Consider the following 72,089-nt stretch of genomic DNA (forward strand, 5'->3'; position numbering starts at 1 on the left):
TATGTTCAGCAAATCATTGTGGTTCTCTTTATTTACACACAGGACAACTACAGTTCCCCATCTTCCTTACCATTGGGTCATATGGCTGCGCTCTGGTCAGTGGAAAAGGAGAGAAATGATGTACGCCTGTCAGGCCCAGCCATAAAATCCTGCAGGATCTACCACTCTATTCCTTGCCTTCCACAGATCTGAGGGGTCAACGTTGACCCTGTTACAAGTTGGAGAAGTCTGGGTCCTTGGAGCCTTCCTGCCACAATGGTGTGTGATAAAGTAGATACACTCCTACTGTTTGAAGCCACTGAAGATGCTGGGGGTTGTTACAAGCCGTACATCTATCGTAATAGAGCATTACTATTATCCATGGGAAAACAAACTAAAACGCTCCTTCCAAAATACAAACCTTCAACAGCAGCTCATGATCTTTTGAATGAAGTCCTCGAGATGGCATACAAGGTCCTTCACGCCTGGCTCCACGCGCTTCACATCCCAAATTATCTCATTGTCCCTCCTGAATGCTCCCAAAGTTCCTGGACCTGTTCTTCCCCATTACATTATCAATCACAACTGTACTGTAAGTAGCTATTCACCAGTTCTTCTCCCTAGATTGTGAGTCTCCTCTAAGGCAGATGTGTTTCTTCTTCATGGATGTATCTTCAACACTTAATGCTACGTGCTGGGCATATTAAGGATGCTATGAAGTATCTGCTGAATAAACAATGTTTTCTTAAATGTTCATTGCCCCCTAAACAAACATGAAAATTTAGAGCCTGGAAGGTAGGAAAAAACAATTTTCATTTTATCAGAATATATTTTCTTCTAAAATAAATTCTTAATCTCTGAATATCTGACTAGCCTAAAGCTCTTACAACATTACTAAAATTAAAGCACGAGCCAGGAATTAAATATATTTCTGGACTAGAACTAGTTCCTAGACCGAACTGTTTATAGGTTTGTGAAACTAAAAATTCTGACTTCCTAAATTCAGAATTGAAATATTTTTTACCTTAGGAATTTATAGTGAAATTACTCTTAGAATATGTATTTTTTAAATTTATTTATTTATTTTACAGAGAGTGCACAAGTAGAGGGAGGCACAGAGGAAGAGAGAGAGAGAGAGAGGGAGAGAGGGAGGAAAAGAAGCAGACTCCACACTGAGCATGGAGCCCAACTTGGGGCCCAATCCCACAATCCTTGTTATCACAACTTGAGCCAAAAATTAAGGAGTCAGGCACCCAACTGACTGAGCCACCCAGGTGCCCTGAAATTCGTTTTAAGATATTTTAAATGGTGGTGAATTCTAAATTATTTCAGATAGAAGTAACCTTGAAAATATCAGAATCACCACTGTTAACTTGAAATGCTCCATTCATGAAGGAGACATTCACAGAAAAGCAATATATGTTGTGCTCCTTGGAAACTTTAAGGGTCAACAATAGCCCCTCCATTAACTACAAAAACATTAGTTTAAAGGGTTTTACACAGCATCTGTCAAGACTGAGTCTTAAATGTTACTTCAGTAGTATCCATGAAGAATCTAACTTATTTTAAAAGTTTTTTATTCTTAAAAAATCTACAGTTTTACCCACTGTTTATAGCAAACTGAATTTTTAAGAAATACTTTTTTTTACATGGATTATCTTAAGATATAAAGAACCAAATAACTCTTTGGTTTTGTTATATGGGAAAAACAACACACAGTCCTTTAGTCAAACAACTTCGTGATATTTATATTCCATTGCACAGATATGGGTTATACAAATTAGTAACACAAGTTATTCCTTAAATTCCAAACATTTTCTAAAATATTATTACAGCAGATGTCTAGGATATTAAAACATCGAGGTGGAAATCATACTCTAAATAGTTAAATATGACACTGAAAATACTGCACATTTTAATTAGGTAAAATTAAAATGTGTGCTCAAGTGCTCTAACAAACTAAGTAGCAGGGCAGCTAACAACTACTAATAAGTCACTGTGGTCCATTTTTACGTATGCATATATATGATTATTCTGGAGATAACCCCTCTGGAAAATGCGTAATTCAAACGTAAAAATCTGGATAAATGAATTAAAGAAATTTAAGTTCTTCCTAACACATAAGATCTATGGTGAAGTGTATTATTATCTATGACTTCATACAACTACTAATTCAAGATAAAAGACACCACACTTAGAAAGAAGAAAAGATTTTTAAAAGGTAATGGTTTTAATTGAATTAATGAGATGAAAAGAGAGTGAAGCCCTGTTTGCTACTTACATGAAAGAAGATCTTAAAAAATAATCACTGCACAAAATACAAAGGGTGGGGTTATGCTGCGATATTAGATTTTTCTCCCATAATATTTTTCTTGACTGTTCAAGGACAAATTACAGTTTCCACAGCAAATTTGTTCTCAAAATGCCGAATTGTAACACAATTGCTGACTTCACGTTTCTGAATACCTGTTTGGGAGGAAAAAAATTTTTAACTTCTGGTTCTTTAGTAACTCATACCCATCTTTATAGTTATATAAAGTGTTATATATATATATATATATATATATATATATATAGAAATTTTTTACTCTATATTCCATGAACTTCTATAGTTTGATTTTTTTAACACTAGAAAAAATAATTTTCCTCTCTTGTCTAAATATCTTAAGAGATCTTAGTAACCAATAATAATGCCATATATAAATTTATGACCTTGGAAGATATTGGAAATATTCTCTATCCTGACTGTGGTGGTAATCTGTCGAAACTCAGAACTGCACGCTAAAGAGGGTAAATTTCATTATATTTATGTCTGGCTTTTTAAAAAGAAACTATCAACTATAAAGATAATTTTTAAAGGTAAGAAATCAACCAGTAGGTTTCAAGTGACTCATCAGCCTGAGAGGAGAGAACATTTAATAAGTGCTAACTTTAATAAGTGCTAACAAAAAGCCAGTAAAGCAATTTCACTAGGTCCCACCATTCCAAAACTCACACCACATTGTATTCAAGTGGCACTTCTTTCTACAGCTTTGTCACATGTACTTTCATTTTATTTTTTACAAAGATCTTGAAAGGAAATGGGGAGATACGGTCATTCTTGTTTTTCAGGTTTAAGAACAAAAAGGTTAAATGATTCAGCGAAGCTACATTACTTGTGTCAGTGCTCTTAATTAATTCTTCAGTCAAATTCCCTTCTAATTAACCTGACTGTGATTATCTTAATGTGCTCTGAAAGGCAAACTCTTTGTTTAGAATCCAGATCCTTGAGCACACACCTGCAGAGCTTCTCTAGATACTGTCTGGACAAGAACTCTTGCATGGTGTGACTGAACCAAAGTAGTGAGATGCAAGGCTGGACTGGTGACTGCATGAAAAAAAAGTGAGGTAACAGCATCTCAAGGCACTGACACTTCACATTCACCTAATTCTCTCTATCTGAAAAGAGTGGATTAAGAACTTAAAAGGATTCTCTGGAAATCTAGAAATACTATATAATGATACAGTATAGTTTTGCTTTCTCACTTGTGGCAAGCATACAGACAATACTGGCTTACATCTAAATCTAGTTCAACACAATGAAATGAAACAACAAACTTTTCTGCCAGGACTTTAAAGGTAGAAAATGTTACCTCTGATGGTTTCTCTGCGTTGCAGTTTATAAGTTTCCTTGTCATGGCACAGTCGGTAAATAAAGAAACCCAGGTGATCGATATTTTCAATGCGATCGGTGATAACCATGTGCTCGTGAATCAGGTATGACTGAGGCAAATAGGTTCCAGCCTACATTTGGAAAATATATTATGTGAATACCTCCAAACATACACTGAACAGACGAAATAATGCATGAAATGGAGGCTGGCAAACTACTGCCCACCATTTGTTTTTATGAATAAAATTTTACTGCAGTACAGTCATGCCCATTTTTTTACATACTGTCCATGAGTTGAATAGTTTGCAACACTGATCTTATTTCTTGAAAGCCTATTATTTATTATCAGGCCCATTAGGAGAACTTAGATAATAATTTAAGAAATTGTATTTCAAAATATAAAATAATAAAAGGAAAAAACTCAAAACTGCAAGTGTTAATTCCTCTTTACAAAGCTCTTGGTTATATTTCCAGTAAGATGGGCACTTATAGGGCTAAAATCTCAACTGGGAATTCTAACATGCTATAACTATAACAGCATTATTAATAAGAAATATTCGAACATCTTATACCTTTATGTTAATAAGTAACTCCAGTAGGTTTCTAGGAGGCATAACAATGGAAGTGTTCAGTGGAATCACATAGCACTTATCCAGATTAAGATCTAAATAGGCTGTGAGTTTCTGGAAAGACAAAGATACATTTTCATTAGATTAATATTTATAACACAGGCAGCAGCACCCAGAGTTTTAAGAATAATTTGTATCATTAAAACGGATTGGCTTTAGAATATTTAAACCACTTGCATTTCAACAAATGAAGCATTTGGTGGGACAGGAACAGAAGATAGTAATGAGAGAGGAAAAATTATTGCTACCAATAAACACAATCTTTTTTAAGATTGCAGAGAGGGCAGGTACACGCGTATGTGTACACAAGCAGGGGGACGGGCAGAGGGAGTGGGAGAAGCAGATTCCTCGCTGAGCAGGGAGCCCTACGGATGCAGGGCTCAATCCCAGGACTCTGGGATCATGACCTGAGCCGAAGGCAGACGCTTAATCAACTGAGCCACCAAGGTGCCCCAGTAAACAAAATCCTTATCAGGGGTTTGCTTCTGTAAGTGATTAACTTTAAACTATTAAAATTAACTGCAAATACCTTATCACCTGATAAGAGATACAGTCAGTTCTCTCACTTATAAGCTCTAACACCCTCCAAGGTACCCATCTATTACATGTAAAAACCAACTTCTCTCCTATGCATCCAGAATGGTATTAGTTACTATCATTCCTAGGGAAACAAATAAGTCAATTAAGTGATTTTCTGTGTTCTTGTGGTTCAGATGGACAATTATGGTTGAGAAAGACTGCTTCACAGGATGGTTTTGAGGATTAAAATGAGTTAAACCATGTTAACAGATTTCTAAGAGCTCAGTGTTAGCTATTCTTTATTTGTTATGGTAGGTTTATGATCTTGAAATACATAATTTTTCAAACTATTAACATTCATCAAATGCATTTTATCAGGCATGAAGTATTTGCAAAGCTAACTTCAATGATATGCCTGAATATTCAAACTGGCAAACTTCTATACAGATGCAAAATCCATAGGTAATATGTAAACTTCTGAATTTCAGAATCCTAGCTTAAGAAAACAGAACATTCTTGGGACAAAAATTATTGGGGCAATTTAAATATCAACTAGATATTAAATAATACTATATTGTCATGTTTGTTTTCTTAGATGTAACAATGACATAGATGTCAGAGATGACATACAGTGTTGTAGAAGAGACAACAGCTCAAGTATCTTAAGGGGTCAAGTGTCAGATATGAGAAAAAGAAATTAAGAAAAATGGTAAAATTCTGGAACCAGGTGGAGGTTTGGAATATTCACTGTTTTCTCACTTCATCTTTTCTGCAACCTGTAACAATATTCAAAATACTATGGGGAAATGGAGAATGAGAACTTAAAAACTGATAAATGAAATATGCAGAACTAAAAATCACTAATTTCTGAAAATCCTACATAGATATAGGAACATGCATCACCTCTTATCCAAGCAAACAAGGGCATATAAGAAACAGTAGCAATTACTAGCAAAGGAGAAGCAGCCAGGAGGTGGGCTTTCAAGTAGACAAGGCAAAGGGAACCAAAGTTACGATGGAGAAAAGGTCACTGAGGATCTGCTTCTGATAAGGAGCTCATCAAATTTGAACAGTTTATCTTGTCAGGCAGAAGAAACCCAAGGCCATTTTTCTTCCAGTAACAAGTAAACTCTAAATAGAATAAACTAGCAAACGCTGAAATTAAAACTGTAGAAGCATCATTTCAAGAATGTGCCTTCTTCTTCCAGTTCCAGACACCTGGCTCACCTTGTTGAAGTCATGAACAATGTTGGCAGGATCACTGTCTGCAAATTCGGGGACAGGCACACTGATAAATTCAACCTCATCCTCCTCAAAGATCTTAATATTTTCCTCGATTGTCTGGTAGCGGGCGGCTGGGGCATCTGCAGAAGGCTCGTTTAAGAGGACGTCATCTTTGATATACTTGATTCCACAGTAGTACACGTCGTCTGGCTACGGAGGGTTTAAACACTATTTCAGCAATTCAGTGGGAGACAGGTTTTTAAATGTAAGCATTACTTAAGCTGCCACCGCTATCTAAATAGCATTTTGCTGGCAAACTCTTACTTTTAGATGACAAGTCAGACAGTTTAATTACAGAGTTAACATACTCTTTAAGATGGGGTTTTGAAGCATTGTTTTTAAAAAAATGGTTTCAGAAGGAGAAAAGTAGCTGATTTTTCCTTTACTTTTTGCAGTCGACAAAAATAGAATTTAAAGCCATTATTCATCTGGTGACAAGTAAATCTGAAGAAATACATCAGCCTATTCCCACCTGTAGGCAGTCTTTTTATAAGAGAATATATTCAGAAATGAATCATGTTTTCTTCCTAACAGAATATACTTTTAAGACTTTTTGATGTGATTCATTGATTAAATGATTTTTCTCTTATTAGCCAAAAAAGAGACTTTTCCTGCAATTTTTATAGGAATACAGACAGTTGTGATTTTTTTCCTTCATATACATTATAATTGAGAAATATCAGATTACAGCAATCATTATAAAGACTGTTTTTTAAAAAGAAAACAAAGGCTAGGAGTATATAACAAAATGTTAAGACAAAAATACTATTTCTGGGGGGTGGAATTACAAATAGTTTTTTTTCTATATCAACTATATTTCTTGTAAAAAAAATTGCATTAAAAAAGATGACTAGTTAAAAAAAAAGATGACCAGTATTTCAGTAATGTCTATGAACATCCAACTGAGCATGAATTATATACACCCCCTAGCAGAATGTTTCATTATTTTAATGAAAGTTATTTGTCAAGAGTTTCTCCAAATTTTAAGATGTAAAAAAAAATAAACCTACTAAATTATTGTCAAGAGAAATATATCACAAAACAGATCATAAATCATGATTATCATCAGAAGAAAAATCTGTCCTAACCCACTTGGATTACTATTAAACACTCAGTTATAAAACAACATTCAGCCCAAATTACTTCAACATCATTGCCGAAGTGACACAATGTTTACGGGGTGAACCAATGGCTGGGAAAGAAGCACAGGGATGTGGTGCCAGTGAACTCAGTATCCAGGAGTAAAGGCTACTGTAGGGGAGTCCAAACTGGCTGACAAGTTAGAGTCTATCAATATGATAACATCTGATGTTGTCCGATGTATTGACTCAATTGGCAATTAATAATACTATATACCTTAACTACTAGAGTGGGAAAATGAAGGTTAGTCAATTTGAAAAAAAAAAATCATACAATAATCTGTACTCTTTAGTCAGCAATGTGTCAAAAAATCATTATTCTGCTTTTAGTGACTGCCCAATAGACTCAGCAAACCCATGTTCAGATTTTTAACCACAACTGAAACATAGGACTATCAAATGGCAAAGGCCACAAATAAAAAAATGAAGGCTTAGAACAAACTTAGGCCAATTTTTTAATATGCATGAAGAAAAGGCAAAGAAGTCCTTAGCATTTTCCACTTACTTGAAGTGCAAAATATTTGTACAGGTATGCTCCTCCTAGAATGACACCCGCAAGCATAAATGCTAGCCCGAAGCACATGCACCAACACCAGGCTCTTCTTTGGCCAACTGGTACCACTTCATCAGGGTCCTAAAATATGAAAAAGACCAACAATGGTTATATTTTGTCTCCAGTCAGAATCACAGAAAGCTCAGGATTCAAAGAAGCCTAAAAAGCCTAAAAAGGATTATCATTTTATAAACAAAGTTATAAAGACCAAAGGACTCGGGTCTCCAATCAAAATCAACTCAGGAATTACTAGGTGGTGGTGCCAGGACTCACCACAATGCCTCCTGAGCGGAGGCATCAGTCTCTTGGGAGAGTTCTGCCTTCTAACTCTCAACACCTCTGCTATTCCTACCTCTAGAACAGTAAAACATACCTTATAATTTCTATTTTCTGTGCACAACTTTTGGTGATTAAAATGTCTTCTAACACTTAAAAATTCAGAAAAGTCTACAACTTTGTCATGAAATATTGTGCTAAGCCTAACCTACTACAACTTCTGTGTATACCACATTGAATTATATAACTATGTATTAGCTTGCTATAGGGTAGTTCATATTTCACAGCATGTATAAAACCATTCCTAACAATATACAACAAAAAGTAACAGGAAAATAAAGGACAGAACAAATAATATGAAATAAATTATTTAAACAATTAAAGTCTTAAAAAATAGGATATACTTATCCAAAAATAATCCTATGATCTTACTGCCCTATCCTAAAATCAATCAATCAATCCCAGTTTTACAAAGGTCTTTGTGCCTTTGTGCAGGAGCATTACACTTTGCTGCAGGTGAACTTGCCAATGTACTGTACATGGACATAAGACAAGTGCACTACAAAGTAGTATGTAAAAAGAATAAGCCTAGACTACCTTATTAAGCCATGTAAGATACTCTATCTGTGAACAGAAAGTTACGAGAACTTCGTAAGGAATTATGAAACTTGAATGATAAAGTCTAGTATTTTGTTTGAGCCCTTGTCTGATATAAATACCTAAGGAGATAAGAAACAGCTCCTAGCATAAATAATTTTAGGGTGGAGGCAGGGTGGGGGCATGAAAATGACAGATGGAAACAGTCACTTCCAAACATTTGGTATCAGCTGCTGAAACAGTCAACTGTGCGTACAACACCCACCCTATTTGGCAGACTCCCTTCTCTAGTAGCACACAAATGAATGTATCCAAAGACCATGGGCAGACGCTTATAAAAAAATATGCAGCCCAATGGTCAAATTGATGACAAGTTTCCAGGCCTTTTAATATATCATTTTTAACTGGTCAGCAAACTTCAAGAACAAATTATAAATGTCTACCATTGGCAAAGAGCTGTGCTAGGCACTGGTATAGAGCCCCCGCCAAGAAAGAGATCATTTAGATCAGCTTGGAAAGTAAATACACAAAGGGAACATAAACATGGTATGGACAGAAGAATGTAGAGCACAGAAAAATGGATAGTGTTTGGAGCAGAATTCCCAGGGGAGAAAATACTAGAGGGGAATGTTGAAGAACAAATGCTCATTATCCACACAGAGGACAGAGTTAAAGGGCATTATATTTAGGGCAAAGAATGAATAAAATCAAGGAACCAGAAAGCACATCTCCAAAGGCCACATATGCTATGGCTGGAGCATCCGATATGATGGGGAGGGTACAAGAAATAAGAACGGAGAGGTAACTGGGGCAGATCACAAAGGGCCTTTACGCATCATGCTATGGTGTTTGAATTCTCATGTTCATTCAAAAATCACATTTCTGGACCATGACAGTTAAAAAAATTAAATTTCTCTAGGAATTTAATTTATAAAATGTTTCACTTATCTACAGGTCATTTATTCAGCACTTCAACAATATGAACCATGGCTTAAGAATTAGAAACTAAGTCTCTGAATTGCCACATTATAGACCCAAAATCCATGCACCACAGTCATGTACTTCCTAAAAGAGCTATCAGGTCCTCAAACTCTAGCTAATTTCTTTTTTTCCCCCTCTTAATTTCTAGTGATCATTTTCTACCTTTCATTAGAATAATTCACACATGAATATTCTCTCCCCCTACTAGGCTATAAAGGTTCTTCTGACTATCCATTCATATTTATTTTGCATTACTGGTAGCTCCAAGCCAAGCTCAATACTTGGTTGGCACTCAACAAATATTTGATGAGTGAATTAAATTTCGATTTGTTTTTCAAAGCTTGGTTATTTCTTTAATGACCAATAAAAGTTACATCAACAGTCAGCATGATAATGAGGGGTGGAGGCAACATCAGAATTCATGACACACAACAGATAGTGGCTATTTAGCAAAGAACAGCCCTAAGTACTTATTAGCCCAGTTCAACATTTATTGGGACCTATTACTTGCAGTATACTGTGCAAGATCCTATGGGAAATCCAAATGTGATTAAGACATGGCTCATGTCTTAAGCAATTTACAGTCAAAATTAACATTATTCATGAGAGATAAATGACACAGTATTACAATCTGAGTCATGGAGAAAGCATTAAAATACACTGAAAACAGAAAAGGTTTTAATTATTTATTAAAGTATATTTTAAATGATTAACACTTGATAAAGTAAGCTTAAAGAAAAGGCCACATAAATTAAGATTTAAGAAAAAAAGTCCCATGACCATCCCAAAATGTGTCGAAAATGCATCTGACAAACTCCCATTTATAATAAAAATCTCTTTGCTAACTGGAAAGAGGTGAAACTTCGGACTTAGACCATTAACCTTTCAAGTCAGAAATTATGAGGGCTGCCCACTAAAACTGATTGTTTCCATCCAACATTATACTAAAGAGCCTAGCTAGTACATAATCAACAAGCACAAGAACAGATATAAAGATTACAAAAAAGAACGCAAAACTATCATTATATGTAAATAATATCACTGTCTAGAAAATCTGAGAAAGTAAAATGATTCAAACTAATTAAAGTTCAGCAAGATTGCTGAAGATCAGTAATTAAAAATCAATTGAGACAAAGATTTATATGTGATTAGTCATACCATTGTTATTCATAATAACTCCAAACTAGAAACCACTAGTTTCTAAATATCCACTAAATGATGAATGGATAAACTGTGCTATCCACTAAGTGATAAATGAATAAACTGTGCTATATTCATACTGAATCAAAAATATGCTAACTGAAACAAATCCAACATAAAAGATTACTTACTGCATGATTCCATTTTTATGAAATTCCAGATAAGGCAAATATAGTGACAAAAAGAAGCTCAATGGTTGCCATGGTCAAGAGCTGATGAAGGGATTAAAGACATATAAGGAAATTTTTTAGGATAATGAAATGTTTCCTATCTTGATGGTGGGGGATATACAGCTTTATACAATTACCATAAATTCAATCAAGTCATATACACAGAATGGGCGAATTTTCTTGTGTGTAAATTATATTTCGATATAGGAAGTGATGGGGGAAGGGAATCAACTGAGTGCCAAGAAAAGTGTGGAGCCATGGTAATTAAAGTTGGCAGGAGTTGGTATAATTGCTTGGAGAAAAATCTGGTGGTATCTAATAAAATTAAAGACACACATACAGTTTTCATTCCTAGGAATATGGCCCTAGATAAAGTTTTATACGTGTACATAAAGAAAAAGGTCCAATAATGATTACTGCAGAATGGTCAATAAGAAAAAAATTAGAAATAACCTACATGTCCATCAAGTAGAGAAGTACTATAGGTTCATATAATAATAGTTAAAATCAATTAGCATAGTTGATTTTAAGATCTCACACACATAATGCCAAGGGTTTTTCTTTTTTAAAGGCAAGTTGGATATTACCAGTATATGATATTTTAGACTTTAAAAACATATCAAATAGTACTACAAATTCTCTGGTTTTATATGCCTGAGTTATTTCATAATTCAAGGACAACAACAAAAATCAACAACAACAAAAAAATGGAAATCACTCATAAACAAGGCTTCTTTGCCAGGGTATAGGAGTTTACCTAGCCTAATTTAAAACAAGTCACAGAGACACTTCCTCCCCTTGTACTGCAATAAAACTGGTACACCTTAAATTATGCTGATAAGGTAAAAGAACTCCCACAGGTGCTGTACAATTATCATCTCATTAATCTTCCAATAAAACCTCAAGTTTTTACCCCAGTTTATAAATGAAGACACTGAAGCACACGCTGGCCTATAATCACCCCTCTACAGTAGTATGAAAAGACACAGGTTTTAGAAGCATTCTTGCTTTCTCACTGCACTAATTTCTGGTTCAAATAAATCTTATCATCATATGATAAAGTAAAATTACTTAACCAATTTATTTTAAGCAAAATGAAGGGTAAATTCTGTTCTGGTACTTCAATTAGTTAAGAATTAGGTCACCTCAGTCAGTTCCCTAAGAGGCTTCAATAAATGTGCTTCCATTTAAACTTAACTCAGACAAAACACAAAGGTTTTCATTTAATTTTGATTTTGTTCCTATACTAACAAATCACTTCACATCCTCAGGCACTTCTGTTTGAGCCTACTTTATAGGATGAATGAAGACACATTTTTCCAAAGCTCTCAAATATACTATTATGCAATTATTATAGCCAAATGCAATCACAAAGCTATAGGAACCAGAATACAGAAAATCTGTCTTAAGGTTAAAAATTATATTAGCATAGAAAGAAAAGAAAGGAGAAGAGAAGAGAAGAGAAGAGAAGAGAAGAGAAGAGAAGAGAAGAGAAGAGAAGAGAAAGGAGGGAGGGAAGGAAGGAGGGAAAGGGAGGTAGCATAAAAATGCTTTAAGCATAAAAATGAGACAGAAATACAAAAATATCAATACAATTTATTCAACTCAAAGCAGCATGAACTACTTACTGAACCTTCAGAAATAGAAATTATTTAGAAACATGTACACTTTTAAAACACATTTGGCAATATGGATAACTATGGAGATGCACAGGCAGCTGCCCATGGACATGGTTGGTCAATATACTATCTTCCAAAATACAGAATTAGCTGCCAACGTTCAAAAAAAAAATCTGATTCAAATTTTTACAAATCAATGTTTTAGTTTTCTCAACTCATAATTTTTTCCCCAGTTTAAGACTCAACATACCAAATTCTACTCTGTTGCTTCGTTTTGAACCTTGATCTTCATTTTCTGCTGTGACTGGGTAATAGGTCCTTCTATGAACCTGACTTTATAAAACCACCAGTCTAAATCATTGCCCATATTAAGGATTTTGACTTTTGAGTTTCAGACTGGATTAACATTCTGAATAAAGAACCTTAATATTTTAAATGACACAACAGGCATTCTCTTACAAACATCAAATCCAAATTCGGAAGGCATCAGCAGACCAAAAATGGGGACAGAGAAGAGGTGGAATGGGATGAGCCCAGAGAAAATCAAGGGTGGAGAGCTACAGGAATCCAAGATCTTTTCCAGACAACTTCTAGTTCCCAGAAAAGATTTTAAAAAGTGAGGACAGAAGGCCACTTGGTTGTAATACCATCTAGCGCCCCTGGGTGGCTCAGTGGTTGAGCGTCTGCCTTAGGCTCAGGTCATGATTCCCGGGTCCTAGGATGGAGTCCTGCAAGTCTGCATTGGGCTCCCCACGGGGAGCCTGCTTTTCCCTCTGCCTGTTTCTCTGCCTCTTTCTGTGTCTCTCATGAGTAAATAAATTAAATCTTTAAAAAATAATAACAATACCATCTATCTTCTGGAAAAGGCAAACTACAGAAACAAAACAGAGATGGAGTGAGAGTAAGAACTACAAAACAGTATCAAAAAAGAACATTTTGGGGGTGAGGAACGTACTCTGCATCTTGACTGTAATGACTACACAACTACACTTGTCAAAATTAACACAACCGTATACCCCAAAAGGCTGAATTTTTCAGTATGTAAGTAATACTCTAGTAAACTCAAATTCTTCTCCTTTTCCAACCTAAGAACAATAGCAGTTTTTTCCTAAGACCCAAGTAAATGATCCTAAAGAAGCTGGAAAGGACAGAAGACAAAACTGAAAAGATGGACAGCAGATGAAAAATGTCAGAATCCTGGAGGAAGGGAAAGAGTTGCACAAGTTTAATTTATGTCTTAATTATGCCATCCTAAACATGGATTAATAAGAGCACCTATCTCACAGGGTTGTTGTAGGGATTAAATAAGGAAACGTGAAATATTTAGATCATTGCTTGGTACGCAGTAAACAGTAAGTGCTCAATAGATAGCTATTACTATCCCACCACCATCTGATTTAGCTGAGAAAGGTTAAGCTGAAGTATCCACTGGCGTTGAAGCCAATAAAAAGCAATCTACCACAGAATCCTGAAAAGGCCAACTGGAAAAAGATTTACAGTACTGGAGGGCAAAATTAAATCACTTCCCATTCCAGTAAGAATTTTAAAACAAACAAACCCTGGTTATCATTTAAGATCCACTTAAAAATTTTCCAAAATGCTTTCCTAGCTATATCCTTAGATCCACAAAAGTTATATAGGTAACGGCTCCAACAGATTAGTATTACGTAGAATACCAGTGCCCTTCATTTACCATTGGTACATGTTCTATTCACCTTACACATTAGCTTTCTTTCGCAAGTATGGAGGCATCAAAAAGACGTGATGGAGCGATCTGTTCACTGATTATCAAATATATATTCTGCTATATTAACACAAGATCTATGGCTAAAAAGCTAAAATCTATAAAGACATCAACATCTGTCGACATTTTGTCTGGTTCACTTAAATTAGTAACTGAATTATGCTTTCTCATTTTACTTTTCAAATAAGACTGCTACTATCTCAACTATGGTGAAAAAGTCCATGTGACAAATGTGTCTGGCACACAAAAAGGAAGTCATTTTCCAAGTGCTCGGAATCATATGGATAGTAGTTACTCTGCACTTGGACTAAAGAGGTTTAAAACTGAGAAACTGGGGTGCCTGGTGTGCAATTCTTGATCTTGCGGTTGTAGGTTCAAGCCCCACACTGGGTATAAAGATTACTTAAAATAATAATAATAAATAATAAAAATATAAAGTGAGAAATCAAGAGAAAATACAATGTCTATAAAACAAATTTTTCATTAATGTCCTTTTTTTGTGAACAAATCCTACAATACCCAGCTGCAATACAGAAAAAAAAGAAATGAGATTTTTAAACCATTGCATAATATTTTAACTATTGTGAAATATTATGAAACCTGAAAAAAATTATTGGCATTATATAAAATTGGCACAGGCCTAGGGTAAAAAAATAGGTCAGAACTAAAAAAAAAAAAAAAAATCTAAAATGCTTTTAGTGCTGGATCACAACTTAATCACTTTATATCATTAGGGACAAGCAGAGTATCTGACACAAAGCAGAATGTTAATATAGGAATATCTTAACCATTCTCTATTCTTTTTTCTACATTTTTTAAAGACAGCCATTATTCTTCAAGGTGTTTATTCATCTACACTGAAGAGAACTTTCTATTTTAGGAAGTAAAATTTCAGGAGATTTTCTTCCTGCTTTTTTTTTAAGTAGAGCCTACTTAAGGCTCCACACCCAATGTGGGGCTTGAACTCCGAACCCTGAGATCAAGAGTCCCATGCATCACCGACTAAGCCAGCCAGGTGCCCCAGATTTTCAAATTCATATTGGTGAGATCTAAAGATATGCAGTCAACAGCATTATATAGAACTGTTACTTATTGTTAATCATAGCTTTTACTAAAGATAAAGTGCTCAAGATAGATTTTTTCTGCCATCAGCTAAATTATGAGTTCCTATTGTTCCTAATAAGAATATCAACTCTTATTTTCTTAAAACTTGAAGTGTGATAGGAATGTTCTATTCCCTATAATTCATTATAAAATTAAGTCTCAAGATTAGAGAGCGGAAAAAAGCAAACTTGTTCTGGAATCATTTTTGTATAAATCTTGGATTTTAATATCATTCAATGAGATAATTACACATTCATATTCAAATATGAGTAATTCCATTTAAAGTGCAGAACTATTTTTTTTTAAAGATTTTTATTTATTTATTCATGAGAGACACACAGAGAGAGGCAGAGACACAGGCAGAGGGAGAAGCAGGCTCCATGCAGGAAGCCCAACACGGGACTCAATCCCGGGACTCCAGGATCAGGCCCTGGGCCGAAGGCAACACTAAACCGCTGAGCCACCTGGGCCGCACAAAAGTGCAGAACTCTTCATAAAAGAAAACCCAAGTATATTCTTCTAAAAGTGTAAAAAATTTAAATGTGGAAAGTGACATTTTCTGTCCAAGTTTATTTTAAAGTTAGACAAAATGACTACTGGAAAAAAATTCCAGTTCTTGAGATCAGAGATATTTGTCTATCGTGAACATGTAAAAATTACTTTGAACCTATGCCCAGCACCAAGTACATGTACAATACACAATCAGTAGTTACTGGATCTTGCTCCCTTATTCCACCACTCTCCAGGCTCTTAGATCCAGGGGTGTTGTTTTCTTGTGACTTGTGACATTTAAGTAGGCTGTGATTAATTTGGCCTACACTACTGGTTGGTCTCTCTCAGCTATACTAGGGCTACTTAAAAACTGGGATGCTTAGTAATTTTTAAATTCATAATATAGTGTCTGGCCATGAAGTAAGGTGCCTCTGAATATGTGATCAGCGTAGTTTTCAGGGAAAAAAAAAAAAAAGATAAACTATGGAAGGACCATGAAAGGACACTTAGTGCAACACATCATTTTACAGATAAATATAATGAGGCCCAAAGTAGTTAAGTAAAATTATTTGTGTAGCATCTCAAGTTAATAAGGCCTGAATGAAAAAAAAAAAAAAAAAATAAGGCCTGAATGTCCTCTCCATGTACATCTTAGGGAAGGAAAAGCATGAAACTATTAAATCAACTATTTGACTAAATAATAGCTTATGCAAATTAATAGTAAGTGAAGTGACACCATGTCACAATAGGATAATGCTCATATCCAATCAGAAATGACTTAGCCTCAGCATCCACAGAATTCTGCTATCATGAGCTTACCTAAATTGAGCTACACTCATAATAAGCACCATGTATTAACTATACAACAGTAGTGTTATTATGTTGAAAAAATTAATAGGATTTTTCTCTGTTCATCAAATTACAATGGGCGGTAACAGGAATATTAAAATCATATGCACACGAAGCAAAAACAAAGAAACTAACTCAGGCTTACAAGCATATAAGCATTTGAAAGTAAATAGAAAAGGCAAGATATTAATTACAAAAATGAAACTTAAGTAGAATAACAAAGTCATGAAGCAAAATCACAAAATTGGTAGTAAGTGGTCACTAAAATAACTCACGAGGGAGACAGCCTTGGAACTGTAAAGAGAGAGACCAAAAGATGCTTCATGTACATTTGTAGGCCATCCTGTCTGACCTTACAACTAGTGCTAATATGGGGTGCCTCGCTGGCTCAGATGGAAGAGGCATGTGACTCTCCATCTTGGGGGTCATGAGTTTGAGCCCCACATTGGGTGTAGAGATTACTTAAATAAGTAAATAAATGTAAAAACAAACAACTAGGGCTAATAATAATAATAATGTAGACAAAAATGGTTTTCATTTGTATCTATTATAAAAAGTCCACTTTCAATGTTAAAGGAAATATTCTACTAAATCTTTAAAAAGATATCAAGACAGCAGTTAGCAGTCCTATGACTGATTTCCAGTTAAATGATAATGTTTACCTCTTCCTGAAAGCTCGACAGAGTAAATAATAAAGGGATAAACAAATAAATCAATAAATCTTAAGCCAGAGAATGGAAATGAATGACCTCAAACAAACTCCATCAATAAAAATTTCAAAAGCCAGAAACATAAAGAAAAAAAAATCTCAAACTTCTGGAGGGAAAGAAAAAAAAAAAAAAAAAAACCCAAAAAATAAATTGGTCATGTACAAATAAACAGGAATCAGAATGACATCAGACCAGAAGATAATGAAGTAATGCCATCAAATTGCTGAAAGAAAATTATGCTAACCTAGAATTTTATACCCAAATCAATTACCAATTAACTGTGAGGACAGATTAGATTCCCAGATATGTTAAGTTTTTAAAAAAATTAATCTGATGGGATCCCTGGGTGGCTCAGCAGTTTAGCGGCTGCCTTCAGCCCAGAGCCTGATCCTGGAGTCCTGGGATCGAGTCCCATATTGGGCTCCCTGCATGGAGCCTGCTTCTCTCTCTGCCTGTGTCTCTCATGAATAAATAAATAAAATCTTTTTAAAAATAATTTAATCTGATAATTTTTCTCAGATTCATAAAACTGTAGATCCAACACAGGATAAATACAAAGCCAATTCAATCCCAGGATGATAATTACTCTCAGGCATCTGGATAGCAATATGCCTAGATTACAACCAATCTGGATGGTGGACCGAAGAATGACAAATGAAATACCGCCAAGAAAAATACAAAACTCAGTAAGTTACCTAATAAGTTTGTAAATACACAAAGGCAATTAATTATACTGCTGTCAAAGTCTGAGGATGAAGTAGCAAAAAGTACACAGAAAATTAAAGCAATCCTTTTGACCCAATTATTAAATCCAGGGAAAATAAAGAGATTTGGAAAGAAAGGTATAGAACCAAGTTATACTACATTACTCAGGTTTAATGTTTATATCAATTATGATAAAAGCATGGAATATCAATAAAACCAGAAACCACTATAACTACACCTTAAGATGGAATGTTTTTAGTATGGTAATTTATAAGAGGTAAAATATTCACTTCCCATATTAGGAAGCCAGTAGGTGATACCTAAAATTGCAAAAACACAAACAAAAACCAACAGCAGCATAAGCAAATATATAGAGTATAGAGTATAGAGTATAGTATAGAGTATAGAGTATATAGAGTATGTGTCCAGGGACACCCTTCTAGGAGTTTCACAAGGTCAAAACTATTCTCCTAACAAAACTAAACATAATAAAACTAAATAAAATAAAATAAAAATAAGACATTTTTTTTCATTCTCACTTTCTGACTAGTGTAAAGTTTTCCCAGAAGCTGAATGTATGATAGCACAATAGGCTGACCACAGAATCTGATGTGTGAATCAGCTATTATTAATAGTCTTCTACTTGCTATTCAGTAGAGAGTTGCATAAATGCAAAAGTGTTACCTTTACTCTTAAAAATTTCCGGTTATTTGGAAAATTTTAATATTCATAAAAATGTTGCATGTTTATGGTAACTTACGGTAATGTGATATAGGTATACGATTGCTATTTTAAAGTTTTAATTTCTAATATAGTAAATATCAATAGATATAACCTACATAAATCAAAACCTCTATGAGATCCTCAACAATTTTTAAGAGTACAAAGGGGGTTTGAGACCAAAAAGTTTGAGAACCACTGATCTATAGAAATAAGGAGCTAGGATCATTATATGGCTGGGCAGACTGTCCTGAGTATAAGGAAATCAACAGAGCCAGAATCCAGTTTGTACTCTGCTCATCAAAACCACAGAGGGCACCCTTTTTCTATTTTGCAGAAAGCCTAGAAGCTGGAGTGAACCCAATTGCCTCAAATTAATCTTCAAAGATAGAAATTAGATTAGTGGTTGCCTCTAAGGGGAGAGGACAGAGTCTAAAAGGACATGAGCACTTTCTCACTTGAAAGCAATGTTCTATCTTGACTGGGTTGTTATTCAGGTGCATATATTTAACATTATGGGGATCCCTGGGTGGCGCAGCAGTTTGGCGCCTGCCTTTGGCCCAGGGCGCAATCCTGGAGACCCGGGATCGAATCCCACGTCGGGCTCCTGGTGCATGGAGCCTGTTTCTCCCTCTGCCTATGTCTCTGCCTCTCTCTCTCTGTGTGTGACTATCATAAATAAATGAAAAATTAAAAATAAATAAATAAAATTACGTAACTGTACACTCAATCAGCATTGTACTGTATATAACTACAGTGTAATTTTCAAAAGTGGGTTCCTCGGTGACAGGGCAGGACTATTTGTATTTTAAAACTAAGTATTGGGACGTCTGGGGGACTCAGAGGTTGAGTGTCTGCCTTCAGCTCAGCGTGTGAGCCTGGGCTCCCCACAGGGATCCTGCTTCTTCCTCTGCCTGTGTCTGCCTCTCTCTCTCTGTCTCTCTCATGAATAAATAAAATCTAAAAAAACAACAAAACAAAAACAAAACAACAACAAAAAACTAAGTATTATTTGGTAAAACCCAAAATTAAATTTACAGAATTCTATCAACATCCTTTATGTAATGGAGAAGGACCCACTTTTAAGTGAAAATGGATACAACTACTACTAAGGGTCTTCCATTACAGGAAGGACTCTTCAGCAGAATACCTTGGAGAGGGTGATTTAAAAATACTGTTATGTAAAGTGACATGTGACATAGGGATAAACAGAAGAAACCCCAAAACAAGAATGGGGGGGGGGGGGAGTGGGACTTTATTCTAATAGATGGGAATGGAGGAAATGCATTAATATTTAACTAGTTTCTATGTAGCAGGCACTGTGAATATCATCCCAACAACACTCTAGGACTGGTGCCACCAGTCTTTTAAATGAGGGAACAGAGATGTGGGGAAGTCTCCTGACTTGTCCAAGTTACCAGATCCAGGTTACAACATGAACTTTTGCCAGTAGGATCTCACCCTATCTGAAAGTGGCTTTAAGTTTGTGGCACAAGTCTATTAAAAAGCAAAACAGAAATTAGTAACTGCTCTGCTTCATGAATTTTATGTCTATCTTATTATCTTCACTTCTAGAAATCTTTAAGTTTACTTAAAACAAGTGACATCTGCAAAGCTGAATCAAAGCCAACAGGAAAACTAGACAGATGCTGCATTTGCTCTCGCATCACACGGCTGTTTAACAATCTGAGGAATGCCAAATCCTGTGACACTTGTAGTAGTTGTAAGTAATAGTAATGGTAGGAGTAATAACTGCAGCTAATGTCCACTGAGTCTTTTTTCTTTTTTTTAATGGGAGAAAGGAGGTGGGGAAGGGCAGAGAGAGAGAGAATCTTAAGCAGGTTCCATGGGCCAGCACAAGGAGCACGAAACAGACTCGATCTCAACCCTGAGATCATGACCCAAGCTAAAATCAAGAATCAGCGGCTTCTGGGGGTGAGCCACCCAGGTACCCTAATGTCTACTGGGTCTTACTCTCACCCTATTGTAGGCACGGTGAGGAACTTTTTACAGTTCATGATATTCCTCATTTTGCTGAAGGAGAAACTGAGACAGAGCTGAAGTCACTTACCCCATGTGTCACAGTTAAGTGGCAGAGACGGGATTTAAACCATAAAGTAGAATTGCATAGTCCGAGTTTCAGTAAGTTGACAATACTGCTTCTTGAGCTGTACCTCTTTACTGAGCAAGGGGATTGGGGCAAAAGGGAGAAATTGGTTGATCCTCCCCCCTCCAGCCATTTAAAAATGTAAAAATAACTCTTAGCTCATGGACCCTACAAAAACAAGCAGCAGGCCACATCTGGACATGTGGGCCATAATTTGCCAGCTGGGCTCTCCACTGTTAGGGAGATTCAAACAGTGGCCCACGTCAGGCCGTCAGTATTTTTACCTGAAATTCCTGTGTAAGTCAGGTGTGAATACTTAAAACTCAAGTTTCAAGTAAAAACCCCATTTCTAGCTTGCCTTTAAAGACTGGAGAACTAAACAATACTGGATCTTCCTTTTTTCTTTTTAATGAAAAATAAATATTTAAATCGTGGGGATCCCTGGGTGGCTCAGCAGTTTAGCACCTGCCTTCAGCCCAGGGCGTGATCCTGGAGTTCTGGGATCGAGTCCCACATCGGGCTCCCTGCCTGGAGCCTGCTTCTCCCTCTGCCTGTGTCTCTGCCTCTCTCTGTGTCTCTCAGGAATAAATAAATAAAAATCTTTAAAATATATATATATTTAAATCAGCTTCACTGATTCTGCTTGGGCCCCGGGGGCCTTGAGTTTGCCATCTCTGCTTAACAGCCTAGCACTGCCCTGGCTAACGCTGAGAGCTTGCTTGGGAAGCAAGGAAAAAATGAACTGAAGGAGAAAGCTATAAATTGAAAGGTAAGAACTGGTAGAGTAAGGTATACTGCAGAACAGAAATGCTACAAAGGTTGGCTGAGAATTTTAAGAAATGCTGATGCAGACAGACTGATTCTGGGAATCGGCTTTCCCAGCACTAAAGCTCGGTCTTCTTTTGGATGCTGCAGTGATTCAAGTAATCACTTAACTATGCAACTTACCTTTTTGGGTTTTATATGAAATAATTTTAAACATGCTAATCACACTTAAAGCAGAGAAAACAACTCAAGATTTAAGCTTTATTCTTTATACATTCTGCAAAATAGACCAACTTTTAAAATTTTTGGCATTAAAACAATCTTCCAAATATACAGAAGTCCATCAAAACCTAGTTTCTTAAAGCATGAAATTCAACTGTCAATAAGTTTATGCAAATATTTTAAAATCTCCAAGTACTGATTGATATTTAACACCATAATTCATGTCTATTTCCCAAATAAATTCCCTAGATATCTAACTCAAAAATGTTGTATTTATAAGTTAGGCAAATTTTATTTATATTCATTCCTGATACATGTACATATATATATACATTTGCTCTAAGTCATACAATTACTGCTGGGAGCTTATTAATACTAAAAGACATTAAATGAAAAATTAAAGTATTCCTCTATTATAAAAATAAGAGTAAGTTCTTCATTTCTATAACTCAAGATTAAGGTTCTTCTGCTTAAGAATAAAGTCTATGTTCATTCTTACGGATTTTTCCCCAAATGGTAGAATTATAGAAATAGTTCATAAAGTTCCTTCCTCCCCTCAAATCAATTAAAGAGCTTTATAGAAATCTTTAATTGTTGAAAATAATTTTGTTCATTCAATTGTTGGTAACATATGAAAGAGGATTATAATATTATAGCTATCTTTAGCCATCAAGAATATGTACCATAAACACTAATTAAAGGGGATAATCACAATTAAATGATTTTTTAATGATGTTCTTAGGTCATATCTGCAATAAAATTTCTAATTTTCAACTTTCAGCCATCTACCCTGTAAAAGACATTCACTGTTGTGCAAAGAAAATGGGAGCCAGGAAATAACTTTATACATAAGCTTCTTGAAGAACTAGCTCCACTGTCACTATCTTCTGTATCATTTGGACAAAAACCACCTCATTGAGAAATTCCGAATTGTCAAATCTTTAAACAGGCAGCAGTTATGACCTGAAAGTTCTTTGATGGCAAAGTCCTTAACTCCTCCAGTCTGCGTTCTAATAAAAATTCCCAAGTTAACCTAAGAGTTTAAGAGGATGAATTCATCAATATTGTATTTGAAAAGACCTAAATATCGTCTGGATCTTCCTCTACTGGCACTATGATATACAAAGCAATCCAAGTGGGATCCCTGGGTGGCGCAGCGGTTTGGCGCCTGCCTTTGGCCCAGGGCGCGATCCTGGAGACCCAGGATCGAATCCCACATCGGGCTCCCGGTGCATGGAGCCTGCTTCTCCCTCTGCCTGTGTCTCTGCCTCTCTCTATCTCTCTGTGACTATCATAAATAAATAAAAAAATTAAAAAAAAAAAAAAAACAAAGCAATCCAAGTAACTTTAGTTATAATATGAATTCAGAAAGTATTTCATCTTGGAAAAAAAAGACACCCCAGATATTTAAATTATGGTGATAGAACAAGAGAAATAAAATGTCCCAGAATGACTTACTACTTTGGATGAACATTTAAGGCAAATCAAGCTTTAGTGATGATATATAATCAAAACTTTATAAGTTAAATACTCCATCAACTCAAATAAGCCTGTGCCATGTGTTCTAAGAAATACTTCTGTTTAAAAAAAAACAAAACAAAAAACAAAACAAAAAAAAAAACAACTTACATTCACTTAAACCTCTTATATAGCAGAGCTAAATTCCATAACATCTTATGGGGTTATGATTTTGCTAATAATAATATACTGGATTCTGTTTAGTCCAGACAAAATATGTTTAAGGTGACATTGTGAAGCCCAAGCAGGTAACTTGTCCTCCAAATGTGCAACACGCAAGCTCGTCCAACCTTTGTCCACTCTCCGCAGCAGCAGCAGCAGCAGCAGAGGCAGGAACCCGTGAGGGACGCACATGCAGGGTCAGGGGCACCCAGCCTGCCAACTCACGTGCTATGCACAGGAGCAATAAATTTATCTCCCAGGATGGAACCCTCACACATCAGCTATCAATACTCTCAGGGAGAACCAAAATGTAAGGACTCTAAGTTTCTACTGGCCACTGTTTACAAACACTAAATTACACAACTAGGTAATGATATGTACTTCCTTTAAAAAGAACCAAGCTTCCAATCTCTTCTCTAAAGGTCAACGCATTTCAGTAAATGTCATCATATATTGTTCCTTCTTATCCCCAATCCCCCACACCCCCCCAAAAAAAATAAACAAAAAAAACCGCACAGACACCAAAAAGCTAAATTACTAAGCCCATCATTCCTATGTATGCATACAGGAAATACCAGAAAGTGTAAGGAACTAGGGTCCAAAGAGCCTTGTTGTAATGGGTAACTCAAAACTTAACTGGGTTAGTAGTCCTGTACTTTTTTTCTCTCACTTCCATCCGGCCCCATCTTCTCTCCTACACAAGCACTTTCCTTTTCTCTCCCTTTAACCTGTACAATTACAATGCAAGGCAGAGGAGCGGCAACACTGTATTTCCACAGTAAGGCTTGCAGGGATACCTATGAAGCAAATTTAAGCTTTCTGGGTCTTGATATGGAGAAAGGGGTTTCATAATCAGGCATTACAAAAAAAAAAAAAAAAAAGAGCTGTTGACAACTACTGCTCTCAAGTAAGGTAACCCAAAATAAAAATTTGGTTTATTACATACTACCTTGGTCCATTTCTTTTCTCTTTGACCCACTGCTACTTAGTATGAAGAAGGAATGTAACATGCAAAACACAGGGAAGACAAAGCAAACAGTCTGGTTAGGATGAGGAGGTAGTTGTTATTTCTCACAATTAAAACAATTTAATTCCTGCCAAATATAGTTATGTAATCCCAACATCTTCATAGAATTTCAAAACTGGAAGAGTCTTTACAGACTATGTGGTCCTACCCTCTCATTTTACAGATAAGGAAAGTGAAAACTTAAGTCTAAGATCAAGCAGTTATGCAATGACAAAACTGGGACTTCTGACTCAGTACATTAAGTATTTTCTTTGATATTTGCAGAGATATAACAGCTTGCCAAAGCTCAAAGTTATAGACACAAACATGAACGAACTGCCGCCTGTAACATAAAACATGCATGTAATTTCAAATTTGCCTGTTATAAAAAAAAAAAACAGAGATCATACTCTACTTCCGTATATCTGAGCTTTGTGTGCCAGTAGGGACAGGCAGAGAGAGGAAGGGGAAAAATTAAGGGGAAGTTGTAGGAAACGAACAGTAAATAGCAATCTAGTGGAGATCATCAATAGACAGGACGGTTGGAGTTGACAGCCACCGAGAGACAAGACTGAAACACAGGGCTATGGAACTGCTTTCAGAGGGTTCTCCACCTGCAATGAGAAAAGAGCTAAAGAAAGAGCAAAAGACAGGAGCAACACTGAAGTACCGGAATGTGTGTTACATAAGACAGCTGACTGGCGTGATCAGAATTCTTGGTGGTAGACAGAGAGACCAGAATTCTTTGGTAGATTCTAAGGTAGCAGACTCTGCATTTTTAAACCAGAATCCAAGAGGACACCAGGGCAGGTGACCCCTAAGTGTACATTTTGAGAAACAAATAGCTTTTAGATATTGTAGTCTAGGAGCCCTTTAAAGGTACTAAAAACTTGTTGGGGAGTTCTGGTCCATAACTAGCTTCACTTTGATTCTCTGAACCAACCGGGCAGGCAAGGAAATGCCCCAGGGCAAGCACACGGAAGGCTGATTCTGTGCAGAATCCGGGCAAACTCGGGGTTGCCATAAAGTCACCCCGAGGAGCTAGAGCACATTATGTAATCACAGCCCAAGCTCAGACGAAGGGATCGGAAGTTCCTTCACAAGGTCTGTTGTGAAGCAAAGTTTTCATGTACCGTTAAGTGACTGATGATTAGGATTCTACTCTTCAGGTAGAGCAATATTTTGTCACTCACTGAAGAAAAGGCGGCTTTGAGCTTTACAGCTAGAAAAACAATCTGTCCTTTTTTTCTCTGCCTATTCATCCGTGACGGCTGCGTGGCTACAAAGGAATACGCTGGCCCTCACAGCTCAGTGTATTTTTATTTGGATACGGGATCTAAGAAGATCAAAATAGAAAATAATGCACAGAGCTACCAACGGCTATTTTTCACAGCGGCCGTGACCACAAAATTTGAGTATGGTGAAACTGAGTGTCTAAAAACAGGGTTAACATTTCAGAAATGACAGAAAACATCAAAAGTCAGAATGTAAAGCTGTCTAGCAAATTAATTCTGACTTTTATCCCGAGTTCCAAATCTCCTTCAATACGGAGAAAAGAGAAAAGCCCTCTGGAGTGACATCATCCGATGCTTTCTCCCTCTCTCTCTCTCTCTTTTTTTAAAGGGGAGGAATTATATTTATTTACAGGATTTAAAAAGATATATAATAAGATTAAAATCTCTACTACGTATCTGTGACTGTTATGACAGGGCACTTGACAATCTATTTTAGGTCCAATGAATGTTAGATAAACACAGAGCTAAGATAATAATTTGCTACTGGAATTATCCCTCTGTGCATTCCAAACATTTTCTTTTAAAACCGAGACTGTTTGCAATGGATTCAGAAAAACAGTACCAGTACCAAAACTCTTAATCTTTTTAGGGAATCAGCTCACTGTTCCTATTTCTTTTCTTTTTTTTATTTTTTAATTTTTTTTCACTGTTCCTATTTCAAGGAAAGGCAGTCATTTAAAAATCAACCCCTGACGTTTTTAAGAACATTTCCAAAAAAAAAAAAAAAAAAAAAAAGTACAGGCACATCCAGGGTAACATCACCATCTCAAATTTTTTAATAGAATATTACTGCCACATCTTTCGACAGTAATTTTCATTAAACTGTATTTTTAAAAAATTACACTTCTTACTCCCACCTGCACACGACTACTGGGTTTTTTTGAAGCTAAAGCTAAGTTCACCCTACCGATTAACAGGTCTTGAGAAACACTAAGGAAAAAACAAAGTCGTGCAACCTAAATAACTCCCACAGTTAATTTCTAGAGGGTTGAATTTGCGCGGCCTCCAGAAGATCTCGTGGAAAATAGGCTGTGGGGCTTTTCCTTTGTAACTCCTGAGCCCATCACAAGCTTGTTCTAAATAAATCATTGCAGGAATCCGCTGAAAGTTAGCACCGTTCTAGCTCCGCTCCTGATTTTTCATTAGGGCTAAAAGGGGGAGTCTTGTTAAGTAAATAAATATATTAGGACTAAAAGGGGGAATCTTGTTAAGTAACTAAATAAATTAGGACTAAAAGGGGGAATCTTGTTAAAGAAGGAAGGAAAGAAGGAAGGACTAAATGGGGGATTTTGTAAAATAAATAAGGACTAAAAGAGGGATTTTGTAAAATAAATAAATAAATGAAAGTAAAATAAAATAATATATAATTAATATATATAATTATATAATTAATAATAAAGGTGAATTTTATAATAAAGGAGGATTTTATAATAGTAATAGAGGGTTTATAATAATTGATTTTATAATAATAAAAAATGTTAAAAAGGATGTTATAATAATAAAGGGGGGGTTTTATAATAATTAATAAAGGAGGATTTTATAATAAAAACTTTAAAAAGAAAATTTTAAAAAGGATGTCATAATAATAAAGGATTTTATAATAATAATAATAAAGGAAGATTTTATAATAATAGTAAAGGAGGGCTTTATAATAATAAAGGAGGATCCTATAATAAGAATTTTTAAAAGAATTTTATAATAATAAAGGAAGATTTAATAACAAAGGATTTAATAATAATAATAAAGGAGAATTTTATGATAACAAAGGATTTAATAATAATAAGGGATTTAATAATGCTAACGCTAATGCTAACGCTAATGCTAACGGCGACGGCAAAGGAGGCCCCCGGGCGCCGCGGCCTCTGCGGCCCGTCCCCGGCAGCCCCGGCACCGCGCTCGCGCCGCCCCGCCCGGCAGGTCCCGCCCGCCGCCCCCGGGGCCGCGGGGCCGCAGGTGGAGGAGCCGGCGCCGCCCCCGCCCGGGACCAGGGCAGGCGGCGTCGGGTGACGTCATCCGCCCCAGGCCGCGGGGTCGGCGCCGCGGGCGGGGGCGCGTCCAGGCGGAACGAGGCCCCGCGGGCGCACACGCGCCTCCCGCCGCAGCCGACGGCGCCGCGGCGGAGGGGGAGGGGGAGGAGGAGGAGGAGGAGGGGGAGGAGGGGGAGGAGCGGCGCCCGGCCCCCCGCCCCCGCCCCCGCCGGCCCGGCCCGCGGACCTTGCAGTCCACCGCGACGGCGTCGGGGGGGATGATGAGCGCCTCCTCGCCGCACTTGGGCTGGTCCTTCTTGGCCTCCTTCTGGGCCAGAGCCGAGTTGAACGTCACCTTCACCATGGCGCGGCCTGGGGCGCCCTCGGGGGGCGGCGGGCGCGGGGCGCGGGCGGCGGGCGGCGGGCTCCGGCGGCAGCCTCCTCGGCCGGGCTCCGGCAGCGGCTCGGGACGGACGAGCGGCTCCGCGGCGGCTGAGGCGGCGACTGCGGCACCGCTCCCGCAGCCTCGCAGCTCCCGGGCGAGGGCGGGGACGGGGACGGCTCGCACCCCGGGGGCGGGGCCGCGGAGGGGCGGGGCCGCGGAGGGGGCGGGGCCGGGCGGCAGGAGGGACGGGGTTGGCGGGCGGGGCCGCGGAGGGGCGGGGCCGCGGAGGGGGCGGGGCCGGGCGGCAGGAGGGACGGGGTTGGCGGGCGGGGCCGCGGAGGGGGCGGGGCCGCGGGGAGGGAGCGAGGTCGACGTGCGGAGGGGCGGAGCCGGGGCAAGAGGGGCGGGGCCTCGGGGAGGGGCGGGGCCGGCGGGCGGAGAGCCGTGGGGGGTCCGGGACCCGGCTCCTTGCCGTACTGCGCCCCGCCCCGGGGTTCCAGGCAGGGTCGCGCCGGGGTGGGGCGGGGCGGGCCGTACTCAGGTGCGGGCCTTGGATCTTCTGGTTCTGAGTTCGCTTCCAGCCAGTTGCACCTGGGGGCTCAGTGTTGCAAGTTTCTAGCAAAATCAGGTGAAGTTTGCTGGGTTTGCGGCGCGCGGCGGGTGAGGCCGGCCCTCCCCGCTTGCCGCCCCCACCGCAAGCCTGAAGACTGGAATCTGTGGGCGTCCACACTTCCGTTTCCTTTCCGTGTTGTGGAACCGGCCCAGTGGAGCGCAGAAATGTTTAAAATGTTCTGTCCTTGTGGACGCCTGGGGGGCTCGGGTTGAGCATCTGCCTTGGGCCCAGGGCGTGACCCTGGAGACCTGGGATCGAGGCCCACGTCGGGCTCCCTGCAAGCAGCCTGCTCCTCCCTTGCCCTGCGTCTCTGCCTCTCTCTCTCTATCTCATGAATAAATAAAATCTCTTAAAGATTGTTTTTTAAAAAAACAGCTCTATCTTTGTTACCAGACTTATTTTCTCTTCCTGGGACCTCACCCAAGGGCGTTACCTCGCTCAGACTAGCCTGTCTGCTCGCCTTCCTTCAGAAGGTCCATACCTTCCCTGCCTACTCCCAGAGCAGTTTGGAGGCAGGCTTTTAGCACATGTGTGTTTTGCACATCCCACATTCCTAAACCAAAATGTTCCCCTCTTGTGCAGATTTGAGCAAATCCCCAAGTGCACACCGGGCTGATGTGTGATTCAAAGGCAAGGTACTCTATGATGAATCTTTAGTCGTTTTATGCAAAATTAAAAATGAAGAAGTAAGCAAAATCCTGTTTTGAAAAGATTTTACTTAACCTTACTGTGAGAGAGGATACTGGCCCGCGCTCTCACCGGGTTAATGATTGTGGAGCCCTTTGGACAGATGGTTGATCTTGTAACCCTTCCACCCCACTCTGTCCTGGTTCAACCGGAGATACGGATATATCTAGAATGTTTCATCTGTGTCAACTCTGACCAGGGTCAATTGTGAAGAAAGTAGGCTGAGGCTGAGGTCCTTGGAAATGTGTCTCAGCTCAGGGAAGAGGTTCGGTCTCAGACTCCGTCGAATCAGACCTGAAATGCCTGTGAGATTGTTCAAGATCTTCATATCTTTACGATCATGTTTCCAGAGGCCATCCTGGACTGAGAGGGAAACCCCATCCAGACCTAGGCATTCTGAAATTTCAGTGAAAGTTAAGTGTTCAATTGAGAATGGCAAAAGTTGAATTCCAGTTCCAGTGAGTTCCCACCCCAGCTAGCCATAGGTCTTGCAGCAACTTCTTAAAAGTCCCTGGGCCTCACTTGTCCTGGGGGATCAACTCTGTGAGGTTTACTTTGTGAACCGGCATAGTTTCATACATTTCCCGAGACACTACACTTGAGAACTAAGGAATTCTGAAAACAAGATCTGGAGAATTATAAGTGATTATACATATATCCTTCCTGCTTCTCTTTTTGTTACGAAGGAAAAATATCCAAGGCATTTGCAGTACGTGGAATTAGGGAAGAAAACAACATTTTGGACGCTATTAAACAAATCAGGAAACTAAGGCAGAGGAAGAATGAAGACATTTGACGGAATCATTTCTAGTCTACAAGACTTGGGGATAAAAGACCATTCATTATTTTGCATACCAGTATCCAGCAACAGTTTAAAATCAGTTGGCAAACAGTCTGGGAATGGTCTCCTGGTTTTGTTTCCCCATTTTATCTGGTGTGTCTACAAAACAGTGTAGTGTACCACAACAGCTCAGATAATAAAGAAGCTGGATCAAGACCAAACATAGCAAATGCATGTCCCGTGATTTAATAAAAGGTTGCCTGTTGACCCTGGAAGGAGTGGGGGAGGAGTGGAGTTGATGACTCAACAAAAGAAAGTTAAAAACATACTGATAGGTTACCATTAACTACTGAATGCACTGGGGTTCTACAGGACCTTTTTTTTCTTTTTCACAGGGATTTTGGAGGAGTAAGGAAAGTATTTTAAAAGTGATCCCTTGCTTTACGTTTCACCTTGATGTCGGCGTGTCTTTTTCTGTTTAACCAACAGGGAAGACAAAACGGAATCCGAGAATTCAAGTCAAGAATCTTAGATCACTTAGATTTGTATAATGTGCTTGGAGGTGGATTTTTTTTTTAAGGTTGTTTGCATCTCCATACTTTGAATTCATTCTCTTTCAGATTTAGCAGGAGGATTGGAATTTTTGCAAATTTGGGGCCCTCGGCAAAACATCACTCAGTATGCCCTTTGAAATGTGCTCTTGATACTTTATCTCTTAACCGAATGTTTGGCTGTGGCTAGGCATCTTGTAGCTGTCTCAGCTTTTATTTAAGAAGTATTTATTCCAGGCAATGGTGAAGACTTCACCTTGCCTCTCTTCAGATTTAAGCAAGCATTGTTCTTCTCTCCATAACTTTGAATATGTTTATTGTTTCTAAATTTCTTCTCTCTCAAATTTAGCTTAGTATCTGGGATGGAGATGTTGATAATGATAATGACTTTGTCGAATTGGAGAATGATGATCGCAGGGGATGATGATGATGATAGCCAAGAGAGAGACAAGGAGAAGAAAGTCCCACTTATGGCTTGCTTTAAAGTACAACGGAGTGACGCCTGGGTGGCTCAGTGGTTGAGCGTCTGCCTTGGGCTCAGGTCCTGATCCCAGAGTCCTGGGATCGAGTTCTGCATCGGGCTCCCCACAGGGATCCTGCTTCTCCCTCTGCCTGTTCTCTGCCTCTCTCTCTGTCATGAATAAATAAATGAATTAAAAAAAGAAAAGCACAACTGAAATTGTTTAACTGCCTCCCTACCTCAATACCATATATGTTTTTCAACTAATTTATTTTACACCATATTATTATTTTCCTTGATCAACTGGCTTAATTAGTTTTTCAGGGTTTGGGGTTCTTTTCCTCTCAGAATCTCAGGTTGTAATATGCCTTTGGGAATTGTCTTAATAATAAATGCAGTTCTTTTGATTTGATTAATTGTGGCATTTGAGATTTTTGTTTTATTTCAATTTGATGGTGGAAAGACTGGATACACTCCACCATCTTCCAGTTGCTATTAGCTTGCCTCCTCCAAAGCATGGCTCTCCAAGTACAACCGTGCTTGAGATATGTCTTTTCACATTTCAAAGAGATGGAGAAAAAAAGAGAGAAAAGATGAGAAAAGCAAGTAAAAAAAAAGGGGGGGGGGGGGGAGAAAAATGGCAGAAAGATTCAGAGATGGTGCAATGAGCATAATCCCCTCAAAGGACCTGAACCCTAGTCTTGCTTAAGCTTCACCATGCCTCATATTTACCAGTAATACTCAAATAAGCCAACTGTTCATAATATGACATTGAAGTCTAGAATGACCTGGAGTGGCCTGGTGATGTTTCATAGAGGAGACAGGATTTTAGTTGGAGAGATGGAAAAGATTTGGCTGCAGAGAAAGGGAGAGGGAGAACAGCCTGAGTGAAGGATAAAGCATGAGCAAGGACACCAAGACCCACAGAGAGGCCTGGGCCAAGGGCCTCCAGCGGATGGTACATGCTGAGTAGCCTGGGGCCTAACAATGGCATGGGGAGGATGAAGACATAAATCCCTAAGTTCTGTTACAATGAGTAGTGTGGAATTTTTTTTCTGAGGGAATAGCTGAAATTTCTGCAAATAGCCTGTTCAAACAAAACCAAACCAAATGATTGCACTGTAGGGACGCCTGGGTGGCTTGTGATTGAGCGTCTGCCTTCAGCTCAGGGTGTGACCCTGGGGTCCTGGGATTGAGTCCCACATCGGGCTCCCCACACGGAGCCTGCTTCTCCCTCTGCCTGTGTCCCCGCCTCTCTGTCTGTGTGTGTCTCTCATGAATCAATCAATCAATCAATCATATTGCTCTGTAAAGATTGATTGGCGCTCTGAGTGAATGAGAAAGAAGGAAACACCAGACAGAAGTTTGCAGGCCATGGAAACGGCTTCCCTCTTTAATTTTTTTTTTTTTAATGAGGATAAATTAGATACATTTCTAGTACTCATATGTTAGAAGGGAGACTGTACAAACCAACATCACTAAGAACATATAATAGAGAATTTGTATGGGTCTAAGTCAAGTAAGGTAAAAGAAATATGCACAAAGGCTGGTTAAATATCATAAAAAATCTGCCCTATTCCTGTGAAATCTTACCAAGTGTCATACTGGGCTCCATCCAGGAAGGCTAGGACTTCCAGGCGAATGGCATAGGAACGTTGCTGTGATCATAATCACTATTTTGGCAACATGCATTGCGGGAAGAGGCACTGACATTTCTGTCATGACTGCACATATGATCTACAACCCTCCCCCCCTGCACCCCTCACCGCTGCCACGCTCACACTGTGTGTATGTGTATAATCTAAACTTCAAGGCCCTTTGTCACCAAGCCAGACTTAGGTCCCCAGTGCTCTCTCCACCCCATTCTGACCGGCATTCAGTATAGAAATTTGCCCTCCTTCTATCTTTACCAAAATTACTATTTTAATTAATACAGAGAAAACAGTACTTTGCCATTTTTAATCCCATTTTGTTATAACAGAAGAGGAATATGAAGTTAATACTAAGAAATTTCTTTTAGTGGGATTCTTAAATGCTTGATTAAATTTCTAGACCATTAATTCCATTTTTTTTGGTGCACTTTCCTAAAATGAGATAAACCTGACACATATAGTAGACCACATAGAAAAAGCACCTGAAGGCAGACTCCATTTAACACTGATTTGAAAAAACAACAACAACAGGGGATCCCTGGGTGGCTCAGCAGTTTGGCGCCTGCCTTCGGCCCACGGCACATCGTTGAGTCCTGGGATCAAGTCCTGCATGGGCTCCCTGCATGGAGCCTGCTTCTCCCTCTGTCTGTGTCTCTGCCTCTCTCTCTGTATCTCTGCTGTGTCTCTCATGGATAAATAAATAAAATCTTAAAAAAAAAAAAAAGAAGTATCAGTTACTCCAGGATCTAATTAAAAGTCTCTATGAGATCCCTAAAATTGTTTTCCTTATTTTTTAATCTTTTCCCCACAGCAGAGACAAAAACAATGCTAACTTTATGTGGATTCTGGTGAATTATTTAACTTTGTGACGCTTTAATGAAATAAAGAAAATACCACAAACAAGACCACAATCAGAGAGGGAGACAAACCATAAAAGACTCTTAATCATGGGAAACAAACTGAGGGTTGTTGGAGTGGATGAGGTAACTGGGAAATGGGCATCAAGGAGGAAGGCACATGATAGCTTGAGCCCTGGATGCTCTATAAGATTGATCAATCACTGACCTCTACCTGTGAAACCAATAATACGCTGTATGTTAATTAATTGAATTTAAATTTAAAAACAAAAAGGGAAAATAATATCACTTAATCCTAACTCTCAAAATACTGTTTATAAAGTGTAGCTGCATTCATTAGTAGAACATATGGCAAAATACGTGGTCTCCCAGAAATATTTTGTAAACTTAACTGCTAAATAATTTTTTAAAATTATTTTGTCTAGAACCTTTATGATAATGAGTGAGACAGTCTAATCAGAGTTTGATATTCCACATCTCTAAATATATTTGTATATTATACCTTATATTTTATCATACTCATAACATCTAAGACATATGTGCAATCTTTTAAAAATATATGTGGAATTTAAATCTAAGTCAAAATAGAAAAAAAAAAAAAAAAAAAAGTGCCGGGCAGGAAATCAAAAAACAAATGTGGCTGGCTTGGGACACTTAGATTTCTGAAAGCTATAAATGTGAAGTCTCATGTTTTCAGCCTTAATAGCCAGAGGACTTTGCCTTGTGTTCAAACAATGTTCTAGCTAATAGAATCACAGTCGTGGAAAAAGACTTCAAGAAGTTCTGATAGTTCTTTTTCTGCCTCGTCCAAGAACAGATCGCAATTCAGTCTAATGGGAAGGTCATGCTCATTTAGACAGACTTATTTTTAAAGGCCACTATGAAATTATTTTCCTTATGATCATTAAACAAAAATATTCGAAAATCAAAGAAAAAGCTGAATGATTCTGGTCTCCTGCAGGACTGTGGGCAGTGGAACTGTGGTCAAAGATCACTACAGTGACCTTTCCACCTTAGAACCCCAAGATACACTGCATCTGGCAATAGTTACTAAACAAGAAAATCATTCATAAAGCAGCATAATTAGCAGCCCAGAAACAGTAAGGGCTTATTTTTTCCACACTGAGTCTTTGTGACTTCTAGGTGGCTTCCAGTGTAGATGATTTTCAAGCTGTAGATATTGATGAGGAGGCTGTTTCCTCTATTACTCAGAGATAAGTCCTAGATCAACATGACAGTCTATGCCTATCTAAAGCTGTCCTCTGTAGTCCTCACCCTTAGTAGACACAAAGACCTCGGAAAGGCCTCACGACAAGTTATTGACAAAGCAACCCTCAGAACTGACTGGCACAGTTAACCTGTGTCACCTGGATCAGACTTCATGCCACTGCACTCCTAGGGCAAGCAGGGCCCGGACTTGAGAGCTATGTTTCTTCAGTTTGGTAATAATTGCAAGATCGTTGGGCGGGTGAAATGAGCTGGTTTCTTCTTCTGCCCCAGTAGGCTCTATTTAAAAAAAAAAAAAATTAAGATGATTTTGATGCCGAAGAGAAGACTATTGAAAATATCTCTTCAGTGAGGTGATTATGGTAAAGGACATCAGGAACTTAGAACCAAGGGAGCTCTAGGTGAGATAAAAGTGTGAGGAGTGCATTGTGCTGGGTGACCCACACCAGGGACAGAAAGAGGCCTTAAAGAAACGTGTTTAGGAGCCTCCCTGTTAGACGCCTGGGTGGCTGAGTGGTTGAGCGGCTGCCTTGGGCTCAGGTGATCCCGGGGTCCCAGGATCGAGTCCCACATCGGACTCCCTGCAGGGAGCCTGCTTCTCCCTCTGTCTATGTCTCTGCCTTTCTCTGTGTGTCTCTCATGAATAAAGAAATCTTCCAAAAAATAAAAATAAAAAAAGAAGCTCCCTGTTATAGACTGCTCCCTACAAAGCACTCAGATGCAAAATGAATTATTTATACCCCAATCTACACTGGACAAATCAGCCTGGGTCCCAGACTTTAACTGGCTTGAAAAAAAAAATTATATATATATATATGAAATGCAAATAAGCCCACCATAGCTGGAGAAATCTAGTTGGATTTTTACTTCGTATTCGGTATAATCCACTTTCTTCTGTTATGCTTTGAATCATTGCATAACAGAGAGGACTTATACCCAAGAGAAAAATTGTTTGTACTCTGAGGCAGACAGCATCTAAAGAGACGGTTTCTGTGTAATCTTTCATCTAGTTTTCCTCTGGCTTATTTTAAGCAAAGGGGGAGAAAGGTTTGATTTATTAAAACTCCAGAGAACCAAGATCCAAATATTTATGTAAAAACCTCTTTTTTTTATTTTTGTAATTTCCCTTAAAGGATGTTTCAGAAAGATAAAATAAGAGCTGATTCAGGACATACATTTCGAAGGCCAGGGGAAATTCAGGCATCTTAGGTATACTAAACACAGAAGTTTCTCCTTAGGATATTCTTTGGGGCTGGTTGATCACACTGCATAAAAGGCCTAGAAAATCCATCGTGAGAAACTACCTGACCTGAGCCAGAAATAGTTTAACTGACATTTGCGCTAAGAGACCACAAGGAGAGAAAAAACATTATAAAAGAAAATCTGATAAGATGCTAAAAGACATACCAAGGGAAGTGGTCTGCCTCTGGTTTCCTCAGTGAAAACAGTAAAGAAATTTAAAAAAAAAGACCATCTCTTTCCCTTTCTAAGTACTCAGTCAGGGGCAGTTTCTGGCATAGAAGAACTGCAGGAACAAATGCAGGTAGACATTCCCTGAAAAGACAAAACCATATAGAGCTGCAGATAAACCTCCAAGCAATAGAAAAGGAACAAAAATTTCTAGTCACTCTAGAAATACTCATACACTTAGGAACTTTCCTAAAGGAGTGTATAGTCTCAGTTAAAGGTCCTTAAGTCACCAAAGGTGAGGAGGGGTGATCGGAGCACCAGGCTGGTTCAGTAATAGAGCACTGAGCTCTTCATCTCAGGGTCTTGGGTTCAAGCCCCTGTTTTGGACATGGAGCCTACTTAAAAAAAAAAAAAAAAAAAAAAAAGGATAAAAAGAAGGGAGATGCCTCCGTGTGGCTATGTACTACTCAGATGGGGACCATTTGTTCTTCAAGCCTCTCTCAATGCCTCATCTTTCAGCGCCGTGGGTCAAACTACCCATGGAACATGCTTCTCCAGAAACACCACAACCAGTTTTTCCCTTTCTTTGCATTAGTCAATTTCTCAACTTTGAACCTCATTTCTTTCTGTAAGTGAATTAATTATATCCTGACAAGAGAACGATGATACTTTGGAGGCATAAGACCACATTGCATTATCGTCATGATCAAGAGAGAACATGACCATCATTCTCAGAGATCGGAGTTAATTTTATGAAGGATTAGAGGACGTGTAACAGAAGCAAACACTTCTGCAGGCAAGGAGCCTAAATGGCATTTATCGACTCAGTTCAATTCAGTTTTTTGAAAAACCGCTTGCCACAGTTCCTATACACTTCATAAAAGTCACATCCAAAATAATGAGGGTGAGAAGAGTCCCTAAGCAATAGCAAGTAGGTGGGTGGTTGCAGGAAGACTGTGTGCAAAGACCTACAAAGAAAGGGAGAGAGTATGAACAAAGAGGGTGTAGGAAATGAGAAGTGGAAAGGACACATGTCATTAAGAGCACGCAGTTCTGGGAGGCAAGAGTTTGAACGCATAAACCCTGTGGCCTTAAGGAATGCACCCAAAAAAGAAAGGAAACAGCGCAGTTGGTTGAAGACAGATTTCCAAGGAGTTGTTCTTATGGAGTTCCCCAGGAAAGCCAGTATTTCAGAAGCACCGGGATCCATGATCCATAATTATTCTCAAACAAACAAGGAGAAAGTGAAGACTAATCCACGTGAAGTCCTGACGTGGTGAAGAAGGCGACGCAGCGGAGAATCACCGCTCAGCTGCAGTGAAGCCCAGGCCCACAGGCACAGAACAGACCAGGTTATGTCCCTAAGGTGACACTGCTCTCACTGGGGGAACAGTCGCCTCCCAGGCCAACCAGAAGGATGTCACTTAGAGCAGGCTCCCTCTGGGAGGAACCTGAGGAAAGTCGCACGAAAAGAGGAGAGGAAACCCAAAGAGCGTATTTAGTCTCACACATCCTGTGCCTTTTTCAGCTGCTATTTTGAAGGATAAACATTACGTTTGTGGTCGCCTTTTTTCCTAGGTTAAAGAAAAACAAGACAAAACAATATGGTTGTGAAAAGAAGAGACAGGAGAGGAGCTAATGGCCTTGGAAGGGCAGGCTACTTTCCTGGTTTTAAAAACAAAACAAAACCAAGAAAGGAACTTTAAAACAAAAAACAAAACAAAACAAAACAAAAAAACAGTGATGGAAAAACCATGAAGTCCTTGGGTCTCCAGTGTCCCGGCGGGGGGGTGGGGGTGGGCCCAGCTGGTTCTAAAGTAACCTACACACAGAGATACCCTGTCAAACGGGAATCTCTGCGAGCAGAGAAATGACACACCTTACCTGTACGGCGGCATTCCAAGGGTAGGCCTCATCCCCTTGGCATTTTAGAGGGAGGGTGTTTTGTTCAGCTTGGTTTTACTGAAACTAGAGTGTTCTCATATTCTTCTTAACTAGATAAAGCCAACTTGATTTAGGGACAATCTTAAGATCTTAGCAGGATCCTCTTCTGGGTCTGAAGGCAACTCACTTTCCCACCGTCGGGGCCCTTCCAGAACAGCCTTCTGGTTTTATAGTAGATACCAGGGTTGGCTTCTACTACTACATCTGGGAACCCCGCTGTCATCACATAGGACCCCGCAAAGCTATCATCTTCTGATAGGTCAGAGAGTTTGAGAAATGGCCAGGTCCTTAGAGATCAACCTATACGGAACTGTCGGGGCAGTGAGTGGAAATGCCTGCTGGCCTCCATAATATTGAGACTTCTTGAGAAATTACTCAATGTGGCTGATAACATAGGCATTAAAGGATATTGGGGGGTGGTTTTCTTTACATCATCTACATGTGATGACTTGTAATGGTGCCACGAGGTCAGGTTTGGAAGAAGAAAAGAGCTCCAGGTGCCCCCAAGAGGTATGGTTCTAAAATGATAACTGAGAGTGTATTTTTTTTTTTTTTAAGATTTTATTTATTTATTCATGAGAGACAGAGAGAGAGGCAGAGACACAGGCAGAGGGAGAAGCAGGCTCCGTGCAGGGAGCCCGATATGGGGACTTGATCCTGGGTCCTCAGGATCACACCCTGGGCCAAAGGCAGCGCTAAACCGCTGAGCCACCCCAGCTGCCCTGAAAGTATATTCTTGACTGGCACTGGATTCATTTCCTCTGGCTGCTCTAACAAATTATCAGAAACCTGATGGTTTAAAATGACAGAAATTGATTCCGTCAGAAATCTGAGGCCAGAATTCCAAAACCAATATCACTGGATGAAAGCAAGGTGTTTACATGGCCTTGTTTCCTCCCAGGGGCTTTGGGGAGAATCTATCCACTGCCTCTTCCAGCTTCTGGCAGCTGCTGACATTCCTTGGCTTGTGGCGTCATCACTCAAATCTTCAAGGCCAACATCTTCAAATCTTCCTCTGCTCCTTCTTTCTCCTCCTTCTCCTACTCCTCCTCCTTCTTCTTCTTCCTCTTTTTCTCTCAGCTTCCTCACTGTATGTGTGTGTGTGTGGAGGGGAGACCGAGACAGAGACCGCCCTCTGCCTAACTCATATAAGGATACTTGTGATGACATTTAGTTCCCACAGGATAATCTCCCCGTCTCAAGATCCTTAACCAAATTACATCTGCAAAGACAATTTTTCAAAATAAGGTAATATTTATAGGGTCTAGGACCTGATATCTTTGGAGTCTTTTTTCAGCCCACTATAGACACATGTTCCATTCTTTCTCACATACACAGTCATGCACATCACCTACACTATTCTAGTAGTCATCACTAGGCTTCTTGGAGAACAATTTATTCATTTATTTTTTTAAAGATTGTATTTATTTATTCATGAGAGACACACACAGAAAGAGGCAGAGACACAGGCAGAAGCAGAAGCAGGCTCCATGCAGGGAGCCTGATGCGGGACTCGATCCCAGGACCCCCGGGATCACACCCTGAGCCTAAGGCAGAAGCTCAACCACTGAGCTGCCAAGATGCCCCTTGGAGAACAATTTAAAAGCCTGCAAATGTTCAGACATAATCCATATGTTTTTCACTATTTACAAAATTACTTGGAATGCCTTCAAAATATTATTAAATAGAAGACTGGATGATAAAATAACCTTTATGGCATTACTGACTTTGGCAAAAGGTTGAAGTAGTATCCTTATATCTAACTAATCACCTTCATTATCAGAAAATATGGTACTAACTATAATGATGTTGATGATACTCCATAATGAAGTACAAATCAATTCGTAAAAGATGAGTTTATTTAAAAATGCAAATCAGGGGCTCTTGGTTCCCAAAGTTCCAGGAAATTAGAATAGACATAAAAAATATAATCAATGGGTTCTTTGTGATTTTCTAAGCTAGAAGTTGTTAGTGGCATCATTATCAAAACAAGACATAAGAGAGCTGTTAAGAGATGGTCTGAGTTTCAACATGTTTGTCCAAAAATGAAACAAAAATAAGTTAGAAAGAAAGTGGAAAGAGAGAGAGAGAGAAGCAGAAGCAGAGTTAATATTGTGGTATTAGGTAGGGGTCCCTGGGTGGCTCAGCGGTTTAGCGCCTACCTTCAGCCCAGGGTGTGATCCTGGGGTCCTGGGATCGAGTCCCGCATCGGGCTCCCTGCATGGGCCCTGCTTCTCCCTCTGCCTGCGCCTCTGCCTCTCTCTCTCTGTGTCTCTCATGAAGGAATAAATAAAAATCTTCCAAAAAAATATTATGGTATTAGGTAAAATAGATCAGAAACTGAAAGAATATAAGTGAGAGACAAGATTGTTATGTAAGTGGTAAAAACTATATGAATATGGAAAATATTAACATTAAATCTAACTGTCTTCAAGAAATAAAGCAAACAAATACCTAAAACAAAAGCTAATGCAGAAATACAGGAGGAAATAAATAAAAATTTATTCCTCATGAAGACTTTATAAACTCCCACTATAAAAATGGCAGATCAATCAAACAATCAAGTAGTTATATAACTGAACAATGAAATAAAGTAGAATTGATACACATGGAGAGAAAAAAATTAGATTTTCTTCTTAAGAAGTAGAATGAGACTCAAAGATGTGTGATAAATGAAAGACCGTAATTCTGCATACCATTTTGTCTATGATACGATAAGAAAGATAGAATTTTTTTAAAATTTTATTTATTTATTCCTGAGAGACACAGAGAAGCAGAGACCCAGGCAGAGGGAGAAGCAGGCTCCCTGCAGGGAGCCCGACGTGGGACTCAATCCCAGGACCCCAGGATCACATTCTGAGCCGAAGGCCGACTCCCAACCACTGAGACACCCAGGAATCCCACAAAGATAGATTTTGAAAGTAACCAATCATCTGGAAAGCATGAAATACTCTCTTAAATACCCGAGTCAGAGAAGAAATCAGAACTACTTAATGAAACAGGGTGTATATTATCAAAAGCAAGTTGTATACGCTAGAAAGTCCAGTAAACATTGTGGTCGATGGTCCAATATTCTTTGTACTCCGATGACATTGCAAGGGATTTGCTTCTGAGTTGGGTATATACACGATTTTTGCCAATGAGTTTAATTCTGTGAAGAAAAACTGCCTCGCTCCTATGAGAGAATCAGAAGGGAGATGGCCGGTCTACTTCCTCTAGGCTTCTCGTACCTGGATACGATGCTTGGAATCACCTGGCCATTTTGTTGCCAATGTTGGCACATCTAAGAGCTGGATAGAACGTGGGTCTTTCATGGGATTATTGAAATGATACACTGGTCCACTGCCGATCTTGTCCTATCAAGATCTCTTACTAAGTTAGTGAAGCTGGTCCTTCTTAAATGAGTTTTTTTATTGAGTTTTCTGTTATTGTACCAGAAAGAATCCTGACTGATATGAAGCATAAAAGTCAAGAAAATGTTTAAAAAAAAAAAAGGAAGAAAATGTGTATGGCATAATGCAATTTTTAAAAAGATTTTATTTATTCATGAAAGACACAGAGAGAGACACAGAGACATAAGCAAAGGGAAAAGCATGGGGAGCCTGATATGGGGACTCGATCCCAGGATCCTGGGATCATGACCTGAGCCAAAGGCAGATGCTCAACCACTGAGCTACCCAGGCGTCCCCTAATGCAATTTTTTAAAAAGGAACAAAATAGACTCATTTGTGAAAATATATAACTGTTAGGAATGGCTAACACTTTCTTAAAATTTTTTAATTAAATTATTTTAGGAACAGCTAACACTTAAAGGGGATTTACTTTTGGCTGAACACTGAGCTATTTTATATACATTAACTCATTTAATCTTCAGAATACTTCTAATCAGATGGTTGTCATTATCAGCCCCATTTAACAGATGACAAGGTATTTGTTGATAATTTGCTAGTGACTGGCAGAACCAGCATGTGACCCCAGGCAGTCTAATGCCCTAGTGCTCTTATACCTTATGCTACACTGCCGCTCACCTCTCTATATTTTTCTCTGATTTGGAGAAAAAAAAAAAAAAAGGTTATTCCAAATAAAGGATTAGACAAATACAGGGATAGCTTGTTTTATTGTGCATCGCTTTCTTATATCTCACAGATATTGAATTTTTACAAATTGAAGGTTCGTGAGCCTGTGTCAGCAAGTCTAACAGCGTCATTTTCCAACAACGTTTGCTCCCTTCGTCTCGTCTTCGTCTCTCTGTCACACTTTGGTAATTCTCACAATATTTCAATTTTTTTCATTATTATTATATTTGTTATGGAGATCTCTGATCGGCCACGATTCACTGAAAGCTCAAATGATGCTTAGCATTGTTTGGCAATAAAATATTTTTAGATTAAATCATGTACTTTTTGGATATAATGCAATCGCACAGGTAATAGACCATAATACTGGGTAGACATAACTTTTACATGCACTAGGAAGCAAAAAGATTCATTCGACTCGTTTTATTGTGATTCTCACATTATTGCAGTGGTCTGGAACCAAACCCATAATACCTGCAAGGTATGTCTGTACACATCAACATTCCAAATTGCATTTGATATATGGTTAAGTGAGATATGCACAGTGTATCCATTGTCTGTTGCTGGGTGACAAACCAGCCCCAAATTTTGTGGTCTGAAACAAAATAATTATTTACTTTGGTCATAAATCTTTAATTTGAGCAGAGCTGAGCAGGGATGCCATACGTCTGTTGGCCAACAGCATTAGCAAGAGGGACTAGTCTGAGTGTTAGTGTGTAAAGGTGACTCAGTCACGTGGCTAACAAGTTGGGACTGGCTGTGTACTGAGCTCAGCCAGGACCGTGGGTTGAGGCCCTCAGTTCTGCTCCTGTGGGCCTCTTTACAGTTTGCTTGGGCTTCCTCACATCTAGGTGGCTTACATCTAAGAGCAGGTGTATCTTTTGAGACACTTCTTTTGAACTCAAACCTTCCATAACCTCACTTTGGAGGTCACACGGGGTCACTTCTGTCAGAGTCACAAGGCCACTCAAAATGCGGAAGAAAAGTGTAGCTTTTACTTCTCACTGGGAGGAGCGTCAAAGAAGAAGGTATGGGGCAGTTTGGTTGTCACAGACAGATTAGGAAAGTACAATCTACCACAAGCACTTTTATACATGTGAGAACCTAGATAGCAAGTCATGGAGTGGGAAAATGTGTCCACAAATATAAAAATATATATATGTATTTTATTATATATCGTATATATATGTGTGTGTATATATATATATATATATATATAAATTTAAAAGCCTTCAAAATAATTAAAATTTTGAGGGTTAAGTGTCTGCCTCAGCTCAGGTCATGATCCTGGGGTCCTAGGATGGAGCTGTTATCAGGCTCCCTGCTCAGTGGGGAGTCTGCTTCTCCCTCTACCCTTCCCCCTGCTCATGATCTCTCTCAAATAAATACATAAAATCTTTAAAAAAAAAATAAGAGAATGAAAAATTTGAAGCCAGTGTTTGGCAGGGCTGACCATGCACTGTAAATTGGTCTGAGATTTTTAGAAAGCTGCTTCATGTATTCATACTCTTTGACACAATCAAAAATATTCTTAGTACTAACAAGATGTCAGTAAACATGATGACTCCAGGGATCCCTGGGTGGCGCAGCGGTTTGGCGCCTGCCTTTGGCCCAGGGCGCGATCCTGGAGACCCGGGATCGAATCCCACGTCGGGCTCCTGGTGCATGGAGCCTGCTTCTCCCTCTGCCTGTGTCTCTGCCTCTCTCTCTCTCTGTGACTATCATAAATAAATAAAATAAAAAAAAATTAAAAAAAAAAACATGATGACTCCAAACTGCTTAATCATTTGGATGGTGAAAATGGCAATTTTGTAGGCTTGTGAATATAACACACATACGCATTGGATAACAAAACGGTACAAAAATAGTATGCACAAAATGTTAGAACTATGCAATATGCATTCATATATACTGACAGATTAAAACTGAACATGGAGCAATAGAAATAGAATTTGATGGACTTTTGTGATCTTTTTTTCTATAAAATTGCTTAAATGTATTGTATTGATAAGTAATTTTAATGTACTACATAAATTGAATATCTCACAAATTCAACAATCAAAAATACAGTACATTAAAGAAAAATACTCATAAAAATAGAGACATTCTACTTTATCATACATGGGTTAATATGTACTATTTATTGAGAATGTGGACTATTTGGGGGTGTGCCTGGCTCGCTCAGGCAGCAGAGCACGCGACTCTTGATCTCTGGGTTGAGCCACGTTGATCATAGAGATGACTTTTTAAACAATGCTGAATACTTGGTTAAGAATAATTTGCTTGGGGACTCCTGGGGGACTCAGTGATTGAGTGCCTTCGGCTCAGGGCCTGATCCTGGAGACCTGGGTTCGAGTCCCACATCAGGCCCCCTGCATGGAGCCTGCTTCTCCCTCTGCCTGTGTCTCTGCCTCTCTCTGTGTCTCCCAGGAATAAATAAGTAAAATCTATTAAAAAAAAAAAAAAAAGAACAATTTTCTTGCCTTTTAGAATTTAGAAAAATTATTAAGCTAAGATTGTAAGACTGTTGGTGTGACTTAAAATAACCGTCTGTGGAAGTTATGTCTCTCCCGCCCCTGCCATGATGGAGGATATGAAGAATGGCCTCCCTCTCCACTTACCCCAGTTCCTCAAAATTACAAAAATCATAAAGATGAAGAGGAATTCATTCTATTGCTTGAAAATAACAACATATGCTATCAGGAGATCTGAGGTTTTGAAAAATTCCAGAAATATTGAAAGCTTATATCATCGGATTAACTGAGCAAACCTCAGTTCTAAAGCTAGTGCAGACTGTAACCAGTGCGCATGCTGATGGAGAAGGCAGGGATAGGTGGTGTGTGGGGTGGAGGAGGGGGGATGTAGAGACTATTTCCTGATCCGTTTACTGTGAACTTAAAATTGCCCTAAAAAGATTAAGTCTACCAATAAAAAAAATAACAAAAAAACCCTAGTACATCAGAGACTTTAGAGGTAGGAATGTTTAAAATTCAGAAGCATTGGATAAAGGAGCCAGGTAAGTCTTTGGGCATCTCCTTTCTAAGCAGATTGCAGTAAGAGCATTTACCTCCAGCATCCTTGGTACCGAGAGGCAGGGACCTTCCTTGGGGCGTGCATTTTCAGCTGGGGGTAAGTGATGCCACTCTCAGTGGGGGTGGGGAAAGAGGAAACAAAAAAGTTAGATATTGCAATAATTTCTGTGGCCATATCTGTGGTATTTCATTGGGCACAAGTGGTGATTAGGTGGGGGAAAGGGCTCAATTAAGGTTTCCTTTGGAGGACAATAGTGAAAAAAAAAAAAAAAAAGGTTGAGAGACATTGCTCCAGAGAGAAGTGAAATGCAGAAGGAATGGGAGAGAAGTGAGGAGATCCTCTTAGCACCTCTCCCCACGGCCCAACCACGATGACCAGAGACAAACTCACTGGAACAGAACCAGCTCCCACAAACAGGGACGCTCAATTACAAAGACAGGCAGCAAAACAGGAATCATCAGGCTTTTGAGGAAAAGCAAAACCATGAAAGGCAGGCACCAAACCCAATAAATATAAGCACGAATGCCCAAGGAAACAGTTACCAGAGCAAATACAATTTTAAATGAACTGTAATCCATAACCTCAGAGATAGGAGAAGTTACTACAACCATACCAGCAGGCAGTTTTTAATTAAAGAACCAGTTGTTGATCTTGAAAACAATAACTGCAATCATTGAAATAAAAACCCTCGTGGATAAACCAAACGGCAAAATAAATATGATGCATTTTAACTGCATCAATAAATTTTTTGAAAAGAAAACATGTATAACTACAATCTAGATGTGGTGGGGGAGTTTCCTAAAATGAGCCCTAATGGTCCCTGCTGGTCCTCTAATCTCAGAAGGTTTTAGTTCACTTTTCCATAAGAGGGAAATTTCATGGAATCATTTTAGAAAATGCTTACTTCATAGAATTGCTGGAGAGACTCATTATCACAAAATGCTGCACAGTTTACCAAGTAAGACATGTTTTTCTTTCTTTTCCATTATGGTGCTATTGTCTTACTGGGTGACTAAGACTTTGTTTTTGGTGTGTGTGTGTGTGTGTGTGTGTTTTTTTTTTTTTTTTTTTTTTTTTTTTTGCCGTTACACAGTGGGATCTTAGCATCAATAAATGGATTTGAAATGATTCAGTAACTTTCTAACTTCATTGCATAATGGTAGTGAGTAGAGCTGAGTCATTTGGAGAAGAAATAACATGTCTTAAGTCAGGTGAATAAGAACCCCTTTCATCACAGTAGCCCCGGATTGCATGTTCACTGCATTCTACAATTAGCAGTTAATTGCAATAAGAAACTACTTATCCACGTATCATAGCTTAGCAAAGCAAAAAGGAAGTGCTTAACATGGTCTTTGCGAACGTTTCAAGCAACAGGAACATTGGAATCTCCTGCCATTCCCAACCTTCCAACATTCTTCTGGACTTCTCTGCTGGACTTGTAGCTCCAGTAGCCTTAGTGGCTCTCTGATGAAGATAGGAGCTCATATAGACGGAACACCTCTATTCCAGGTGTTATGCTAAATGCTTTCCGTGAATTAACTCAGGTAATGTGTCCACAAGCTAGGTAAGACTCTGATTATCCCCACTTTACAGGTGAGAAAACTGAGGCCCAGAGACGAAGCAACGCACCAAGGCCTTACAGCTGGTAATTGGCAGCGTTCAGTGTAAATCCGGGGGTCTGGCTCCAGAGCCTGTGCTCTCAACTTTGTGCCAAGTGGAGACACCTTGGGGCTGTGGAAGAGCTTTTATGAAGTAGGAGTCAAGAAACGAATTGTGCTATTTGGCAATCCAGATGTGACGGGAAGGCTTGTTACTGCCCAGTGGGAAATGTTGGCTCTGGGTCTAACGGGTCACTGTATCACATTCTACTTGTATCTTACTCTATCTCTGTTACTTTTTCTCTTGACTTGTTTTCTCCCTTGTTTTTTTCTGTGGATTGATACCAAGCCTAGGGAGAGGTGGCCACGGATCACAAGCCGGCGGTCCTCGTGTGCTGAACAGTGTGTACACATGGAAGAGGAGTTTAGACATAGCACAGGGAGGCTCCCATATGGTGATCTTTCAAATTTCAAAGCAAAATATGGGAAGCCTAGTTTCATCCTTTTACCATATTGATGTTTTTCAAATTACATCTGTTATTGGTTTTGTTTTTGTTAAGATTTTCATAGAAAGATATATCCATACTATACTAGCTGGTGATTATATTTCTTAAAAAATTATAGCGCTAATATGTATTCATTGCAACAAAATAACTGAAGAGTGCAGATTTATGTAAAGTAAAAACTTAAAAAAAAAAGATGTTATTTACTTATTCATAATAGACATAGCGAGAGAGGCAGAGACACAGGCAGAGGGAGAAGCAGGCTCCATGCAGGGAGCCCGACGTAGGACTCAATCCCAGGACCCCAGGATCACGCCCTGGGCCGAAGGCAGATGCTCAACCACTGAGCCACCCAGGTGCCCCAAGAGTAAAAACTTTTCATGTGGATCAGATATTCAAATGTAATTTAAACCCATAAAACTAGTGGAAGAAAACATTGGTGGGTTTAAATAATCTTGGCAGGAAGGAAGGACTCTATGCATAAAGCGATAGTCTTGAATGATGAAGGTAAACATCAATCAATACATAATATTGCACAAGACTTTCTCTTAAAAATGTACCATAAACAAACTAAAATGATTAACAAAAGCAGGGGGATAGAATCTATAACATCTATCATAAATAGCTCTTTAAAAAATATGTTCAGGGGCACCTGGGTGCCTGAGGGGTCCCCTCAGGGAGCCTGCTTCTTCCTCTGCCTGTGTCTCTGCCTCTCTCTCTGTGTCTCTCATGAATAAATAAATAAAATCTTACAAAAAAAAAAAAGTTCAAAGAGCTACCTCAGATCAGATCAATAAGAAAAATAAAATTAAATAGAAAAGTGAGCAAAGGGACACGAACAGTTTACAAGGAAAAAAACCATAAAAATGACTTGACCTCACTCCTAAATAAAAATAGTAATACACTGGTGATATGTGATTTTCATCTGTTCTCCAAAAATTTAAACTCTTTATCATACCCAACGTTGCCAAGGGAGTGAAGAAATAAGTGTGCTCACATAGTCTTAGTAGGAATGTAAATTGATGTAACCTTTTGGAAGGCACGACAGCAGTATTCACGAACATTTTCAATTCTCAGATTTATTGACCAAGCAATTCTAGTAGGAATTTCTCTTACGTACATATTCAAACAGGCACAGCAGAGCAAGTGTCATTTTGCCAATGTTTGTAACAGGGAACAGCTGCAAACAGCCTCAACGTTCTTCAGAGGAGGGGGAAGGACAAATAAACTGCGATGTTTCCTCTTGACAAGGACTATCTAGTATTTAAACTACAGAAGCTGATCTAAATGTGCCTCCCTGGAAAGATGATCAGGATCATGTGACTTAGTAAAAAAGCAATTTGCAGCTCGGTACCTGCGACATGATCCCACTGGGGGATGCATCTTTTACGGTATGTCCAAGTCTTGGTGAGGATGCTTTAGTTCCAAGTAAACAGAAAACCATGACATTTAGCAGATGCCATAGTTGCATGTGTGAGGCCAGTCGGGTTTAGGGTTAGCTTTACCTGCTGGCCCAACTCTCTGTTTCCTGGATTCTCCTGGCTCGGCCTCCTCTGCTGACTCCTCAAACTGGCTCTAGCTGTTCTGGGCCTCACCTCTTGAGAGGAACCACCCCCCCTGGCCCCTCTCAGCAAATTTCCCTTTGGATCTCTCTGGCCTGAGCTGGATCATGGCAGTGACTCAGGAGCTCAGTGTCAGCCCAGGCCCAGGGGAAGGGAAATACCCTGTCCTGATGGCTTAAGGCCTGGATTTCTGAACCAGATACCAGCAAGGGAGAGGGGTTTAACATGATCGTCTTGAGACCAATTAAAGCTCACCCAATAGGTGAAACCAAGGTCAGTATTACCACTCGTATGCCAACCCCTCACCCCTGCCAAAGAAAAAAAAAAAAACAAACGACAGACAAAATGACAACTGTATATGGAATTGCAGGGAGTGAAAGGCTGTAAAGTACATACAGTTTTATTTTTCACCTCCTAGCCTTCTACACCATTACTTTTTTTTTTTTTTATTGCTGCATGAGTCTGATTCAGGATCACAGCAGGGGTCGTAGGAACAGATGGCATACTCAGAAGGGTTTGTGAAGAGACTTTAATAAAGAGATTTTATTTACCAAGGTATAGATGAGGTTAAAGGAACAACAACAACAAAAAGGTTTGGGGAAGCAGGTAGGGACAGGCAACCACAGGAAGTTGTTCCTAGCCCTAGGCCTGAGGAGGCCTGGGGAGTGGGTGGGGGCCGGGCGGGCGGGAAGAGACCACAGTGAGCTGGTGCTGGGGCCCAAGAATGAAAGAAGGGTGAGGCAGGAAGGGAGTGCTGTGTCGGGGAACTAATAAATACCTCGTGCTTTCCCAGCTCCATTAGCCAAACCCAACCAGAAATGAGAGGACAAGCGCTGATGCAACCCACAGAGGTCAGCCTTTTGGGACTCCCAGCCCAGCGGAGCCTGAGCAGGATGGGGAATGGATCGGGGGAAGAGGGGAGCAATGCCCAGCACAGCAAATATTTCCTAATTGAAAACAGGAACACTTAAAAAAAAAAAAAACAATTAAAAAGCACCAGGAATCCTGTCACATGTGACAACATGGATGAGCTTTGAGGACACTATGCGAGTGAAATAAAGCAGTCACAGAAAGACCAATACAGTATGATTCTACTTGTGGGGGGGAGGGGGTGACTCGAGTAGTCAAATGCATAGAAACTGAAAATAGAAAGGTGGTTACAGGGGGGCTGTGGGGAGGGGAAAGGTGCGGTTTTATTGCTTAATGGTCTATAGTTTCAGTTCTGTGCTGTGCAGCGATGCGAATAGACTTAGCACCAATGACCCATACGCTTGAACGTCGATGATTTCTGGCCATTTTAATAAGTGTGTAGGGGTATCTTGTTTTAATCTGCAAACTTTGCATGGCATGCTATGTTGAGCATCTTTTCATATGCTTCTCTGCCACCTGTAGACTTCCCTAGGGAGGTGTCTCTTGCCGCCCCCCCCCTCCTTTTTTAAAGATTTTGTTTATTTATTCATTAGAGACAAGGAGAGAGAGGCAGAGACACAGTTAGAGGGAGAAGCAGGCTCCCTAAGGGGAGCCCAATGCAGGACTCGATCCCGGGACCCTGGGGTCACACTCTGGGCCCAAGGGAGACACTCAACTGCTGAGCCCCCCAGACGTCCCGTTTGCCCCTTTTTAAATCAAATTATTTATTTTCTTATTGTTGATTTCTGAGAGCTCTTTGTATATTTGGGATAACAGTCCTTCATTGGATGTGTCTTTTATAAATATTTTCTCCCAGTCTGTGGCTTGTCTGCTCATTCTCTTGGTAGTGTCTTTTGCAAAGCAGAGATTTTTAATTTTAATGAAATCCAGCTTATCGGTTTATTTCACTAACTACACCAATTGCTGGGTGAGGAGGTGAAGTGATGGAAACTTTCAGTCATGGCAGGTGGGGATGAAAAATGATCCAGCCTCTTTGGGAGACGTGTTGGCAGTTCCTTGCAAAACTGAACATATTTTTACCATATGATCCAGTGATTGTGCTCCTTGATTTTGCCCAAATGAGTTGAAAACTCATGTCCACACAAAAGATTGCAGCAGCTTTATTCCTAACTGCCCCCCAAACCTGGAAGCAACCAAGATGTCCCTCAGTTGGTGAATGGATAAATAAGCTGCAGTACATCCATAATATCCAGTGGAATATTATCCAGTGATAAAAAGAAATGAACTATGAAGCTTTGAAAAGCTATGGAGAGGGGGACCTGGGTGAGTCAGTCAGTTAAACATCTACCTTCAGCTCAAGTCATAATCCCAGGGTCCTGGGATCAAGCCCCACGCTGGGCTCCCTGCTCAATGGGGGGACTGCTTCTCCCTCAACCCTTCCCCCTGCTGCTCCACTTGCTTCTGCTCTCTCTCTCTGTGTCAAATAAATAAATAAAATCTTAGGGGAAAAAAAGACAGAGAAGCTTAAATACATATTGTGAAGTGAAAGAAGACAATCTTAAAAAGCTATTATTATGGAATTCCAACTATAGGACATTCCAGAAGAGGCAAAACTATGGAGACAGTAAAAAGATCAGGGATTGCCAGGGTTTGAGGGGAATTGAAGGATGAATAGGCAGACCAGAGAGGATTTGGGGGGCAGTGAAATCACTAGGCATCATACTGTAATGGTGCAGACCCATCATTAAACACTTGTCCAAACCCATGGGATGTACACCAGCAAGAGTGAACCTTAATGTAAACTATGGACTTGGGTCATAATGATGTATCAAAGTAGTTTCATTGGTTATATCAAATGCACCACTCTGGTGGAGGTTTTTTTTTAAAACGTATTTTATTTATTTATTCATGAGAGACACACAGAAAGAAGCAGAGACACAAGCAGAGGGAGAAGCAGGTTCCCCGCGGGAAGCCTGATGCAAGACTCAAACCCAGGACCCTGGGGTCATGCCCTGAGCCCAAGGCAGACGTTCAACTGCTGAACCACCCAAATGCCCCTGGTGAAGGATTTTAAAATGGAGGAGCTGAGCATATGTGAGGGCAGGGAGCATATGGGAATATATCCTGCTTATTTTGCTCTGAAACTAATGGTGCTGTAGAAAATAGTCTATTTTTTAAAAAATGGTTACGATGGCAAATTTTATGTTGTTTTTTAACCACAGTTTAAAAAAATATCTTTCCTTCATTCCTCACTCCCTAATCTCATTCACCAGCAGCAGAGAAAATTAATTGTGTCCCTATTTTTAACCAAGTTTCTTTTGTTTTCCAAAGGTAGTTATTTAAAAGCAAAATGGTGCTCAGAGATTGGTCCTGACTGGAGAAATACAGACTTACGAGCTCCCAACATGGGTGTGATGCTCCCATTTGGAAGCGTGGGGTGGATGAAATCTCTAGGGGGCCATGTGCAAAGAATGCAGGATGGGCTGAAGAAGACAGAAGCTGGGAAACTCACGCTGAAGAGGCCAAGAGAGGAGCTGGCCAAGGAGAATGAAGAATAAACAAAGAACCGATATGAAGACAGGAACCAAAGACCGAGAGCATTTTAAGAATAAATGCATAAATCAAGATCACAGTGAAATACTTAGGATGGCTATTAGGGACAAAAGAAAGAAATGAAGAAAGAAAGAGAGAAAGGAAGAAAGGAAGAAAGAAAGAAAGAAAGAGAAAGAAAGAAAGAAAGAAAGAAAGAAAGAAAGAAAGAAAGAAAGAAAGAAAAAGAAAGAAAGAAAGAAAGAAAGAAAGAAAGAAAGAAAGAAAGAAAGAAGAAAGAAAACAAGTACAAGTGTTGGTGACGATGTGGAGAGAAGCATTGCTGGTGGCAGAGCCACTGTGGAAACTAGTGTGGCAACTAGGAGTTAAACGGGGTTGCCATAAGGTTCATTCCTAGGTCTATGCTCAAAAGAGGTGACACAGGGACTTTAGTGTTCATACATTACTAGTCCCAGTAACCAAAACAGTGGAAACCCATCCATGGGTGAGCAGATAAACAGAATGTGACACACGGATGCAACGAAATATCGTTTGGTCTTAAGAGGGAATGAAATTGTGATACGTGCTGGGGCCTGAAGGAACCTTGGAAACATCACGGTGACCAAATAAGCCAGACACAAATGGGCAAATTCACTTTGAATTCACTTATATGAGGCACCCCGACGAGGCAAATTCATAGAGACAGAAGTTAGGTGACAGGGTACCAGGGGCTGGAGGGCAGGGGACAGTGAGCAGTTGGGGCCCCTGGGGACAGAGTTTGGGTTTGGGAAGGTGGTGACATCCTGGAGGTGGGTGGTGGTGATGGTTGCACAAGCAAGCGAATGTACCTAACGCCACAGGACTGTACACTTAAAATGGTTGGAAGGGTGAATTCTATGTAATGCTATTTTATTGTAATTAAAAAAAAATAAAAGGAGAAAAAAAAGGGACAAATGCGGAAAGAAACCAGATGCAAAAGAGTATGTATCATATACATCGGTTTGTGCGAAATTCAAGAACAGGCAAGCTCAATGGGCGGTGGGTGGGGTGGGGTTGGTGGGAAAGAAAAACTGTACGTTTCCAGGAGTTTGCAAAGGGAAAAGGGGACAAACAGGGTGACATGAGCGAGAAAAACCTAGAGTGAAGCTTTCGTCGGGAAAAAGAAAAGTCGGATGTATTTTTAGTGGGAGGACAGATGGAAAGGGAAGGATGGCTGCAAGAGGGGGCTGACACAGTGACACCCGGGGTGCACACGGAGAGGACAGGGCCCAGCAGGGTGCCCTGTGGCAAGGCCCCGGGACACCCCTTGTGCTGGGGTCGGACACACAATGCAGGGATGGGTCCGGGTTAGCCAGGTGGCCGTGTGGAAGGGGGGCCACAGAAGGCGCTCCAAGTTGCCGGGTCTTTCCTGCGCAGTGCTCAACTGGCCCTCCTGACCTGTGCGCCCTCAGCGTTTCTCTGCAAATCCTATCCTTTCTCTCCTTAAAACAGGACTCTGCACCAAGCACTGCTTTAACAAACGGTTCTGTGGAAGGTTTCCTTGCCCGAACACCCAAATATTTGATTAGAGGACTTCTAAGCTCTACTCCAGGCACAAGATTTTGTCTCACTATGGATGCGAAGTTTAGACTAAGTTGGTGGGAAAATATATGTATTTTTATGTTTTATGTATTTATTTTTTAAAGATTTTATTTATTTATTCACGAAAGACATTAGAGAGGCAGAGTGGGACTCAATCCCAGGACCCCGGGATCACGACCCGAGCGGAAGGCAGATGCTCAATCACTGAGCCACCCAGGTGCCCCCAAATATATGTATTTTTAATTTCCTTTGTCTCCTAAGTTGAATAAATGCAGCTGAGAAATAGATGGATTATGCCAAAATTATAATGGAAATAGCTATCTGCAGTCCCTATAAAAGTTTCATTTTTTTTTTTTAATGAGAACTTTCATTCCACCAAGAAAACTGATTTCACACTTAGCTGAATTAAATATATCCACACACACTTGATGTATCAAAACTGGTTAGTAAGAGGTGAATGATCGGAACAGGCTTCTCTGTCTCTTGGAACAGTGAAGGCTTCACTGTAGTGCAGCAGGTCCTTGATAAGATTCTGGGACAGCTTTAGGATGGGTTGTGTCATTAAGTTAAAAGCTGAGGCCTCTGTTGGAGGGCAGGCAATACTGCAGTAGAGAACTAACTAGAAACTACTTCCTAAGAAGCCCCTTTTCAAAGGGCACACGCAGGACATTCAGAAGGCGCAGTTATAAGTGGTTCATGCGTGCAGGAAAATGGAAAGCTTCATTAATAGTCAAAGGACGAAAATGAAAAGGACTCCCAGATGCCGCTTCAGCTTACCAAATGAACGAGATTTGTAAAAATCACACGTAAGGGTAAAGCACGGTGGGAAATCTCGTGGACTGCTGGTAGGAGTACAAATCGGCTCATCTCTCCCACAGAACAGTACAAGGATGTGTCTCAAAGGCCCTCACCACTGACTCCAATGGCCACACCTTTGTGAATCAGTAACGTAGGGCCAGGCTGTCTGTCATCCTTTAAAGAATTCAGAAAAGTGGCGTAAAGCTTCTTCACACAAAGATGTTCATGGCAGTGGTTGTGACGATAGGAAAAAATTAGAAACGTCTGAATTTCTGAACTAACACAACAGTGTTTAGTCTGATGATGAGGATTTCAACCACACACACACACAAAAAAAAACCAACAAAATACACATGATCTGATATGTTTTATAAGCATTTAAAATATGTTTTAAGAAGTTTTAAAGGAAGGCATGTGGGGGGCTCAGTTGGTTCAGTGGCGGACTCTTGATTTCAGCCCAGGTCCTGATCTCAGGGTCCTGGGAGAGAGAGCTGGGCGACTGGCTCTTCTTTCTCTTACCCTTGCTCTCTCTTTCTCTCTCTCTAAAATAAATAAATAAATAAATGAAGAAGAAGAAGAAGAAGAAGAAGAAGGAGGAGGAGGAGGAGGAGGAGGAGGGGGAGGAGGAGGAGGAGGAGGAGGAGGAAGAAGAAGAAGAAGAAGAAGAAGAAGAAGAAGAAGAAGAAGAAGAAGAAGAAAGAAGAAGAAGAAGAAGAAGAAGAAGAAGAAGAAAGAAGAAGAAGAAGAAGAAGAAGAAGAAGAAGAAGAAGAAGAAGAAGGAGGAGGAGGAAGAGGAGGAGGAGGAGGAGGAGGAAGAAGAAGAAGAAGAAGAAGTCGTTTTATTTTTATTTATTTTTTTAAGAAGTTGTTTTAACAATGTAGGGAAAGTATGACATATGGTAAGTGACGCAGTATTATTGTACTATGTGAAGATATTTGTATGTATAGAAAAAAAAAAAAGACGAGCGAGTGCCAACAGTTAGAGTGGTCATCTCTATCATCTCTAACTGGCAGGGTTTTCAATGTTTTCCCCCTTTCCTTATACGGTTTTTGCATTTGGCAGAATGGATGGGCATCATTTCAAAAATATGACTACGAAGTTATTTTTCAATAACAAGATAAAGTTCCTTTTGATAATTTTTGGTAACGGTTATCTCCCTGCACTCTAGGAAAACGGACCAAGACACCCAGCTGTAGTCAGCTACTCACTCAACAGTGTTTAGTGAGCACCCACTGCACACCCAGGCCTGGGGATCAAGGGCAGAGAAGACATCCAGACGCAGGCTGGCCCTCGTCAAGCTTACAGTCTAGGGGAAAGTATGGGGCATGAGTTTGCTGGGACCAACCCTAACACGGGTACCAAAGACTGGGTGGCTCAGAAAAATGGAAATGTGTTTCCTCACAATTCTGGAGGCTGGGTGTCTGAGGTGAAGACGTTGGCACAGTTGCCTTGTTCCCGAGTCTCTCTCCTTGGCGTGTAGATGGCCATCTTCTCCCTGGGACTTCCTATTATTAGACCTCTGTCTGTGTCCAAATGTCCTCCTCTTATAAGGACACCACTCATATTGGATTAACGCCCACCCCGATGACCTCTTTTCCATGTGATTACCTCTTCAAAGGCTCTATCTCCAAATCCAGCCGCTTTCTGAGGGGTCACATGTACTGGTGGTTTAGAACTTTGACATGTGTATTTGGAGGAGGCAAAACTTAGCCCATCCCACAGTAATTTAACAACATTCGCATCAAGAAGAAAAATGGAGGGACACCCGGGGGGCTCAGTAGTTGAGCATCTGCCTTTGGCCCAGGGCGTGATCCTGGAGTCCCGGGATCGAGTCCCACATGGGGCTCCCTGCATGGAGCCTGCTTCTCCCTCTGCCTGTGCCTCTGCCTCTCTCTCTCTGTGTCTCTCATGAATAAATAGATAAAATATTTTTTTAAAAAAACAGAAAACCAAGGACTGGATAGGCTGAGATCAAAGGCTAGACTCTGCGCTCGAAGCAGGCCTGGCGTCTCTAGGCAGCGACTGTGTTCACCGCGCTCCAATGCTTGCTACCTGCAGTCTCCCTTTTCAGAGCTTCGGTATGTTTTGTGGCTTCTTCATTTAACAGGTTGACAGGAAGAAAACAAATTTCCATCTAGTTAGGATGAGATGCAACTGACATTTTAAATTTATCTTCTCTTCAGAGTGTCAGAAAATGAATATTTATTCTCTGATGCCTGATATTACGAAGTCATTCATTATCTTTCAGGGAACAGATTGGGTTGTGCATTGATACCTGCTGAGTTCCCAGATGAGCATATGTCACGATTCCCAAAAAAGGGCTCAGCTGCTTCTAAGTCTCCAGAGCAGTAAACACACCCCGGTCGGGGGAATGAACTCTGTCCGGCCTCATTACTTCTCTGTGACTCATTTTTGACGATTTTCAAAATTCGGAACAATTTTTACGGGGCCCTATGTAGAGTCTACCTAAGTGACAATCCGCTTCCTCTAAACCTGTATCCGTTCAGGTCGCCAATCCTTCACGCCATGTGGCAGGCCGTACGTAAATTCATTAAATTCGTTTTAAATGGATAAAACTAAAACAGATTCTCGAAGCTGGATAGACCGCAGTCACAAAATGTTTGTTCCATTGCGTTCCTACCCCTCATCGCCCCCGCTCTGTTCCAGGACCAGACAGAAATTCATACAGTGACTTGACAAGCAATACAGGATTGGTGTCACCTGGTGGTGAGGGGCCTGGCCTGGAGGGCGGCAGCCCCACCTTCCACCCCCCTGCAGGATCATGCAGGGGGACCGAGTGAACCCCCAGGAGGCCCTTAGAACAAGGCCCGGCGCCCAGTGACACACACGACGTACATTGTGAGAGCTGCTCTTATTATTAGACTTCGCAGGGCAGACTTTCCGCCGGATGGGCCCTTGCCCTCTCACCCCCTCCCACACGACCAGCGCTCCACGAGGACCTTGAGCGCTTCTGTTACATCTTAATAAGGTAAACACTTGGCCTCTTAACTATGTGAAGTCCACTACCTGTGCTTAGCTGGATCCACCCAACTGCAGCGACTCCCTTTTCTATGACCAGTAAAGTTAGAATTTGTATGACTTTATCTTATTTTATTTTAGATTTTATTTATTTATTCATGAGACACACACAGAGAGAGAGGCAGAGACACAGGCAGAGGGAGAAGCAGGCTCCATGCAGGGAGCCCGATGCGGGACCTGATCCCGGGACGCTGGGGTCACGGCCTAGGCCAAAGGCAGCCGCTCAACCCCTGAGCCACCCAGGGACCCCCAAACAATAACCCCTTACTCCATTCATACCCAGCCCCTGCCAACTGCCATTCTACTTCCTCTCTCTATGAATTTGACTACACTGGGTTCCTCATTATGTAAGTGGAACCTCACAGTATTGGTCTCCTCGTCTCTGGCTTACTTCCCTCGGCATGTCTTCAAGGTTCGTCCATGTTGTAGCATGTGTCAGATCACATTCCTTCTTAGGGCTAAGACCAACTTTTTTATTTCAGTGGTTGCAAAACATTCCCTTTCTGTTGTTGTAGTTTTAGGTGTTTCCCCCTTTTTAACGACTCCGCCGATGAACGTTGGGCTCGGTATTTAAATGTACCCAAGTTTTTTGAGGCCTACCGTAATAATGGAAGCTTAAAAAAAAAAAAAAAGGAAAAGTCTAATGTCCAGGAAATCTCACTAAAAACATGTTTTTTTGGTTTTATCAGACATAAATAGATTTTAAGATGCATTTCAGATTTTGTTTTAGAAGCCAGGGAAATGTTCAGATGTGTGGCTTTGTTGTTGTCTTTCAGCAATGATTACCACATCATCTTGGCCAATGTATTCACTAACCATAAAAGGAGAAAAATGTGCATTTCCTTGATAATATTGAGAATGAGCTGGCAAGTGATCCCTGAGCTCTGGGATAGGCTAAAAGGTGAAATGGAAGATGTTTCACCCTGCCAAGACTTGAGTTCAAGTCCTTAAAAATGGTTTCTTTTCCAATAATCGTTAAGACTTACAATTGCAACACTGGATGAGGAAGCTTCTGGCACGTATTTTATTTCAGACAGCAAACTATTGATGAGAAAAGCAGGGAGACATCAGACGAGAAAAACTGACAACAACCTTGGGAGTTTAAAATACATTTTTCAGTATGAATGGGGGCTCTGGTAACAAGCCTGGGCCTTCGAGGGATATGGATATCCTCTTTTTCTTTCTTTCTTTTTTTTTTTTTTTTTCTCTCTTTTTCTTATAGGGAGGGAAACTTTTCATTGGATTTTATTTTATTGTCCCAGATAGAAGAAACATTTTTATATCCATTATTCATATATCCTGCCTAACACAAAAATTATTTAAGTAAATTGAGAGAAAATTAAAGAACATAATTTAAGAAATCTGAATATAAATTCTCTGGCTTGTTTTTTTATTGTTGAGGCACAGAACTTTCCTCTGAAGAGATGAACAGAAACCTCAAGACGAACGTGAACTCTGATGACAGTGAGGAAATAGCTCGGAGCTTCTCACATGGTAGTGGCTATGTCTTGTCTACCTAGGGTGGGTCAGCCCAGTCCTCTATTGTAGTTAGGATTTTCTTGGCCCATAAATTGAGTAACCATATGCTGTAGATTTTCTGGAACAGCCTTCGTTTAAAATATTCTTTCCTGGTGTTAGACCATGTGTCGGGCCATGTGTTCTGACATTTTTATGGAAAATGTGGTCAGCTTACCCATAGTTTTCAATAGTTCCCTGATGGGTCTTTCCTTCAAGGTACCCAGAGGCATCCGGGTTGGGGTGTGAGTTCTACACATTCTCCAGGAGTCAGCTGATGTCTTTGCATCTCTGTGAAGTCCAACCTGCCTTCGGCAACCATTTCCAGAAACTTTCCCTCTCCATTTCTCACACCATCTACAGAATGTCACAGCCCGCCCAGCGTTCGGTGGTACGTGGTCTTACGTTGCTCTTGTTGCTGCATGTGGTTTAGCTTCATCTCCTCGAGCACCTTGTGCAGCCTGGAAGAAAGGAACATCGCCCCGATTGCTCTCACAACCTCCCCAGTGCATCACACCATACTGGGCAGACGCAGCTCCAGTTTAAACAAAAAGAAAGATTCATTGAGTTTTTTGTATCATTCAGGGAGAGGAGCCCCTTGGGAAACGTCTCTACCTGAACCCTGCGGTGAACCTGTACTTACTAGGCTATTGGTTAAACCCTCACCACATTCTTGCCGGAATTCAAAGACAGATTTTTGGCACCAGATTTCTATTCCAAAGTATTCATTTGATAACAAATAATTAAACATATATTTGAGGGAAGAGGGGAGTAGAAATCCAGCCCTTGGGTTCTCTATGTGCTAAGTACAAGAGCTACGGTTTACGACTTTATGATTTTGTCCGAGACATAGACATAGAATTCCATAATTTCTTTTTCAGGTGTCTCTTCTTTTTTGTCTCCTCACTCCGGAGGCCCTCCCCAACCGTGGTGCTCTATCCCGTCAACGTTTGTTCCATGGGAGTTGCTCACGAGGGAGACAGATGATTGCTCCCAAATCCACATCTCTTGAAGCAGCTCTTCCCTGCGCTCCAGCCAACTGCTCACAGGCAGGTGGAGGGTGTAGGAGAGAGAGAGGGTGAAGGCCTGGGAAGCTTGGGGACACTCGGGCAGCACCAGGCATCAGGGAGCCTTTTCGAAGGATTCAGAACAGATGAGATGGAGTAGATTGGGGTGGGGACGCCTGTGGCCCGGATTTCAGAGAACGTGGGCTCCAGATCGCTTAGTCCCCATGTCCTGACGCACCTCTGGAGGCCTTGCGTCAGCTTGCCTCTATCACGCCTCCTTCCCAAGACCCCATTCCTATTAGTATTAATGCTCATCTTTTTTCCAAGTAATTGGAATGTTTAAGAGAATCTAATTAGCCATATGTATACACATACCGCATTAGATTTATAAGAGTTATTTAAGTACCTGGGGAAGATTTTGCTCATTAGGTTGTAAATTTGCTCTGCAGGCATTTAAAATGTGTAAAACAAGAATTGACTCTGTTAAATTTACAAACGCAGTTTAAAATGTTTAAGGGGGTGTAATTACCCAAGTTTGTAAATGATATCGATTGCTTAATTTAACTTCTTTACCATGAGCTAACCAATATGAATCAAAGAAAAGTGAGAGAATTATTCTTAACTTGCAATACAAGATTACTAATTTGAACTCAAGGAAAACTTGATTTTTAATTCTGTAACTTTAAAGAATGAATATCAATTTGATATCCCAATAAATATACTTTTTTTCTTTAAAAAAAGATTTTATTTATTTATTCATGAGAGACACAGAGAGAGAGAGAGGCTGAGACACAGGCAGAGGGAGAAGCAGGCTCCATGCAGGGAGCCTGATGCGGGACTCAATCCAGGACCCCAGGATCAAGGCTTGGGCTGAAGGGAGGTGCTCAACCGCTGAGCCCCCCAGGTGCCCCAATATAGGTTTTTTTCCTACTCCTAAAGATTTCTTTTTTGTCCAAGACATAAAAAACAAAGAAGTGAACCTCTGATAATATCAAAAGACAGACCCTAAATACCTTTACATGTAAATGACCCCTTATTGGCCACAGTCTCTTTGCTTCTTATGGGGTCCTGAAATTTCTGGAATATAAATGATCCACAAGAGCCTTCCTTACCTAAGGAAGGGAATTATTAGCACTTTTAAACTTTCCTGTTAAACACAAATTTCCTTCAACTATCAGGCATGGGATATGGAACATGTTTGCTTGATGAAATGGAATTTGCTCCTTGATTTATAAATGATCTATGTTAACCCGAGCCTATTACTAAACAAATCACGGAGACTCTTTAGAGCTAGAAAAGTATCTCAGACCTGCTACCCTCCTCTCTCCTCCTGCTTCCTCCTGCCCCCTCTTAGTTTCTCTTCTGGGGGGGGGCAATCCACAGGAAATAAAGAATGAGGATGCCAGCAGCTTCAAACACACATGCAAAACCCAATGTCTTTGATATGGAGAAAGCTGGAACTGTATGTACCCTGCTGCTTCTTTACTTCTGGACGGTGCACTGCTGTCTAAAACTACAAATGAGGGGTGCTTGGGTGGCTGGGGGGTGGTTAAGCATCTGCCTTGGGCTCAGATTGACCTCAGGGTCCTGAGATGGGGTCCCACAGTGGGTTCCCTGCTCTGCAGGGGGGGGGTACTTCTTCCTTTCCCTCTGCCCCTGCCCCTGCTTAGGCTTTCTCTCTGTCTCTCTGAAACAAATACAACTTAAAAAAAAAAAAAAAAGGAAAAATAAAATAAAATAAAATAAGGTGACGAATGAACCCACTACCATGGCGCAGGTACACGATGCCTGATGAAGTGCCCGGCCAGACTCTAGAGCTCTTCCGAGTACTTGCTCTCTTCAGGCCACAGTGACCGAGTGGTGGCAGGTGGCCTACACCAGGGCCAATCACGACCACCTTACCCTCTAGACAGCTACGTACTTTTTGTTTGTTTTTGTTTTTGTTTTGTTTTGTTTTTGCTTTGGAGGCTTCCTGCTATTCATACTTGATTTTATTGTGGAAAAAAAAATTCCTCTAACACTACCTTCTGGATTAGTCCAGTTGAAGAGAACCCTGTCACTGCAGACAAACTATAAAATACAAAAGCAAATGAAAATGACCATATGCAGGGACTTATCAACGCTTATCAGGGTTTCTTGCTATTATAAGACCCCAATAAAATTCACAAATGAATTAAATATTTGGATGCTAAAGCGTATACCAGATGCAGCTCTACTGCGTCACCTGAGAGTTAAACCTTCTCTGCATATTTAATCAGCCTCCTTTATCTTTTGTGTGTTATGTGTTTAAAGCGATAAAATAAATTGTCCTAATAAAAAGGCCACTATTGGGATGCTTGGGTGGCTCAGGGGTTGAGCATCTGCCTTGGGCTCAGGGCATGACCCTGGGGTCCCAGGATCGAGTCCCGTGTCGGGCTCCCTGCATGGAGCCTGCTTCTTCGGCCTGTGTCTCTGCTTCTCTCTCAGTGTCTCTCATGAATAAAATAAATAAAATTCAAAAAAAAAAATTCCACTATTTTTTTTTCTGCTTCATATATTGGGATTTCAAATGGGAGTACATTTTTAGAAAGGATTCTCTGCTAAGGAAAGTCTGAAAAGCCACTGATTTACATCAAGCTAAAAGCCTCTTATTTTTCCTCTAGGATTTCAGTCCTTGTCCTTCCTTATCTTGTTGCACAGAAACACCACCAGCAGCGTGCTCGTTCTCCTGAAGATTTCATATTTCCTCCCTCTTCAATAATCTACAAAGGCTCCTTGCAGACTACTAAGCTAAATTCGATGTTTCTGGCCTGGCTTTCCAGGCAGAAATAATCTGACCTGACTTTAGCTTATCCAGACATGTTCTTTTCTAGCCACTCACACAGATCCCTCGAGTCTGGAAAAGGTCACTGTGTCCCCGCTTCCTTGTCTGCTGCCCCTGACAGGTCCTGCCTGTTGCTTCCCCTGCTCTGGGCCACCACCCATCTGGGACGTGGCCTGAGAGAAATGAAGCCCACTTGCCATCAGCTCTTTCCTATGCCCCAGCGTCTTCTGCATCTTGGTTCATTGTGTCCCTAAATCTGAGACTCTTCCCCTCCCCCTTTCCCCTCTCCTACTTCCTCGGGATCCTTCGCAGTCCACACACCTGGAGACTCTTTATTACCTTCCTGAGTTCATGATGATCTCTTCTTCCCACAGGTTTGTGTTTAATTTTGCCTAATTTTGCTTTCTTTGTTCTATGGTCTTTCCACCAGGATCACAAACTTCTGTATTTCTTCATGAGCTTGTGATGACCAATGGGGCTCAATCCTTGAAGGGTGGGTAGAGTTCTTGGCTGCAATTACATGCCCTGTCTTAGTTCCATCTGTCACTCACTGATTCTGCGATTTTTTTTTTTTTTACATTTTTAAAATTTAAATTCACTTTGCCAACATATGATAGAACACCCAGTGCTCATCCCATCAAGTGCCCTTCTCAGTGCCTGTCACCCAGTTAACCCCAACCCCCCACACACCCCTTCCACAACCCTGTATTTGTTCCCCAGAGTTAGGAGTCTCTCATGGTTTGTCTCCCTAATTGTTCTCACTCAGTTCCCCTCCTTTCCCTTATAATCCCTCTCACTATTTCTTATATTCCCCCTATGAGTGATTCTGCAATTTTAACCAAATCCTGTAAACTTTCAGAGTCTCATTCTCCCCTCTCTAAAATGGGAATAATGAAATCAGTTGGGTTTTAGAGTACAGTTGTCACAGACAGAGTGCTCTGCCGCTGGGTTAGGTTAGCTGTCTTAGTGGAGCCACCATGGGTGAAGAAATGATTATTGAGTTGCTCTGGTTCAGAAACCCAACCTTATTAGCCCACCCAGAGTTGATGGGTTGTAAGACTCTGAATCCTGAGATTATAGCTCACAAGAGACTGGTGGTTCTTTTGGCTCCTTTTCTGCATTTGCTCCCTGCGTCACTTCTCTAATCCCAAACACTGTTTGTTTTTACACACCGGTGACAGTCAAATGTCCGGGGCCCAGTCTGGATCTCTACTAAGCTTCATGGCCGTGAATCTAAAGGGCCCCTTGACATTTCCCCTGGGAGAGCTCACATGCTTCTCAAACGTCACGTGTTCAAGATGAACTCTTGTCCACTCCATAAAGTGGACATTCCCACCCAGGGCCACATCTAGTCTATCCCTCGTCCCTCCTTGCTCATTGGTGAATGGATGACACCTCCTCAACCCAACTGCTCTTCCCCTACACACAGTCTATCAACAAGGTCTAGTAACCCTATTCCTGGGCATATGGCAACTCTGCCCCCTTCTGCCTACTGCCACCATTCTTGTCCACATCACCATTATCCCTTGACTGGATTATTGCAAAATTCTCCAACCTGGTCTCTTCGTTTCTACTTCAATCCTCCCTCTCACCCATTCTTTCTGTAACAAATGGAAGGATCTTTTAGGAGCACAAACGTCATCATATCTCGTCCTAACTTTATATTTTGTATTCCAAATAATTCCAAATCATCTCTGAGTGGCCTCTGTGGCCCTTTGTGGTATGGTCTGCCTCCCTCTCCAGGTCATTCCTTGTGGTCCTTCTCTCCCCTGACCCCTTCTGATCTGTATTGGCCCTTCCGATCCTCAAACATGACAAACTCTTCACTGTCTTCTGACAGTTTTCTCTTTCGTTCCATCAGCTGGTTGACTCCCGGCTCCACGTAAAGTATCAGAAGAGCCTCTCTTACTCCTCTAGCCTGATACACACTTAGTTCAAGGTGCAGTTGTGGTTTTATTCGTGTGGTTACTTGTTTGCCCCTCTCTCCTCTGGACCATAACACGAGGGCAGGAGCTACTTACCACTGTATGGTGCCAGCCGGATGGTAGGGGCTCCCTAAGTGTTTGCTGAACGGATACTCACTTGTTCGCTTTATAGGGATTGCTATCCAAGTGGTTCCCTTTCCCGGTGTCTGCAAAGCTGGTCAAAAGAAAAGTACTTGTGTGATAAACACGGCCAATGTGAACCAAAATATTTGCATGGCATCAGGAGAAACTTTGGTCCATGAACTTGACCAGCCTGGTCTCATACGGGCATCCCTCTTGATGAGATTGTGCTGGATAAACATCCTTCCCAGCTCTTCGGCTTCTCTGCCCTACTAATACGTTTTCGTGATCACAAGCAATTGCATTGTTTCAGGCGGTCAGATCACAATACCATTGATCGGGTAATAGAATTACTCTACTACTAATAATAGGAATCACAACCACAAACGTTCATATCATACTTTATGATTTTCTAAGTGCTCTTAATGGGCATTATGTCTTTCATCTTGGAGTCTGGGCCTGGAGACACATCTGCTACCTCGGTTGATTTGGATGGATCCCAAGCTCTGTCTGGAGGAAAGACTACTTCAGCTGAGTGCTGATGTGAGGCTTTTTTTATATTGACTTTGGGTGGTTCCATCTCCAGATGGCGACCTTTTGGTCACCACATCCTCAAATTCTAGAGGCTTTTACTGGATATAGTCCCCACTTTACCAATTATCATTCCTCCTGAGGTTGTTAAGGCAGATAAATGGGGTAATACTAATAATAACAAATACTCGAGTGTTCAGTGTACAGGGCAGTGTCCTAAGTGCTTTACACACACGCCAGTTCACTCAGTCCTGGTAGCTGCCCCAACTCACAGGACGGCCCTGGCCTCGTCTGCCCACTGGTGCAGGGAGGACTAAGACCCAGGAAGATGAGGTAACTAGTCCCCTTGCCAATAACTGGGGGAGCTGCGACCTGAAGCCAGCAGACAGACTCGGGACTGCATGCTCACGGCAGGTAGATCTGTGAGGGCTTGTTCACTCTTCCCTGACCGAGTTCTCCACGCACCATCATCCAGCCTCAGGAGCACCTGGTGGGCCTCAAGGCAGCTCAAGGCAGCCGCCTCCCTTGTGGGGAAGGCAGGCTCACACAGGCCTGGCCAGGGTGGGTGGGGGTGGGCCCCGTGGTCCAGGGTGGGCCGGGGTGAGCCACAGTGGGTTGGGGTGGGCCACGGTGGGCCAGGGTTGGGGGGGCAGGGTGGGCCGGGGTAGGCCCCGGAGGGCCGAGGTGGGCTGCGGTGGGGCCGCGGTGGGCCAGGGTGTGCCAGAGTGTGCCATGGTGGGTTGGGGTGGGCAGTGGTGGGCCATGCTGCGGTGGCCCAGGATGGGGGGAGCTGGGGTGGGCCGCGGTGGGGCCGGGGTGGGTCCCAGCAGGCCGCAGTGGGCCGGACTGGGCCACGGTGGGCTGCGGTGGCCGGGGCTGGGCCACGGTGGGTTGGGGTGGGCTGGGCTGGGCCGCAGTGGGCCGCAGTGGCTCAGGGTGGGCCCGGGTGGGCCAGGGTGGGCCGTGGTGGGCCGCGGTGGGCCGCAGTGACCCGGGCTGGGCCATGGTGGGTCGGGGCGGTTCCCGGTGGGCTGCGGAAGCTCGGGTGGGCCGCGGTGGGTCGGGGTGGGTCCCGGTGGGCCGTGGTGGGTCCTGGTGGGCCGCAGAAGCTCGGGGTGGGCCGCGGTGGGCCGCGGTGGGCCAGGGTGCCCCTGCTGCGGGAATGAAGGCCCGCTGTGCCGGCCCACGCAGAGCAGGGGACTGGCTCCTCCTGCGGTGCGGTCAGGGAGGGCTTCCGGGAGGAGGCGACGGGCCGCTGAAGCCCGGGGGGAGACCCAGGCGGCCCAGACCCAGGGCAGAGCCTGCCGCGACTCCCGACGAGCCCGGGCAAGTCCGTGTGGCGCTCCCGGAGCGGGGAGCGGCCCGGGGAGGCTGGAGAGGCAGGGCCCAGGCCCTCGCAAGGCTCCGGGGCTTCACCCCAAGGGCCTCGGGCCACCTGAGAAGGGGGGGGGGGGCCTGCGGAGGGCAGGGAGGGGCAGGCAGAGGTCTGGGGGCTGCAGTGCTGGGGGGCGGGGAGGGCCGGGCAGGGGGGCAGCGGGGCTGCACCGGGTCCAGGAGGGAAAAGGAGCAGGACCGTGGGCGTCAGAATGTGCAGGCCGGGGTGGGGGGTGGGGGGGGGCAGGGGGCCAAGGTCTCCATTTGCACTAGGTCTTCATCATGGAAACCGGAGTAGAGCACGGAAACAGGAGCAGGTGTCCGGCTGGGGGCTCCGCGGAGGAGCGGCTGCCTTGGGCCCCGGCCGTGACCCCGGGTCCTGGGATCGAGTCCCGCATCCGGCTCCCCGCAGGTGCTTCTCCCTCCGCCTGGGTCTCGGCCTCTGTCTGGGTCTCTCAGGAATAAATAAATAAATTCTAAAAAAAGGGGTGGGGGGAGAAAAGAAAAGATAAGAAAAGAAAAAAAGAAAAGAAAAAAGAAAGAAGAAAGAAAGAAAGAAAGAAAGAAAGAAAGAAAGAAGAAAGAAAGAAAGAAAGAAAGAAAGAAAGAAAGAAAGAAAGAAAGAAAGAAAGAAAGAAAGAAAGATTTGGGTGTGGAAATTGACGGATTGATGGATCGAATTTCAGGGGTGTTGACACAGAAGGGGATGTGCTGTCCTCGAGGCACCTGGCTTGCACGGGTCAGGGAGGAGGAATTGGGCTACAGAGTTTCTCTGACTCTGAGATGGACGTTTTTCATATTTACTACTTCCAAAATTAGAATGTGGCTTAAAAAAAACTGGTTTTTTGTTTTTGTTTTTGTTTTTAGAAATAGTGTTTTAACAGTGAACTATAATCGATGGTGTCTTAAAATAGACAATAGTCTGTAAAATAAGGTTATTTCATAAAAAAGTAACTAATATGTATTTACTGGCATTTTGAGAAATCAGAGAAGGGAAGCCTTTAAAAACACCCTTTATCTTTAAAAGAGAGAGAGAGAGAGATCATCTTTAGTGAAAGTACAATTCAGCAGCAGCACCAAATTTTGACACCATTGCCCAACTGGTAAAGTTCAAGTAATGAGGCTTTCACCACAAGTCTTAGGGGCTTGAGGTGTCTGTTCTAAGTCCAGACCATTTCTTGCTCCAGAATTGTGCCTGCGTGTTAACTTGCTGAGCCACCTGTCTCCGCGTTGCAGGTACGCTTGTCAGCCTTCCATAGAACAAGGTGCTTTTGAAATTCAGTCCGGCATCCGTTTTCCCTGAGCGTAAAATGCTGAATCTTTTCCTGTAACTATGGCAGCAGAGTGTCCCCTACTCACCCCACCTACCGCCCCACTCAGCCACAGAGGTGGGGTAAGAGCTAAAGAAAGAGAGTAATGTTAGTTTAGGAGAAGAAAAAGACTTAGCAACATCCCTTTCTCAAATCCTACATCATTTAGTCTCTGAGTTGTTTTTTGGCCAAAATACTATCTTCCATTGTTAATTTAATATTCATAACTGTGTATAAAGCCTTCCCGATTAGATTTTTGTTTAGCAGGGGAGCAAACAACTATAGCTACTCCCTACAATCCTTGGTTCCAGAATCTTTACCTGCCTTTCTGCTTCGCTTTCACCAGATCATTCTGGAGCCTTCGATCAAGGCCTAGGTCTCACCCAGACCACCACTTAGCACTGCCAAAGCTCAAGGGAACTTTTCATTGCAGCAAAATATACATAGCATAAAATTTACCATCTTAAGCATTTTAAGCATGCAATTCAGTGGTATTAAATAGATTCCTCACATTACACAACTATCACCCCCACCCATCTCTCAAGGAAACTTTTACAAATTTTGCAAGTCATTTTTGTGCAGGGGCCATGCTAATCTTCTCTGTTTTGTTCCAATCTTAGCACGTGTGCTGCTGAAGCAAGCACTCGCCAGAAAACTTTTAAAAACAAAACTTTACTTCCAATTTGTCTATGAGGCCGGCATTACCCTAATACCAAAACCAGATAAAAATACTACAAGAAGAAAATTACAGATCAATAGCTCTCATACAGATCATAGCTCTCATCAATAGCTCTTCTGAACCTAGGTGCAGAAGTCATCAACAAAATATTTAGCAAATTGAATCCAACAATGTCTAAAAGAATTATAGACCACGACCATGTTGGATTTATTCCAGAAGTTCAAGGCTGGTTCTACATTTGAAAATCAACCAATGTAATCCACCACATCACTAAAGAAAAATAATCATATGATCATATTGATCGATGCAGAAAAAGCATTCGACAAAATCTTACACTTATCTATTACAAGAACTCTGCACAAACTAGGAATGGAGAACTTTCGCAACATGATAAAAAAAAAAAAAAGAAATCATCTATAAAATCCCACATCAAACATCCTATTTTATTGTGAGAAGCTGTATGCTTTTTTTTTTTAAGGTCAGGAAGAAGTCGAGATGTCCTCTCTCACCGCTCCTAATGAACAACATACTAAAACCCCTAGGTCGTGCAGTGGGACAATAGAAGGAAACAAAATGTAAACAGACCAAGAAAAAGAACCAAAACAGATCTTTACTCAGAAACAAAGGTCGGCACCTCAAGTCCCTTTTAGAATTTGTAGACTTTCTTTATTGCATATTTGTCTTCTGTTTCGAAGATTTCTACACTTATTTGTATTATTGCCTTCCTTCTATTTTCTTGAGTTTCAGTTGCTGTTCTTTTTCTAGCTTCGTAAGATGGAAGCTAAACTCACGTGGACTTTCGATTTTTGTTCTTCTCAAATATGTACACGTAAAGCTATGAATTTCCCTTTCAGCCCTGCTTTATCTATATCCCAAATGTTTTGGTATGGCACATTTTCATTATTATTCAGTTTAAATTAATTGATTTATTTATTTAAAAGATTTACCCACTTATTCATGAGAGACACACAGAGACAGGCAGAGACACAGGCCGAGGGAGAAGCAGGCTCCCTGCAGGGAGCCCGATGTGGGACTCATCCAGGACCCCGGGATCATGCCCTGAGCCAAAGGCAGGTGCTCAACCGCTGAGCCACCCAGGGGCCCTTAAAATAGTTTATAATTTCACTGCAGGGATCCCTGGGTGGCGCAGCGGTTTGGCGCCTGCCTTTGGCCCAGGGCACAATCCTGGAGACCCGGGATCGAATCCCACTTTGGGCTCCCGGTGCATGGAGCCTGCTTCTTCCTCTGCCTGTGTCTCTGCCTCTCTCTCTCTCTCTGTGACTATCATAAATAAATAAAAATTTATTAAAAAAAAATTGTATAATTTCACTGCAATTTTTTTTCTTAGACCTACAAGCTATTTAGAAATGTGCTGCTTAATTGTCAAACACATGGGGGGTGTCTAGTTATCTTCCTGTTACTGATTTCTAGTTTGATTCTCCTGGGGTCAGAGAACACATTTTTTATGAGTTCACTCTTTAGGAATTGTTTGAGACTTGCTTTATGGCCTAGCAGATGGTCCATGTTGATAAGGGTTCATGTGCTCTCACAAACAGCATGTATGTGGCAATTGTTAAGTATAAAGTTCTGTAATATGTCAATTATGTCAATTTGATGATTTGTGTTGCTCAAGTTTTCTATATTTTTGCTGATTCTTTGTCTGTTTCTTTTATCAGCTATTTAAAGAGGTGCTAAAATCTTCTGTAATGATTATTGGTTTATCTATGTCTTCTTTTGGTTCTGTCAACTTCGCTTAATATATATTGAAACTATGCTACATTTTCCACAAATTAGTTATACATTATAAATTATTAGGTGCACACAAATTTGGGGCTGTTTTATCTTATGTAGACTGATGTTTTTATCATTATGAAATTTCCCTTTTTAATCTCTAGAAATAGTTCTTCCCCCAAAGTCTTTGTTGACTGATATTAATATAGCTCTACCAGCTTTCTCTTGGTTAGTGTTTATATGGCATATTATTTTCATTCTTTTTTCTTTAAATCTTTTTATTTTTATATTTAAATTGAGTCTTTAGTAAATAGCACATGGATTTTGCTTTTTTTTTTTTTTTTGGATTTTGCTTTTTTATCCAAAAGCAATTTTGGTCTTTTAATTGGAGTAATGATCTATTAAGATTTAATGTAATTCTTGAAATGTTTATATTTACTATCTTGTTATATGTTTCCATTTCTGTTCTTTACTGCTTTATTTCTCCTTTTTTGGTAGAAGAATCAAGTTTTTTTTTTTTTAATTTTATTTTTTCCTCCTATTTTAGCTTACTGGTTATTAGCTTTTAGAGGTTCTGGGTTATTTCATCTTTTTTCTAAAAGGAAGGCAGATGGTACAGGCCAATCACCTTAATCCTGTCAAGGGTTGTTCTAGGCTTTCTTAGGGTTGGTCCTTTTGGGTTTACCTTCATTACCAAGCTATGGTCTTCCTGGAGTCTCAGTCAGAGATTTGGGTATTGCTATTCCAAGTTGGTGAACCTTGTACCCCACCCTCAATCTGTTCCATTCCATGCTGCTGCAGAATCTTTGTACAAAGCGTTCTGTTAGCTTTCCGATAGTCACGGCTATGCTGGCTTAGTTTGGGAGTTAACAAACACCTCAATAGGAGATTGCTCCTAGCCTGTCGGTTCACTTGTCAGCAATTCCCCCCTCTGTGAGGTTTTACCACCTAAGTCCCAGCCACTTTGGCAACT

The 72,089-nt window shown here is 40.8% G+C and overlaps 1 protein-coding gene and 1 non-coding gene across 2 annotated transcripts; both read right to left on the minus strand.

The window, feature by feature from the left end:
* Positions 1 to 1,701: 1,701 nt before the first annotated feature.
* ITM2B (integral membrane protein 2B) lies at positions 1,702 to 28,516 on the minus strand. Its single transcript, XM_026017204.2, has 6 exons — positions 28,212 to 28,516; positions 7,708 to 7,836; positions 6,007 to 6,213; positions 4,204 to 4,314; positions 3,612 to 3,762; positions 1,702 to 2,445 (listed from the first exon to the last, which is right to left on the minus strand). The coding sequence occupies exons 1-6, from the start codon at positions 28,326 to 28,328 to the stop codon at positions 2,360 to 2,362; spliced, it is 801 nt and encodes a 266-aa protein (XP_025872989.1). The 5' UTR covers positions 28,329 to 28,516; the 3' UTR covers positions 1,702 to 2,359.
* A 40,732-nt stretch (positions 28,517 to 69,248) lies between these two features.
* Positions 69,249 to 69,350, minus strand: LOC112933959 (U6 spliceosomal RNA). The gene has a single exon (XR_003237788.1). It is a non-coding gene; the product is annotated as a U6 spliceosomal RNA (small nuclear RNA).
* Between the last annotated feature and the right edge of the window lie 2,739 nt (positions 69,351 to 72,089).

This window comes from Vulpes vulpes, chromosome 6 (assembly GCF_048418805.1).
Source record: "Vulpes vulpes isolate BD-2025 chromosome 6, VulVul3, whole genome shotgun sequence".
Classification (NCBI taxonomy): Eukaryota; Metazoa; Chordata; class Mammalia; order Carnivora; family Canidae; genus Vulpes; species Vulpes vulpes.

Coding starts and splice junctions, on each gene's coding strand:
- ITM2B (XM_026017204.2), bottom strand. CDS start 28,328: ATGGTGAAGGTGACGTTCAACTCGGCTCTGGCCCAGAAGGAGGCCAAG. Junction 6,214..7,707: donor ACAAATATTTTGCACTTCAA/GTAAGTGGAAAA, acceptor AACCCTCCGTAG/CCAGACGACGTGTACTACTG. Junction 2,446..3,611: donor ACGCAGAGAAACCATCAGAG/GTAACATTTTCT, acceptor CCTCCCAAACAG/GTATTCAGAAACGTGAAGTC.